This window comes from Mercenaria mercenaria, chromosome 4, assembly GCF_021730395.1.
Source record: "Mercenaria mercenaria strain notata chromosome 4, MADL_Memer_1, whole genome shotgun sequence".
In the NCBI taxonomy this organism is placed as follows: domain Eukaryota; kingdom Metazoa; phylum Mollusca; class Bivalvia; order Venerida; family Veneridae; genus Mercenaria; species Mercenaria mercenaria.
The window spans coordinates 46471835-46543923 of record NC_069364.1 but is presented as its reverse complement, the minus strand read 5'-3'; the positions used below and the strand labels follow the sequence as shown (position 1 = coordinate 46543923).

The following is a 72089-nucleotide window of genomic DNA, read 5'->3' as shown; positions in this document are numbered from 1 at the left end:
GTCTGAGAGAATCTAATGTCCCTCAGGAATATGTCGGCAACAGACAGCGCTGGCTATGGATGCAGAGAGACGGTTCTGAGGATGAAGATGATCGGGATTAATTTTTTGAGACCAGTTCCTACTTACCACATACATCTCCTAAGTCTATAAAACGTGAACCCAGAGCTTCAACGTCCCAGTCTTGTTAACATGGACAGTAAAAAAGAGGTAGTGCTTCGTAAAATTTATTACAATCCTAAACATCCTGCAGGATTTTCAGGCGTACAAAAACTATCGGTCAGCTCGAAAACAGATCATATCTTTATCTTTAGATCAAGTCAAATCATGGCTGCAGGAACAGAAAACCTTCACGTTGCATAAATCTATTCGTCTAAAATTTAAAAGACGTCAGACAAATGTGGGAGGCAAGCGGATTTAGCAGATTCACAGAGGATAATGAAAGACAATGATCAGTTTCGTTATCTGTTGTGTGTCATTGATGTGTTTTTAAAATATGCTTGGGTTCTTCCAATTTATAGTAAAACAGGTCAAACTTTGATTCAAGCGTTTGAGTCTATTTTAAAAACTTCAGGTCGATCCCCAAAGTCGATGCAAACTGACAAAGGGTCTGAATTCATAGATAAAGACTTTCAAAAGTTCTTGAAGTCCAAACATATTCATTTTTTCACCACAGAAAATTTTGAAACCAACGCAAGTATTGTTGAACGAATTCAAAGAAGTTTGAAAAGTCGCATGTGGAAGTATTTCACACATAAGTAAACGCGACGTTACATTGATATTTTAGATGATTTTTTCATGAATACAATCATAGTTTTCACCGGAGTATTCAAATAACACTCACATCGATCACTGAAAAACAGAACCTGGAGTATCACAACACTTTTATGGATCAAAAACAAAATCAAAGTCTGTCTCAGTCGAAGTGGGTGATTTAGTTTGCATCAACAGGGTATCTCCCAAACTGGACCAAATAATTATTCAAGGTCATTCACATGCGCCGTTCTTTGTCACCAACCGTTCAGTTAGAAGATTTGGTTGGGGAAAAATTGAAGGATCCTTTGATTTGCCTGCAATTCAGACTATAAAAGACAAAGATATTTACGAAATTGAATCAGTCCTTGCTCGCCGCACTACGAAAGTAGGTGGAAAAAAAGATCAAAGAAATTAAAGTTCATTGGGAAGATTATCCAAAGAAATTTGACAATTGGATTCCAGAAAGTCATTTGGTATAAAAGACTCTACATTTTGGCAGGATGTCTCAGTCAGATTCGGCTAGTATGGAGATGACAGACAATACTACAGCGCTTTGTAAAACACGTGAGCCCAAAAATAGTCTCATGTACATGTCACAGATTTTTGCCATTTATTTTGTGCTGGTAGTTTCCATCATTTAACTCTGTTTGAAATCTGAAGAAAGGATTAGGTTAATTCTGCTCAGTAGCACACTTGACTACATTTTACCTACCCCAGGTTTGAAATTCATAAAACAAACTACGTTGCAAAATCTATCTTTTGATCAGCAGCGATGAATTCGTTTTACATAACGGTGCTCAGTGACAGCTCTATGGGCATGTCTTCTAACAATACCAAGAGTGAATTCAGGGACAAAATTACCCAAATCCATTCATGTCAATAAAGATGTTTATGAAAGGCTTTGGTCGAACTCATCATTCCTTCTCAGATTGTCAATACGACAAAGGAAGAATCCCAATTTAGATTTGTTACAACCCATACCAAACTTGGCAAGGAATTTAGTAAATTATCTTCCGCTAAGTGTAGGAAAATTAATGATCAGTACAACTTTTTTGCAGCATCAAATCCGGGGTGTATTCTTCCCCAGAGGATCTCATTACTGAAATCGACCATGTCATTCAAAAAGAACTTGATGACTCTCTCCATAAACTGTCCATGGTGTTTCATATAGGTTATTCTGAACCAAAAAGACGTGTCAAATTCAATTCAAATACACAGCATGTGGGTATACATTTTATCCTAGTTTATTAGTTAAGCTGGGGAGAAAGTCACCATATGGGAGATGTTTATCCGGAGGATGGAAATCCGTTTCCTTATTGGGTGGATTTGAATGTTGGCACTTATCATTTTTTCATTTTTTTCTGAACTGGCACATTTTACTTTTCTGAGAGATATTGAGGCACCAATCCTTCGTGTGGTTCCATTTGAATAGAGCAAGAAAGATTCAAATTATGTTCACGAAGACTTTGTCAATTTGCAATACATCCCAATCTCAAAATCCAGTTTTGATGAAATATGTAGAAATATAAGGGATCACACTGGACAAACCGTTCAGTTTGTTGGTGGCAAGTCTATGGTGAAGTTGCATTTTCTAAAGAAATCACGACTTAACTTATGATCACAATATATCCCGTGTATCATGGTGTCCCTCGCCAATATGGTCATGGACTTTGGTCTATCTTTAAATCTGCTACTATCAAAACTACTTCTCCTTTGGTAAAACCCATGGTTAAATCAGCAATTAAGGCCCTCAAACATGAAGGTCTGGGTGCAGTCAAAGATATCATGTCAGGAAGAAATCCAAAGCAAGTGTTAAAGTCTCGTGGAGAAAAGGCATTGATGTCTGTTGGAAAATCAACAACTTTATCCTTGGAAGAATCTTTGATCAAAAGTATAAACGGTTCAAAACCAAAGTATCGTCGTCATTCTTTATCTAAACTTCGTCGAGGAAGGACGTTGAGACGTAGTCACAGAAGATTCAGACATTCTAGACCTCTTGATATTTTCGACTAAAAATATGATGCAACACGGTTTGTGCGAGTGTAGCAAAACAGAACTTGATGTTTCTGCTCTGCCTCCAACCACGTCAGCCATGCCAGATGGACAATGGACGGAGCATTACCCCATTTCGGCTTTGAATAATTCAGCACCCATCGAATTTATTATTCCTCCACAAACGGAAAAATGGACTGATTTGAATCAGTCCTGTTTGTACACCAAATTCAAAGTGCTCAAGGCTGATGGAACAAATTTGGAGGCTGGCACTGAAACTTCTGTGATTTCGAGCAACTCGCACACCTATCCGTACAGAGCCTACATTGAAAATCTCCTGTCTTACAACAAAGAATGTAAAGACACACAACTGAGGGCTTTTGAACTCTAGGATAAAGATACGGCTACTGATATACAGGATAATACACGAGGTATAGCTAATGAAGGATGGAATCGCCGCAGAACTCGTATTACCGAAAGCAGACCCCTGTGAACTGATTGGAAGATTACATCTGGATTTATTCCTACAAGAGAAATACCTCCCCAGTGGAATTGAAATACGCCTTAAGTTGAACAGAGCATCCGCCATCTTTTGTCTCATGGGTATTCAACAAGTGGGATTCAATGTAAGAACGGTTGAATTACTTCCTATGGTGGCCAATGATTTGAATCAGGCCATTAGTCAGCATCACATAAATATTTACAATCCCGGATGGACAGAGATCTAAAATTGATATTCAATTGTGTCTTGGACAGCTTCCAAAACGACTCATCATTGGTATGGTAAAAAATGCAGATATAAATGGAGACCTCTGCACCATCCCTTTTTATTTCAGACATTTCCATTTGTCTAAACTAAGTCAGTATCGACGGGAAACCCATTCACAACAAAGCCTTCCAACCAGATTTTGAAAAGCTAGATCACTAGCTAAACCTGAACATTGTCAGTGTTGTACAGCATACCAGTTACTTTACCTTTGTTTAAAATGTATGTGCCAGACCATGATTATTTGTACCCCTAATGTTCTTTGTTAATATAGTTACTTGTTCAATAAAAAATGTGTACACAAAATATTCTTCTTTTTTTATTTTTCCCTATCTAGGGGTAGTAGTAAAGGTGCCATAAAATTCATCCCTCGAAAACACCAGTAGTCCTGGTCTTTTTCAACTTAGCCATGCAGATGTTGGTCCTCCATGTAAGATCAAATCTCATTAGCTAATATATTGATTCTCTACCCGGTCCGCGCGATCCCCATATAAGCAAGTATATTGACATACATTCCATCATTCGTTCACAATTGAGCAAATTGAAGGGCTGCAACAGCTTGAAGCCAGAGCTGCTGTTCTTCAAAACAGCATTCTCAATACGCTTAGGAGAGAAGAAGAGAGGTGAAGGGAGACGCAAAGAAGAACAAATGAGGCGTTAAGGATCATCCGTTTCTTAAGAGATTAAGATATAAAGAACAGTGGAGACGGACAGAAAGGCAGAGAATGGAGAAGAAATACATGGGCCGACGCTTCGTCAGGGTTAATAGGGTTCACCCTACATCCAAAGGGCCACCGCTGATAGCACAACTGAGTAGAGATGCTACTCAAAAAACAAAACGGTCCTTTTTTACGGCCACTGTATTTTTTAACAAAAGAAAGAACTTTTATTTATTGTTTATTATGGTACCTTGGATGGTGATATGGCACCCTGGATGGTGATATGGTACCGTGTTGGATGATGATATGGCACCCTAGATGGTGATATGGTACTCTGGATGGTGATGTGGTACCCTCCTATGTCAAAATCCCACAGGGTACCATATTACCATATTTTGTAACTATTTTTAGTAAGATGACCTGGGTACCATATCATCACCCTTTACTTCTCTCCTGGTGTAAACTTCGATAGTAAATAACTATCATAAGTTTCAAGTCAAAAGTTTTAAGAGAAACAGATATTTGACTTTATCAAAAGTTTTGACCAAAAAATTTATGTTTAAAAGGGGCATAACTCTGTCAAAATTCAAACCAGAGTTATGGGGATTGTTGCTCAAAGTGTAGACTTTGATTATCAATAACTTGATTAAGTTTCAGGTCAAAAGCTTTAATAGAAACAGATAGTTTACTTTATCAAACACCTTAACCAAAAATGTTATGTTAAAAAGGGGCATAACTCTGTCAAAATTCAAATCAGAGTTATGGATTTAATCAAAGTGCGAGAAATCAAGTCCATAAACAGGAAAGACATCATGAGGTTTCAAAGACAAATAACAAAGTTTACTTCTGGTTTTGTTTTATCGCATACACGTAAAGTTTTGGTTTCTAAATAAACTGAGGTTTTTTGGTTGTTTTTATTTATTCGAGAAATACACTACAAGAAACAAACAGCTATTATCAAGGCATTGGATTTTTATTCTGTTTTAAATAATAAACTATAAATTACTACATAAATCTGCTACTATAAGTAGTTTGTAATACATCGTCTGCTGCATGAGGTTCATCTTACATCCCTGGGTGTGAGAGGAATTATCCAACACCGGTGAAATTGCCAGAAATATTTACAGTTCTGGTATAAAAGAAGATCTCAGACTGTTGTGCAATACAAATTCTTTATTAAAAATCACAAAACTTAAGAAAATAAATGTGTTAAATTGAGAACCATGCCATAAAAATTTAGCCTGTATGCAGTACAATGCAAATGTCACAGCAAGAGCAATAGCCCTGATTAAAATCTGAAAACATGTGTAAAGAATAACATACCTTATGCAAATATATAAAATACAGTCGAATACCGTTATCTCGATATTCAAGGGACTGTAAAAATTGCATCGACGTATCCCAAGTTCGACGTAACGATATCGACTATCTGGGACTACTTTGTACTTGTGTCGGACTTCTATATTGTCATATATCCAATGCTTTTTTTCAGTGGGGCTTGAAATGGGACAGAAATCATATAAAACGTAAATACGATTTTAATGTTATTGATAAATAAAACATCTTAATCAAATACATACATACAACTTTTAAATTTTTCAAAATATTCATTTAAACATCAGCATTATATTCCTTCCCTTGGATTAAAGATTAAATAACAAGCAAAACAAACACACCGAAACTAACTTGAATATGATTAATACATCGCCGGATACATCGCCGGACAACAATAGGTTGATTTTCACACCTTAAAAATAACATGGATATTTTTGACAAGCTGTGATATCGACGAAACCAGGTGTTATAACAGTACAGGTAAGTTGACGGGACTGAAAAATCTCATCGAGCTTAACAAAATATCGAGCTAATCATATCGAGGTAATGATAAATAATTACATTAAGATAAATAAGGAAAAATCGGGACCGACGCAAACACATCGTGCTAACCGGAGTATCGAGCTAACCGATATCGAGGTAACGATATTCGACTGTATATATCATTTTTGGATAACATTTTAAACTGAATCATAATCATCAACATGGCTTACCAGTTTCACGGATGACATGTGTAATACTGTTTTCAAATTCTTCATGGTACCACCCTCTATAAGTCTGTACAAATAACTCCAATTTAATCTGTTGAACAGAAAAACAAAACCTCTCAAATATTCTTCAGGTTAGTGTTTGCATTAAACAAGAGCACCGCCTTGCGGGTGCAGAGGCTCATCTGACATTTTTGTCTCCGTATAATAAAAATATTGTCCTACTTGTGTGTTTTTATGATATTTTCTATGTTCAAAAAGGACTATAATTCTTGCAAAATCAGGATGGAATCAGTTTCTTGCTGTACAGAGTCAGCTTATGATAGGGAAGTGTTACAAGTTTAAAGCATTGTCTTTGATAGTTTAGGAGAAAAGATGACCTAAACACAAATCTTTATCGAAAGTCCGAAAGGGACGATAATTTTTGCAGAACGCAATGTAGAGTAACAGTACTTGCTGTTCAGAGTCGGCTTTTAATGACAAATAGCTAGTCCAAATTTTAAAGCAATATCTTCGACCGTTAAGGAGAAAAGTTGGTCTAAATATTAAACTTAACCAAGAAAGCTGATATTTCCAAGTCCAAAAGGGGTCATAGTTCTTGCAAGAGACAGGATGGAATTATTTCTCTTGCTTGACAGAGTCAACTATTGATGGTGAAGATGTGTTTAGATTTAAAGCAATAGCTTTGATAGTTTAGAGGAAAAAACTGACCAAAACATAAAACTTAACCAGGCAACGCCAATGGTGACGTCGATCAAGAGATGACAGAAAAACTCCAAAAATCAGATGAGCTATAATGTCTGATAATAGTTGGAACAAAGAAATTTTTAGTCATTTATATAAATACAAGAACTGGTGATTGACAGCACCCTTGGTCATCAATATCTAAAACCCTTTCACACAAAACTAGCTTTCAGACAAAGACTTGCGCAATTTTCTTACAGATGAAAACTAAGGCAATTTTTCTGCCTTAAAAAGGGACTTATTATACAAAAAATAAGATAAAAGTTACGAAACTTGCACGGTGAAATTATCCTGTGTTGCCAAAGATTTGTGGAGACTCTGAAAACATTTGGTCAAATAATTCCTGAAAAACATGCTCCGTGCAAAACTGGCAAAAATTATGTTGAATAGGGGCATTATTTTGAGAAAATCAAAGCTACGGTTAAATAATTTTCCCTAGTTCAGATCAAGATGCCAAAGATCTGAAATCATTTTACAAAGTAGTTTTATAGAAACCAGAATTCATGCAAAACTTTAACCTTTCATTTTAAGCGTAAAAGGGACACAACTTTGACAAAATAAAGGCTTGGCAAAGCAGTTTTTGAGAAGCCACTTTACATTCAGAAAATGTTACCTGAAGTTCTAAGTTAATATGAGGCATAATTTTGACTTCCAGTTATGTAACTTGGCCTGTAGAGTTCTATCATGATACTGTAAGCATTTGTGAAGTTTGAAAGTATTTGGCCTTGAATGTTGTTGAGAAGCCTGCTTTTGTGTCATTTTTTTTTATTCAAACACGGACGAAAGAGTGATTCAGAAGCTCTACTATTTGAAAAAAATATATAGCCTAGCTAAAAAAAGGTCATTATGTAATAGTTATAGTATGTGTGAGAGTGTGTTACCAGGATATATCAGAGCTAGGGGTACATCGAGGGTATTTTTCTCTGCACATATCGTCGAGGCCGGTAGGCCGAGACAGATATGTGAAGAGAAAAATAACGAGATGTACCCCTAGCTCTGATATATCCTGGTAACACACGAGCACTACATATTATAACTGTTTTATCGCATAGTTTATCATTAAAATTTATATATCATTTTCATTTAAATTTGTTTATTATTATTTTTACTATTTTGATTCCCTTTCTGCGCCTCGCTGACTGAAACACTAAAACTTCTGTTTTAGAAAATGTGTTCCCCAGATAAAAGTACCCAACAAATTTCTGCATTGGTTTTAAATCTTTGCATTTCATTGGCCAGACATATTGTAAAACTTGTTGTTTTGTTTGTAAAAAAAATCAAAGAAAAAGAAACATTTGAGAAATCTCAGAATTTCATATATTTCATTGTATTTCTGAATTTGGCAATAACTATCAAGTTTTTGAAATATTCTAGTTTATATATTCTTTTACTTTATAAATGTAGGTGTTTGTGACAATTCTTTCTCTGTGAACTGTAAATTGGAGCTAAAATCATCTTTTCTTTGAAAGGAAAAAATTATACTCCCTTGATAGGACCTCAATAGAGAAAAAGTGTTCCGATATATATCGGAACAGTTTTACTGTGCTGATATATATCGGAACACTTTTTTTCTTATGAAACTCCATAGAGATTTCCGTGTTGATATATATCGCAACAGTTTTGTAAGATATCAGCACAGTTTTGTAGTAATAATGTGTGTTACTATATATAAAATGCTGCAAAGATCAAAGGAAAATTGCCGCACTATGCGATAAATTGACAAAACATGAGCACCGCAATGAAGAGCAAAATACTTTTAAAGGTATGACCAATAATAAAATCTGTAATTGGTAAACTTTCATGAAAAAAGGGGCTTAAATGTGAACTCTAGAATGTTAACAAGTGTTCCTTTGATTATTTGAGTGACTTTTTTTTATTCCACATGACTCAGTTTCAAACTTGGCCTAGGGATCATCAAGAGAAACATTCTGATCATGGTTCATGAAGATATGGTCATCAATGAGGTCATTTAAGTGTAAACAAGCTTTTCCGTTGATTTGAAGAGGTGAGCTAGTTTTTACCCTAGCATAAACCAGATATAAACTTGGCCTAGGGATCATTAAGATAAACATTCTGACCAAGTTTAATGAAAACAAGGTCATTAATTTGGCCTCTACATAGTTGACAAGATTTTCCTTTGATTTGAGTGAGTGACCTAGGTTTTGCACAAATATTACTCAGTTACAAACTTAGTCTTGGAATAATCAAATAAAACATTTTTACCTAGTTTCATAAAGATTGGATCATAAATAAGGCCTATCCTAAACCTATGATTAAATTTCATAAATTCATCATAGAATGCAAGATCTATTACTGTTAAAGGTGTTTTGCAAATAAGTATCAAATCAAACCATAAATCAAGTATATATATATTGCTGCAAAAGCCAAAATGATAAACTTTGACAAATTAAGGGGCCATAACTCTGAAACCTATGATGGGATCTGGTCGGTTTTGACATATTTGCAAATACAACTTGTGTGCAAGTTTGATTACAATTGATCGCAATATGTGGTGTCTATTGTGTTCACAAGAAATTGTGGATGGACAAAGGGCACTCACGCAAGTTCACCTTTTTACTAAGTGACAGGTGAGCTACAAAAGGTATTAAATTTCAATTTTGATTACATCTTATTTTAAAATTGGTGTGGAAATATGATAAAAATGTAAAAAATCATTATATTAAACACTGCGAAAAAAGAGTCAATATACGGGAGTGTACGGTCCCGTATATTTCGAAAATACGGGAGTATACGGGATGTATATTACAAATATACGGACCTAATATACGATACCGTATTCGGAACATCTAGTATACGGGAAGTCCGTATATTTGCCATGCATATACGGGATCCCGTATACGACGAATATACATAAAAGTATATTTCCCGTATATATGCAATATACGAACTTTAAAAATAAATCACTAGAAATGGTGTTTATTCGTGTCCTGCTTTAACATAAGTTTCATTTTCATGTATTCGAAGGGTCTTGAGACTTTTTTCCCGTATACTTTCCGTATTTTAGAGTATACGGAACACGTATACGAGCCTGTATATTCCGAATATACGTAGTATACGGATCCCGTATTTTTGTCATATACGGACTGTGATTGCATCTAATATACGGGACATATACGGACTTGTATTTTCTAATATACGGGCTTCGGATTTTTTCCGTATACGCATGATATACTAAGTATACGGATCCCGTACTTTTGTCATATACGGGGCATATACGAAACTGTACTTTTTGATATACGGGCTACGGACTAATCCCGTATATGCATGGTATACGCAATATACGGATCCCGTACTTGTGTCATATACGGGGAATATACGAAACTGTATTTTTTACTATACGAGCTACAGACTAGTCCCGTATATGCATTGTATACGCAATATACGGATCCCGTACTTGTGTCATATACGGAATGTATTTGCATCTGATATACGGGGATATACGAACCTGTAGCTTTTGATATACGGGCCAGGTTTTTCCCCATTTATGCAAGATATGCAGAGTATACAGATTCCATATTTGTCTCACATTTAGACTGAATTTGGTTTTCGTATTCGGGGAATTCACGGACCAGTATTTCTAAAAGATACATTTACCAGACTTTTCCCGTATATGCACTATGTGTAGTATACAAATCCCGCATTTTTCATTTATGTGAACTGATTTCGTATATGGGCACACATTGAAAGATGACAAAATGAATGTCAGTCATACCAAGAGCAGAATACGGTATGTTAGAAAAAAAAGCAAAACAAAGACAGGGTATGAGAAAAATTTCATATTGTTACTAACTGGAGACATGTCAGATTAAATTAACATTAAATATTAAATATTTTTTAATCAGTTTTTCAAACGATTATGAATCATTTTCATTTTTTGTCCAAATGAAATAGGCAGAATTAAAATATGAGTAATCAATAACATCAAGCATTTCTTAATATGAGCCGCGCCATAAGAACATCAACATAGTGGGTTTGCGACCAGCATGGTTTCAGACCAGCCTGCGCATTCGCGCAGTCTGATCAGGATCCATGCTGTTCGCTAAAAGTTACTGTAATTGCAATAGACTTTGAAAGCAAACAGCATGGATCCGGATGCGCAGGCTGGTCTGAATCCATACTGGTCGCAAACCCACTATGTTGGTTATCTCATGGCACGGCTCAATTATGTTCATTTCTAATTGAAAAACTAGCAATTCGCACTACTGTCTGTACATGTTTTCGTTATTCCCATGAATGTTTATTACCGCTATAGGCGTTTCGATTTGCCGTCTGCTAAGAAGAGCAGTACACCCCTTCTAATGTCTGAAGATATATTCAAAATGAGCGCTTTAAAAAGCATGTTGGTTCTGTGCTGGAACACGATATGTATAAAGCAGGTTACAAATGATGAACCCCATGGAAATATTCAGTTTTCTGATCTCAATAAGTACAAGCTTTTATCTGTTTTTGCGAATGTCACTGAGAACGAATGGCGCATCCGGGCTGTCTGTCTGCATCTGTTGATCAAACTAGTAGAATCTTCACACATAAGTATATTCTCTATCGTGAAAATAAATAGTCGTCCCGTTTTCTGATTCCAGTAAACAACTCTTGTGTCAACCTGGAATATAAAAAAAATGCACGCATTAAAAGTTATAAAAAATTTAATTTTTCAAACATCTCTTTAAACTTTGTGACTGAACAAGTTCTGAACGATATATTTGCCTCTAAACGTTTTAATATTTGGTTAAACAATCTGAAGAGTTTCCAGAATTTCCAATTTCGCGGTCAGTATAATATTCTTAGACAAGTAAAATATTCATCATAAACGTCTCATGTCTTTATGTTCAAATAAATGTAATGCATCTCGGTTTTTAATTCAGCAATCCTGTATTAAAGTATCAAAATAGAAAACTTACTGTAAATCTGGATTTAAAATTATCCAAATCTCGTAGATTAACCTAACTAAAATATAATAAATGGGCCGTGCCATGAGAAAACCAACATAGTGGGTTTGCGACCAGCATGGATCCAGACCAACCAGCGCATCCGCGCAGTCTGGTCAGGATCCATGCTGTTTGCTTTTAAAGCCTATTGGAATTGGAAAAACTGTTAGCGAACAGCATGGATCCTGACCAGACTGCGCAGATGCGCAGGCTGGTTTTGATCCATGCTGGTCGCAAAGCCACTAAGTTGATTTTCTCATGGCGCAGCTCAAATAATATCAGAGTATCAATATAGTTTACATTATTTCATATTAGAGTTGCCGAATATTCGATAATAATTATGTAACAGTGTATACATGTCTAATCTGTGGTAAAATGAAAGAAATAGTACTAGTTTGATTGAATGTTTGAAGATCGAATTTACAGACATACTCGATTTCATTCCTAACTAATGACCACTTTGTTTTCAGAATGATTGGTTTTGCACAAGCGCATGTATATTCGTGCACGTGAACAGGCCTGGTTAGAGTAACAGAAAAACGGTAGACATGCAAAAATAGACCTTCCCGCGAGATGTTTATTGTTCTCACAGTTTTTTTTTTTGTTGTTGTTTTTTTTCGAAATATATAGACCCTAGGCAAACCGGCTTTAATATTCCTTAATCAATATTCCTTAAATGCACAGGATATACTTTACGATAAAATTCTACAAATTCGGTTCGATTAAAAAGCAGAATTATCAGTTCATCAAGGATACCTTTTAAGCAGAAGTTGTCACATTATGAAACTTAAAATAGGAATTTTCGTTTCTATAAAGGCTATTTTAAAATGTCATATATAGAAAAAAGATGGTCGCGCCGGGAATCGAACCCTGGCTGCAGCGGCAATAAAGAAGTTTTCCGCTGTCGTTACCAGCAATGAAGGGTTTAGTGTTTAATGCGCGTTAAATATACAAATTTTGTCGTAAAAATTAGTTAAAACATCTAATTCTCATGTGTTTCCGCAAAATTATAGTCTGTCAGTATACGTAGCATATACACCATTAATTCCCATATATCTTAAAAAATATAATGCCGTGCCATGAGAAAACCAACATAGTGGGTTTGCGACCAGCATGGATCGAGACCAGCTTGCGCATCAGGATCCATGCTGTTCGCTTTCAAAGCCTATTGGAATTAGAGAAACTGTTAGCGAACAGCATGGATCTTGAGCAGACTGCGCTGATGCGCAGGCAGGTCTGGATCCATGCTGGTCGCAAAGCCACTATGTTGTTTTTATCATGGCGCGGCTCAACTGTATTGTTAAGAAAGGAGTATTATGGTCTCGATCCATGCTAGTCGAAAACCCACACTATGTTGGTTTTCTCATGGCACGGCTCAATTATATATTTTTGTTCTTGTCGAACGATCTGGCCAGTGCCTTTTTTAAGTATTCGTTTAAAAATTGCGTTATTTCTTAAATTTATTTTAGCCCCAAGATTGCATAAAGTTACATTAAAAATAAAATAATTTAATTGATGTTTAATCACCTTTTAAATGTCATTGTGTATTACAATATTGCCTGGGGATAAAAAAATATCCGGTCAGTGTTGTTTCAAGCTGGTCATAAAAATATGTTAACCCACTTACTACAAGTGATAGGTACTTTTATGATTTTATGCTTTTTGCATTGTAATATACATATCACTTTCCTTCTTCTGTCTTTATATCGTCTTTTTTCTTTCTCTCGGGGATTTAGCTTTCATAATTTTGCACTCATGTCAGAAATCTTATGACAGACAGACAAACTATTACCCAGCCTTAGAATTAACAGTAATAAGATATCGTAATGGACATGTTAATAGAGTTGCATATACTGAGTGAATATCGAACAGTAAAAGATCATGGCCCAAATTTCACGAAAACACTTAAGGTATCATTATTTTTACTGGGGTAGGGGAAGCGCAATGGTAAATAGATCGAATTCTTAAATGGTGACCCCCCATCCCCACTCCATTTTTCTCCTTTATTATTTTTGGAATCGATAGTAAATGAAATCATGTACGCTTTTTCAAAATTGTTTAAAAAAAATGGGCAGTTTCAATAAATACAGGCGTCTTTACGCAAAATTTTGGGTGAAACTCGACGTGCAAAAGATCTATAGTATGTATGCATTTTTTCAAAAGTGCCATCTAGAAAAAAGCGTTATTTTGTCAGATTACCGGTACCCATTTTCTAAATATAAAAGATTGTAATTTTTAACTTCATTAAATTATAAATGCTTTTCCGAAATTCCAGTTTTGATCAAATGAATGAATGTGCGTGACGCCTTATTCAGTTACCTAGCTTCTACGATTATAGTTACTATTTGTTTTTATTTCAAACACTTGCAACATCAACTTTTGGTGACTGACATCCTTGTAGACTATTGGATGAAAGAATGAATGAAATAATAGTTAAATGATGAGTTGTGAAAAAAGTTAAATCGAATGAATGAATGAATGAACTATTTAACGGCTATTCTGAATTTCTTTTTTATATTAAGATTACAAAATTAAACTGACCTTTTTGACGCTTCTGAATTTGTTAAAGCAATAAAACGCAACCCGTGTTTCCGATTAATTGAAATATGGTCTAGTTTTGTCACAAAAAGTAATCTTTTTTTTTTTAAATAAAACCAAAGAGCTATAAAAATAAATTTTATGTATTTTATACTTCTTTGATAAAACATATTAAATCAAATACTTACACGTGACTTCCTTTCCCTCTGAATTAAATAAATCTTGAAAAATCTTATGCAATATACAGATTATCGCGTGTGGTCACTTGAGCCAGATGTTATCGCCTCGGGGAATGAACGCGCGAAGCGTGTTCTCAACTGATTGGACGAAAGAAATCATGCATTAAAGATCCCACTTAATTTGCGCTATTTTGTGTTAATTGGCATTTATCGAGTTTCTGATATTGTCAATTTGCAGGTAGAAAAATATTAGAAATTGTCAGACTGAATTACCAGGCTTAGGGTACATGGGCTATCTATCTGATTTAGTTAATATGCATACAATTATTATCAATTAATGTTGCAGTAAAACTGTTCGGCAGAAATTATATGTACAGTTTATTTTCGTGGAGATGGGTAAATCAGTGTAAATGCTTATATCATTTGATTTAATGAAAGGCACTCATTAATCTTTGTCAATAGTTTTCGAGCGTTTTCGTTAATTTTAAGCAATATTTATATTTTATACAGTTAAATCAGTGCCACGCCATCTACGTTACCACGGTTATCATTTCGTTAAAGTAAAGTAATGTGATGTTATCGCTACCTGTTTTATCTTTATGAATTTTAATTATTTTCTCTAAAGTATTTATTTTCTAGTATGCTTGTGACAGGTAATGTGTCTTTTTGTCTATAATATATTTTAAATAATCGACATTTTTACAACGGGTGAATATTGTAACTTTTAATAAATGGACCATAAATATCACGGTGCGTTTGACAAATAAGTGGAAAGTTTGCAAATAAAATTTAGGGGAAAAGGTATGGCCATAACTCGAACCCACTACCCTGATATTGGCAGCTAAACGCCTTTTCTTTGGATTTAACGTCGCACCGACACAATTATAGGTTATATGGCGACTTTCCAGCTTTGATGGTGGAGGAAGACCCCAGGTGCCCTTCCGTGCATTATTTCATCATGAGCAGGCACCTGGGTAGAACCACCGACCTTCCGTAAGCAAGCTGGATGGTTTCCTCACATGAAGAATTCAACGCCCCGAGTGAGGCTCGAATCCACATCGATGAGGAGCAAGTGATTTGAAGTCAGCGACCTTAACCACTCGGCCACGGAAGCTCCCATGCTACAGTATGATATCAACTAAGAATTATATATGTGATATTTGCAACGCTATTGAAAATGAATTTACGGAAATATACGAAATATTCATATGTGCTAGGTCAATACTAAAAGACACTACATCCACGAGAAATAAAATAGTCTTGGAACAGTGAATACTACGGTGGAATAGAGGGGACATAGGAAACATTTTATTTATCACGTGCGCACGTGTTAGCACCACATTCGCACATGTTAGATACCACGTGCGAATGTGTTGATTAACACGTGCGCACGTAATAACTGTCTTAGCTAACACTTGATAGCTATCACATTCGCAGTTGTTAGCTGACACGTGCGAACGTGAAAAATTACCAACGAAACTAACCGAGATATCAGTCTTTTTTTCTCCAAAAAACGTGAAGCGCTTACTTCGTAAATTACAGCTAACTATAAATAACACTTCCTTATGAAAGACATCCATTTAGAAAAATTACGGATCTTTCACTAGTATAACGTGCGAACGTGATAGCTGTCACTTGCGCAATTGATAGTTATCACCCGTGCACGTGTGAATTACCACATACGCACGTTGTAGCTAACACGTGCGCACAGAAAAAAATAAAATATTTCCTATGTCCTCGTTATGCCACCGTAATATACATAGAACATCTGCAGAATTACTTCGAAACAAAAGTCAACGGATATGAAAACATTTTTTGCTTAATATTTATAATTAAGTAACAGCTGAAAGTGAACATTGAACAAAAAGGTATAAAATACATATTTTATAGGGCTTTGAATTATATTAAACTGAATGACTTCGGTTAATTATGTGTTTACTTTATTACCAAATGCTATGTTATCTACATGTTGGTTTAACGGTCCGACATACCCGGAGTGGGTCTCCGTGGCCGAGTGGTTTAGATCGATGACTTCAAACCAGTTGCCCATCACCGATGCGGGTTCAAGACTCACGCAGAGTGTTGAATTCTCCATGTGAGGAAGACATTAAGCAGGTGCAGGTGCTCGCTCGTGATGAAAGAATGCACGTTAGGGCACCTGGGGTATTCCTCCACCAAGAAAACTGGAAAGTCGCTAAAGGACCTATAAGTGTGTCAGCGCAACGTTAATCCCAACAAAAACACAAAAGCCGACCTACTTGGTCGGTAGCAGACGATACGTGTAGGTTACTAACCGAGTTGGAGGTGTTCATGAAATGAAAAAAACCCGCGCTTGTGCGAATCGTGACACGAGAGCGTGTAGCGCTCGAGGTGTTACCGCACGAGCGCGGGTATTTTCATTTCCTGAACACCGATCTAAGAGGTAAGTAACTGACTTACACAACGTCATTTTAATTTGTTAGTTTTTATTTATTTATTCATTTAATTATAAGTATTTCCTCCTCCCAGTCAGAAAATAAATTATATTGGGAATTACTTTAACTTCAGCAGGTAAATTGAAATACGTAAAATGATAATAAAAAAGTTTATGAAAGTTCTGCTAACTCCCAGTGTAAATGCATTTTTGTTCACCAATTATTTGTTGGGAGTTTTTTTAATGCACAACTTTACACTTCGGTTGCATGTTTATAAAACATCTATCACGATAAACTTAGTTTCGGACTCTGCATTTACAGTTTCGTCGTGGTCGTTATCATCATCATCATCATCATCATCTAACAACAATAATGAAAATGATTATCTTCTTCTGCTCCTCCCTGTTATAAGTACTAAGCCGTGAATGTATCGTGTAGATGAAAACATGACGATCTTGATTCAAAGGTCAAAATATACAATATTTAAAAAAGAAGTATACATTTGTAAATGCTACTTGACGAAGGTATTGTCTATTTTCTATAAGTATTGACCTGGCACTCATTAATCTTCACCAGTATTTTCGGGGGTTTCCATTATTTTACGAAATATTTGTATCCTAAATATCCAATGGCACGGGGACATAGTGGTAGCTGTCTGACTGCCATGCACGATACTACGAGCTTAAAATCACCTCAGACCATTTTTTAAATTCAATGTAATGTTGTTATTGATGTTACTTTTACATTATCTGTGTAACATATTTCACGAAATCTGATTGTTTTCTCTTGTAGATCTAGTATTCATTTTCGGGAAACGCTGGTGAGAAATACTTGGTCTTTCTATCTAAGATACTTTTAAATATGTTTTATTGAATATTTTCCATAATGTTTATAAATAGACCATAAGGTTTGATCAGACAAGTATGGCAATATATCTACCGATAAAATTTGGGGTACGTACGCAGGAGTTGAACCATAAATACAGTTAAGCAGCAAAACGTTTTGTCCACACACCTATTTGCATATGTGACATTGTAAAAATTATACAGTAAAGAAATCTTTATATCGCTATTTAACTTCAGACACCAAAAATTAATTTACTGAAAATATAGAGAATATTCTTGAGTGTCAGATCATTCCTTACAGACAATAACATGACATTAATTAAATAAACATTACATTGTAACTCATCCAACTTTCTTTTCACGTGCTCAGGTATGGTATAATACCTGTGCACGAGCGCAGGTATGGTATGATACCTGTGCACGTGCGCAGGTATGGTATGTACAGTGGCGCCTGCGAGTTTGTTCCCCGAGTTTGCGTGATAACGCGAGCAACTCGCGTGTTGAAGGCGAAACGTGAAACGTGTTGCACGGTTAGAAACGCGTGCATAAACGAGAAATAGTTATTGCGCATGCTCAGCGTGCAGCGTGCGCTGCCGCGCAAATAAATGTTCCCCTGCGCATGCCCAGAGTGCCAAACCGAGAAGGTTAAATGCGCATGCCCAGCGTGCAAAACCGAGCAGTTTAACTACGCATGCTCAGCGTGCAATGGATTTAAGTGTTCATCGGCTTACTGTTCTAGTTTGAAAGATATATGATATTTCTTTCAAATTTTATTTTTGATTTGAAATTTATCTTTTTGATCATTTCCGTAAAGATTTTTTTTTTGTAAACAGTATACCCGGAAAGTAGTGTAGACAGGATATAGTAGATATTGTCTACGTCATAAAAAGACGGCAGTTCCACTGCTTATCAAAGCGGCGACCCTGAAATTCTATATCGCCAAGAATTTGGATTCGCATTCCATCAGTAAGTGTTGAAATGTAACTAAAGTTACGCTTGATTTTATTGAGCACTATGTACAGTATGATAAACACAGATATAAAATATAGCTTCAGTGTATCTCACATAATTTCGCGCATTTGAAAGATTGTTAATACAAGCGCGCAAATGTAATTACAATCAAATTGACTAACAGTGGTGACTTCCCTTTAATAATTTTACACCATTTGCTGTCAACGAAGGTGTTGTCATCAGCTGTTGAAAATGTGAAATATTCATGTTGGTTTTACTAGTTCTGCGGTAGGTACTGTACCTCATTTTACTTTTTAAGTGTATGTATTCCATTTTTCATGATGCTAAGCCTTCAAATAGTGATACCAGTGCAGGGGCGTAGATCTATAATATGAAACAAAGAGCTATAAAATAAATAGATTGGCAACTTGAAAGGCATATAGAGCAAATCTCGCCAACCTCCCGTGACAAAAAAACGAGATCTCGTTACCGGAAGTGGCGCTTTCTCCACGCGCCATTTTGTATGCGAAAGCAATTATTCATCGGTAAAATAATTATCACCGTATGACCACGCTTCTTTCGATGGCAAAAAAAACCCCTGTACTTGGTGTCTTAAGACCATTTCTCATTAAACTAATTTTGTTTTAGAAGCTAACATGTATTTTAAATGTAGTTTTAAAGGTACAAATTGTAACTGCATGCTCGCCGATGTTTGTTTTTAGTAAGATAACGCCGAATCACGCTCTGACACGAGCTCACGCGAAATTACAGCCAGTTGCCATTCTGTGTATTTTATACTTCTTTGTATGAAACAAGGCAAAGCCTCAAAGCGAGCTCAAAGAAATCGGATTTAGCTAAAAATATTATGCATCATTTATTTGTCACAAAGAAACTATTCACTAGTCACAAGAATTCAGGAGAACCTATTCACTTGAAAAAGTATACATTTAGTGTCACCATACCTGTAACAGTGAATATCATACGTTGCAAAATTTATGGGAAGCCGGTGTCACGGTGACGTCATTACCGCGTTCCCGTTTCTTTCTGCTTATTAATGACATTTTTTCCATTTTCTGGCCGATGCTTGATCTTTTAAATGAAAACAATATTTTTTTCAAACAACTGGAAATCATTCTTTCATTATTGTTGAGTGATGAATATTTTTAGCAATTGAATGAAGTTCTGTATTCACTCCGGAAAGAAGTACTTCCTGTGAGCACCTATCCGCTAGGGTTCGCTTTTTAAAAACTTCCGACGAAACTTTTCAAATCCATCACCAAGTGTGCAAGTATACTTGCGTTACCGTAAAGCTCGATTCTCGAGCAGGCCCTTCGGGCCTGCTCTTCGAGCTCGCTATTACTCTAAACAGCTAAAGTGTCAACACTGGTCAAGGGAAGCTGTTTTACAGAACTTCACCCAGTAGAGCACACACAGTAGGCAGATCATATATAAAAAAAAGTGTAAATTACGCTTTGAAGTAATGCACAGGTGCTAGACACATAACCAAATATTTTACTTATAGGCCTATATATGTAAAATATTTGGTTATGTGTCTAGCACCTGTGGAAATAATGCATATATGCATGTCTGATAATTTTTAAGCATATAAAATCGTAGATCTATATGAAATAACAGAAATGCACGCAATGACTTTTAATTGGCGTAAACAAAATCTGAATCGTCTGGATGCTTTATATAACATGAGCACAGTCAGTATTATAATTATAATTCTCCCACATTGAACATAGACACGCATTGAATGGTACTCTATAAACCTAGGTTAAACTATTTTTTACAATCAATGTCTGTGTATACAAATAGTTGGGAATTAATACTGATGGTACGGTAGTGTATTTTAAAGTGGCGTTGATTTAAAATATCAACTTCCAGTGTGGAATAAACAAAAATGTCTCTTTCTAAGAATGTATAAGTGAACAATTCGGTAGTGAGTGTGAAGCCAAAGCAAGCCAAGGGAAAAAAAGAAGCAAATTAACTTAAATGATGAATTGAAACTAAACTGCAAACAAATGCATGGGTGTTACACCCAATAAATATGTTATAAAACTGATTTCTGTTTTTTTTTTTCACATTTATAAATTTTTAAGAGTAAAATTACTTGTAGTCAATTTCAGATATTACCATTTTACTCATTCACAATAAAATATGTTGAGTAAATACTCATTGGCCAAAAAAATTATCTAGCGCTCTGGTTTAGAAAAAATCACAGTCAAATCAGCACCTTTAAACACACATCTGGGGTTTATTTTTGATTACACCAGCACATAAATTTGTGAAGTTTCAATTTCTAACACTGCGAATTTTGCCTTTGGGGACATGTTTTCAAAGAACTATACAAGTGACGTACTTTAGGGTTATAATATACCCAAAAAATAAGTCGACAATTCGTTTCTCTGCCTTTCTTTCAATTCACCGGAAGCATTTTGATGTTGACCGGTACTTTTCCATCATTTATTTTAACAAGCTGCATGCTAATGAAATTGAATGACCATATTGTAAACCAGTCAATCGTGACCTTCACCTCGGAAAAGAAAGGAGAAAAATTTCGACATTATTAGTTGAATAGTTATATTTTGACGTATTTATAGCATTTGAAACTGTTAAACATGCGTATGTGGTTTAATACAGATTTGCTTAAATGCAGTTTATTTTACAAACACGTCATGGGGCTATTGGCCATATCCTTTCCGCAGCCTTAACGTAATAAAACATATTAGCGTCTGATGACCCTTTCACGCTTCCATAGAATCAACATTTATTACACAAAATTAATTTTGAAAATATTTCTGAAATGTCTAGGTCTGCAGTTCTCAAATATGGTTATATCTTAAATCCAAGGCATACATGTATACAGACACTCTCAGACAACATCAAAAACAACCTTTTGAATGATTTGATGAAGTTCTAAAATTATCAGTGTACCCTTGGTCCGTGACGGACCCATTTGGGATTTGTGGGTATCTGAGCTCAACTATCATTTTGTAGATGAAAAGCTGACATGCCGTACTAAAGCCCAGGTAATTTTAGTTTCAATTTGTTACCATGAGCATCCAGATGGGGTGACCCCTGCGCGTGACCCCTGACTACCTACGAATCAAATATGGCTTTCGTTTTCAAGCTTAGCATTTCTACTTTCATTTTCTTTTCTTCCGCACAAAGCTTAAGGTCGAGTGACTCACTTTTTGTGTTGTCAAAAACATATATATATATTTGCCTGGCGAGATTGCATAAATATGTGTTGGCTGTCCTAAGGTTATGAAAAAATATCTCAATATTTCCTAGGATCACATCAAATTGGAGTAGCCCGGATCTCTACTCTAGACCGAATTCCGGTATTGTATGTTATGGTATAGGACTTGAATATTAAAACAGCAAGAAAGAATGTAGACGGCCGTGTAGCTCAGTCAGTAGAGCATCAGAACAGTATTATGAGGCCCCCAGGTTTGAGTCCTGGTCTGGCTGCACATTTTTCTCACCCTTTGACATTTGGCGCCAGCTTTGGACGGTGATGGTATTACACTGGCTAGTCTCCTATGCTTGTAATTGCTTATATATACTTAAGTACCTGCTGAAAAAAAATTTAAGGACAAATTTCAAAATGGTGGGGAAATATGTCACGGTATAGGACTTGAATATTTAAACGGGGAGAAAGTGTGTAGGCGGCAGGGTAGCTCAGTTGGTAGAATATCTGAAAGGTATTCCGAGGCCCTGGGTTCGAATCCCGGTCTGACTGCACTTATTACTAACCTTGTAACATGTGTTCATAACCAGTGTTTAAAGTAATTGCTCTACTAGTATTAGTTATGACTAGTTGTCATAGGATTGTCATTACGGGTTGTTGTAAATATTTCATCTATAACATTAGCTCTTGCTGATGTTTAAAGTATATTTAAATATGTAATTTTATCTGAAGAAAAGTCTAGTTGAATTAAGAGAAAAAAGTCTCTCAGTGAAAATGAAAAAATCTGTTTTAAAGCCTTACTTGATTACAGGCTGATAAATAAAATCTATAACTCAGTGTAAGTTCTGTAACTACCATTTATTGTCATGAGTACATTAGATTTGTTTTGACTGAATATTAACATTTTGGTATTGACTAAAAAGTTTATTATCAGCTTTGTAGGTTAAATTTATATTTGATGCATTTTTTTTGTTACAGATGTGTGTGCAATTCCACATCTGAGCACTGTAAGGTCTGGCAGCAAAATAAAGATATATTCAAATGGATCTTGTGCTGTGTCTCACATCTGACATCATACTAGAAAAGGGTATAATCATATCTTTGTTACTATTGCTTATCATGCTTATATTTTACTGTAACTTCACATAAACATTGTCCAGCATACAAGCAAAGTAAAGTATGTGCAGGGGCAGGGACCATTATACATAAGGGCAAGGTCACCAAGGTGTTATATTTAGGTTATTTTTAAGGCTAAAGTTTTTCGACAATCTTTGTTTTTCTGTCATATCTTTGTTACTATTGCATATATCTTACTGTAACTTCACATAAACATTGTCCAGCACACAAGCAAAATATGTGCAGGGGCTGGGCCGGTATACATAAGGACAAAGTCACCAAGGTGTTATACTTGGATTATTTTTAAGATTAAAGTTTTTCTGCAACCATTGTTTTTGTGTCATATCTTTGTAACTATTGCTTACATCTTACTGTAACTTCATATAATCATTGTCCAGCATAAAAGCAAAATATGTGCAGGTAATGGACCCATTTTACTTAAGGTCAAGGTCACCAAGGTGTTATACTTAGGTTATTTTTAAGATTAAATGTTTTGACAGCCTTTGTTTTCCTGTCATATCTTTGTTACTGTTACTTATATCTTACTGTATCTTCACATAACATATAGCATAGCACACAGCATACAAACAGCTGCGCCCTTATACCCAAAGTCAAGGTCACCAAGGTGTTTATACTTAGATTATTTTTAAGGTTAAAGGTTTTCGGCAACTTTTGTATTTTCTGTCATGTATTTGTTACTGTAACTTATATCTTACTGTAATTTCATATTAACATTGTCCAGCATACAAAAAAAAAAGACTGTGCATGAGGCTGGTCCCATTATACCCAAGGTCAAGGTCAAAAAGTTGTTAGACATGGAATTATTTTCATGTTATTATTTTTCAAAAGCTTCGTTTTATATAGACATACCTTTAGCTGCTTAAAATTAAAAATATTTCTTTATTATTATCACCTGTATGTGTAGTTACATTCCTCATAGCTCTGATTGTATTTTTACAGAAATATGCCCCTTTCATTCTTAAAGATTTTTTGCAGCCTTCGCTCTGTGGATATAACTTTACTACAACATAAGATAAAGATTTGAAACTTAAGATGTATCTTTATCATCATCATCTGCATGTGTGGTAACAATCCCCATAACTCTGATTTGTATTTTTGACAAAATTATGCCCCTTTCATACCTTAATTTTTTGACAAATTTTGTTTTCTGGGCATAACATTGGTACTTTATAAGATAATGACTTGAAACTCAAAATATATCTTTACCATTGTCATCTGCATGTCTGGTAACAATCCAAATAAATCTTATTTGTGTTCTTGACAGAATTATACCCCTTAGTGTATCTTCCTTTTAAAGTTGAGATATATATTAATTTTACTGTCAGATCGCCGAATAGTGGAGCGTGCTGTCTTACGGACAGCTCTTGTTTAAAATTCTATTTTAAATGTAATACTTTGTTACAAGCAAGATCTAATTAGGTCAAATTTTGCTTCAGTTGAGCGACTAAGGCCCACTTGGGCCTCTTGTTTTCTGAAGTCTTGTTATAAAACTTACTGAATGATTTTCTAGTCAATAGTCGGTAAACAAACAACAGGTACAGTACTCAATAGTCGGTAAACAAACAACAGGTACAGTACTCAATAGTCGGTAAACAAACAACAGGTACAGTACTGTACCTGTTGTTTGTTTACCGACTATTGACTAGAAAATCATTCAGTAAACAGGTAAATTTTAACTTCTAAAAAATTCTTACGCGTAATTTAGGCGACGGGTACACAGGATTCGCGTGTAAAACATTTATTAATGCATAGATTATCTCCAAATTTTCAGAATCGCTAAAGAACATATATAGCTATATGGCCAGAGCATTTTTAGTAAGATAATATAATTAAAATAAGCAAAATCACATAGAAACGGTCGAATTTTGATAAAACCAACCGCATAATTTCATACAGCGCGATCGTAAATATATTTTCTATACAATACGTAAAGTAATTAATATTGATATAATAATTAAACTTAGACTTTGGACTATAAAGTGCAAAAAACAGATCTGTAAAACATCAAAAAATGACAAAATGACAGCACATAGAGTAAAACGGTATCAGTAAAGTACATTCAAAGTTTACGAGTATATAGAATAATAGTACTGCAAATCAGCTGAAATTACTTGCATATTTCGACGGGTAACTGGTCTATGTGTTGCAACAATAACATTTATATATCAAAATGTTCGTCAGGGTCTGTACTTTCTAGATCTGCTATTCATTTGGTTCCATCTGGATGCAAAGTCAGAGAAATCCAAGATGGCCGCTAAGATGGCTGCCAAAGTACAAACAGTTAGGGGATGTTAATATTCATTACTGTCCCTTTCCATGATTTGATTCAAAAAGGCATATATCATCTTTTATGGTAGAAATAATACCACTAATGCGATATAAGTGTACTTTGATTCTATTTATCATTGTTTTTTTACGTTTTCTTATTTAAAATATGCAAAATTAAGCTCAAAATTAGGGGTTAGGGTTAGCATTTTCATATGTAGGAAATAAAGGACACAAAAAAATGTTGATTTCATTTTGGTTATTAACCAGCAGAGAACAATAGAACGGCTGTGTAATGTATTAAATCGAACGAAAGGCGTTTGCTCGAATCTTTGGACGCAGACGCATTATATCGATTATTTTGCGTCTGTAAAAAATATTAGAATTGATTTCATAAGTAAAGTATCAATACATGTCTTATATACTTTTTCAGTACAAAATATAAATGAATTAGTTCCTCTTTTTTCTAAATGTATTTGCATTGTATGCACAAGCGTTGGAAATGTGCCTAAAAGGAGTTAATTTATGCTTGCATTTAATTTTTATAATGGCGATGATCCACGGATGTATTTACAACTACAAATCAATAGGGATGAATTGATTAATCTTTTTCTTTTCTCAATCGGCTATTTAGATTGAATATTAAAATAAATCGGGAACGCGCCAGATGAAATGATGGATTCATTCATGTTTGATTTTATAATACCTGTTTTGATCCGTGAATGCTTTTTTTCAGTTCATGTCATATTAGTATTAAACATTTCTTTCTTTCAATATATGGCATTCATTCTACATACACGTACAAGTTCGAAAACATACAAAACGTTTGACCTTTGAAATGGCCAGAGAATATCATTTTCACTACACATATTGATTACATCCCGTATTTTCAAAATATACAAATTATTTAAATCCCGTATTTTTGGCATATACGGGAATAATACGGAGTTGTAAACCAAGCATATACGGGACATATACGTCCCGTATTTTCGAAATATACAAATTATTTAAATCCGTATTTCCGGCATATACGGGAAATATACGGAGTTGTATACGAAGAATATACGGGAAATTTAATCCCTGTATTTTCGAAATATGCAAACTATACATATCCCGTATATCCAGAATATACGGGAAATATACGGAGTTGTATACAAAGAATATACGGGAAATGTAAGTCCCGTATTTTCAAAATATACAAATTATTTAGATCCCGTATTTCTGGCATATACGGGAATAATACGGAGTTGTATACCAAGCATATACGGGACATATACGTCCCGTATTTTCGACATATACAAATTATTTAAATCCCGTATTTCGGCATATACGGGAAATATACGGAGTCGTGTACGAAGAATATACGGGAAATTTAATCCCTGTATTTTCGAAATATACAAACTATACATATCCCGTATATCCAGAATATACAGGAAATATACGGGGTTGTATATGAAACATATACGGGAAATATACGTCTCGTATTTTCGTAATATACGGATTTATGTATTCCCGTACACCAGACATATACGGAAATATACGTGTTGTATACGATCAGAATAACCCTTTTTAGAATTTCCCGTATTTCAAAAATATACGGGGTATCGTATACTAAGAATTACGTATTTCATAGTATACGGAAATCCGTATTTTATTAGTATACGGACTTTTAAATATACAAGCCCCGTACACGCCCGTATTTTAGTTTTCCCGTATTTCTTCCCGTATACGGGTAATATACGGGATCCCGTACACTCCCGTATATTAACTCTTTTTTCGCAGTGAAAGGGAAGTAATTCTGAAAAAGTACACCAACAATTTCTTTTTCCTGGTCCATATAACAAAATTAATGAGCTTATACAAAATTGTTTTACAAATTGGACAGGGAAAGATAATCATATTGGTACACTGTTAGCCCTTTTAAAAAAAGAAATTCAGTACACATCTTTACTTTCCCGCAGCGGAACAACAAACAAACGCTCATTTAACTGTCATCAATTCCATCCCAAATACAACCCGAGGACCAAATGCAAGGATACACTCAAGTCCTCATAATGACACAGTCGTTAAAGTGCTGAAAGTCATCAAAACGTTCTGCTTACATTATAATGCTACATATCATGCATTATATAAATAAGTTATTTATCTTGTGTAAGAAAACATTGTCCATTAAGTGATGTCTGAAACTCAACAAGTCTTAAAGAAAGGTATACATGATTTGAAAACGTAACATCAAAATCAAAATGCTAATTCATCAAAATGTTTAATATTACTGTAAAACCATAATGGTTTCAAAATCAAAATGCTAATTCATCAAAATGTTTAATATTACTGTAAAACCATAATGGTTTCAAAATCATTGGGTAAATGATGTGGATCCATCAACGAAAACATATTTGAGCTTGCGATAAACACAAATCCCAAAGGGGTCCGTAACGGAGCAAGGGTACATAGAGGATTCTGGAACTTAATCAAATCACTCAAAAAGTCCTATTTGTCTGAAAGTGTCAATATATGCCTAAAATGTAAAAAAATCCGTATTTGAGAGCTGCAGACTTAGACGTTTCAAAAATATTTTCAAGATGAATTTTAGGTAATAGATTTTAAATTTTGATTCTACGGACGCCTGAAAGGTTCATCAGACGCAAATACGTTTAATTACTTTACAGCTGCGGAAAGGATTTAAACATAGACTTTTGGCTTTGATAAAACTTTTTTGCATTATAAAACGGCCAACAACTTACAACTGTTCCAGATCACAAATTAGCTGATGGCATATTTAACCAGTATGATTATTTACCTTGCAGCTCTTCATCGTCGAAGAATTTCAAGGCATCAAAACAAGAAGTCCTACCTACATACCCTCTTTTGTTTTGACAGGAAACTCGAAACGGACCTATTTTTTGCCTAACTTGAGCCCGTGTCAAAATTATTAAGTAATAAGATAGATAAAGTTTATTAAAACATAAGTAAAATTCTAAAACGTCTACAACAAAGGTCATAATTCATAAAATAATGATGCAAGAGTGATGTACCTAGTGTCATGAGATTTGCGTGATGATGTGGAACAACTACTTTATTAAGTTTGAATCAAATCCATTTAGAAGTACCTGAGATAGAGTGAAAGTGCACCAAAACTGTAACCTGGAATTCTTCTAGGGGAGAAAATAAATTCATGAAGAACTGGTGATTGAGATAAATGATCCCTTATGTCTAATGATGTGAATGATGATGTTAAACAATCAATTCAAGCTTGAATCAAATCTGCTCTGTAAAATCAATGATATAGTCAAAATTAACCATAAATTCAAATTTAAAGAGGGTATAAATTCATAAAAAATCGGTGCCAGAGTTATGGACCTTGTGTTGTATGATGTGAATGATCATGTGGAACAACTATTTTAAGTGTGAATCAAACTTTCTCTGTTAATAACAGAGACGTAGTGAAAATGCATCAAAATTGACCTCAAATTCTAAGTGAAGGGGGCATAATTCATAACAAATTGCCTCTAGAATTATGGAGTTGTGTCATGTGATGTGGGTCATGATGTCAAACAACTATGTCAAGTTTGACTCTAATCCATTTAATAATAACTGAGAATGAGTGAAAGTGCATCTGCATCAAAACTTTAACCCGAAATGTTAAGTAAAAGGAGGAATAATTAATGAAATATTGGTGTAAGAGCAATGTCTTTGTACCATATGATGTTAGTGATGATGTGAAATAACTATTTTAAGTTTGAAACAAATCCATCGAGTCATTACAGAGATAAAAAGAAAGTGCATCAAAACTTAAACGGAGCAGACGTGTAAGGACGTAAACGCCGGGCTAAGTAGGACAGCTCTCCACAATTAATACAGTCGAGCTAAAAACAAAATTCATGAAAGTCTAAATTGCTTAATATTGTTAGAGCTCAGTATATAAGCTAGTTACAACTAACACATACAAAACACTCCTTCCAGACAGTGTAATTTCATCAAAATATGTATCAGTTTTGGTAGGCTCTGTAATTGTAATTTTTCCACAATAAATTAAAACAACCTATACTGACTCATTCTAAAGCTGCAATTCCATGACCTAAAATTAAAACAAAGCACAGTTTAGTATTTCATAACCAATCTTCAAATTTACTTTGGAATCAGAGATGCTTTTAAGAAAAGCGCATGTCTCCCACAACTGCCTAATCATCTAAAAAGTAAGTCAGTCTTTATATACTGTTTATTTAGAGCACATGTGCATGCGCTTTTCTGACAAAAAAGAACCTCTATTCCTTTTTTTAAAAGTAGTATAGGCACCTGTTTGAAATCAAAAATGCGCAAGAAATCTGAGTGATGTTTTTGGTAATTCAAGGGCCATTTTTGCCGAAGTGCCTTAGCCGATTTGATTAGTTATCGAAATTGGCCGAGGTCTTATAGTCAAACACATTTTATTTAAGTTTGGTGAAGATTGCACTTAGAGCGCACATAAAGTGCCCTAAAGGGACTCCTATACTACTAATGATTAGTAGTATATTGGTCCTTTTAGGTCACCAGACCTGAGCATCTTTTGTCAGTTCAAGGGTCTTAATTCCGAAGCGCCTGGACTGATTTAGCTAGTTATCGAACTTGGCCGAGGTCTTATAGTAAGACACATTTTGTAAAAGTCTAGTGAAGATCGGATGAGAAATGTTCGACTTAGAGTACGGACAAGGTTTGTGACAGCAGACAGACATACACATACAGAGACTGGAGTAAATCAATATGTCTCCCACACCACTGTGTTGTGGGAGACATAATTAACCAATACTTACATAAATTAGGAGAAAACTGTGTCTTGATCTTGATTTCAATTGTGTACATGTGCTGTGAAGATTTCAGTGTTAAACCCCTTCTGTACCATATCTTGTCATCGCATATTGCTTTTCATTTTAATGTAATTAGAAAGTGCTAGGCAGGAATTAGTTTTCAATTCTAGTGTCTTTAAATAAATTACATCAGTGCTATAAAAAATGTGCTCTTGCAGTGTACAATATTCCTTTAAAAAATTACCTCCACTCTTCTCTCTGTGTAGTGAAGCTTGATCATTTGAAAATATAGTGCTCAACTGTCTCAGAGTCAGAGGTCCAGCATTGTTTATGTCACAGAGTCGTCTCCTTCCTTAGGGTTTGGCCTGTTATCAGACAGAAATATTGTACTTGATAAAATTATTTAACTAACCATGAGAAGTGTATTTCTAGAGTGTATTTGTGATGTAAATCCGGGTAAGAAAAGAGGGGTCTTCCAATAATTAATTGTATGAAAAATGAGTTTTACATGTTATATCTAGAAATGCTTTTGAGAAAAGCTCATGTCTCCCGCAACTGCCTAATCATATAAATAGTAAGTCTGTCTTTATATACGGTTTATTTTGAGCCTAGTGCATGCGCTTTTTGACACAAAAGGACTTCTTCACTATTTTTAGAAGTAGTATAGGCGCCGGTTTGAGGTAAAAAAAGCGCAAAATATCTGAGTGTTTTTGGTAATTTAAGGGCCATAATTCCGACGTGCCTGGGCCGATTTGGCTAGTTATCGAATTTGACCTAGCACATGTTAGCAAACACATTTTGTTCAAGTTTGGTGAAGATCAGATGAGAAATGTTTGACGTAGAGTGTAGAGAAGCTTTGTGACAGACGCACAGACACACAGACACACAGCTGGAGTAAATCAATGTCTCCTACACCAATGTGTGGTGGGAGACATAATAAATGAATGTATTTTTGATGGACGAGAAAATGATATAGGCGATGTTCACATTAAAATCTTAACATACTGTATAAGTGGTTAAGCTAGCGAGATGGAAAAAATGGCGAGTTTAGCTTAATGACAAAATTCACTAACATTTTTCTCTAGCGTAAATATCAGCCAACCAATCATGACACCATTAGTAAACGAGAGAAATTGACCGTCTGTCTTTGTCTGTACACTATACACGTTTTTTAAAGATACCTTTTTTGGCCAAAAATATGTCAAAATAAGAAAGCCTGCGTTGTTTGGTTATATTTCAAAAAGGTAAAAGTTATCATTATCTAATTGATTTCCATTCATTTCTTGACAGATACAAAACTAGCAAAGCTGATTACCGTAAACTTACATAGGCCAATATGGAAGCGAGAAAACATGCTGATTTAAAAAAAAAATGCGTTTCACACCTTTTCAAAATGAAATAAAAGGATTTACTTCATTTTATTTTATTTGTCTTTTTTTCAGGTTGATAGAAACACATATTCTGCTTTCCTTAATAAATAATAAATACTAGTAAGTTTTCAAGTAATTACTTTTTATGAATAAAAAAACAAACAACAATTTAAGTTTTGTGTAGCACATTCTTTTATATATTAATGTTCACTAGCTCCATATAAGTGATACTCATGCTGTCATGCAGCAAAAATGTAATTATTACACCAGACACATTAGTGATTCTTAAAAAAGCTATTTTTACTCAAGTTGGAAAATGGGAATTTGTTAATATTTCCACATTCCAAATTCGCTAACTGTTCGACCCGCTGAAATAAATACTTATACAGTAAATTGTTTGATATATAATAACATGGATAGATAAAGACACAGCACAAAGAAATAGCAATGAGCTATATACAATACACTCTATTTCCATTTCAATATATTAACCTGAACTTGAAAGATATACTTCCCACCTCTGGGAACGTCATTCTGATATTCAGGTACTGAAGCTACTGCACGTGCAATAGATAGTTTTGAAGCAGTACAATGGAAGCATATCTAAATCTGCTGTTAAACTATGTAAAAGTACAAAAGAATCCTAACTACTAAAACTGCTTCACAAACCCCAAAGTACTACTGTTAGGTATTAAACTAGTTTACACACCTGTGATTCTGTTCATAGATTAAACAACCAGCTTTAAATCACCCTTAAAATACTGTAAGGTATGCTTGAATTGAAGGTGTTTTGCTCTACATGAAACTAATACAGTAGATCTACTCATCAACATGCATGAAAAGTCTGTCTCATTATGACTGAATACCCTTTGTTATGCCGCTTTTCAGGGGTCTAGCTTGGTCCATTTTTAGGGAGAAGTCACTTCTACCTCAAGCTGATTTATGGAGAAATGGAGAGAAGTGGAAAGACTTTTCCTACCGCAATGCTGTTGAGTGATTCAAATTGTGGCTTTAATTTTCTTGTTTCTAAATAATAATAAAAAAACAGTAATGTGACTTTCCATTTTTCTTAGTTAGAGTATTTCCCATACAGTGGCTACTGTTTCATTATAAAATTCTGAAAAAAAAGTTGTTTTCAAAATTCAAGCCGATGCTGTAAATGTAGTCGTCCGAATTTTGGTAATATCTTGTATGAAGTGTTTATTATTAACACCGACTCATCACCTCGGTGAATGTCAGTATCTCCCTCGGATAAAAACTGTGTAAACTAGAAATACATATTCAAATCAATTCATCGATGGAAGTCAATTTCACGTAGTTAATACAACAACAACAACAACAACGACAACATGTCATTCTTTTGTCATAGTTAACAAATAATTGTGTAAAATATTTCAATTGATCACATGGTCAATCAGCAGTTTCTTTATAAAACATTTTTTTGCTCTCCAACTTGTTGACATTTAAACGGGAAGTGTCAAAGAAAGACGTAACCGCGGCACTAATTGGCTGAACACAATCGACTCTGATGTAAGTTTAATTCTCCTACAATGATGATTTGTTTGTCAGTTCTACAAATCTAGGTAGGAAATTTGGGAATTCCTTATTAAGAATCCTGTTTTAAGTCCATTTTCCCATCATGGTGCTGGTCTGTAAACGACAACTAGACGCAAAATGAAATTTCTATTGCTCAAATTGCAGACCATGTATTCGAAATTTGACAATTTTTTGTCTCCTGTTGATGCAAGAAGGCTGACACCTATAGACGTCCTATGTATGACTGCTATGCCACTGCCACGACTGCCGTTACAGCGGGGGACTTGCTTCGTTTTGTAATCAGCTAGAACAATTCACTTATTAAAGCATGTCAATTTTCTGTAACAGCACCTACATCAAATTCGTTTGAAATAATAGAGTGACAAAAGTGAGTGCCTTATTTTTAACCAATCTTGGCTTTATACTACATACTTTAATACTGGTCTTACTTTCATCTAGGGAGGGAGGTTCATTTTACACATGTAGAATATCTTTGATTTTGTTGGTAAAAGGCACAGCTGATACTTTAATTGCTCCATTACGAGTCTCTGTAAGTATGGGGATTGTTTGAGACAACTCTTGACCTTTATTGAGACTGACCCCTTGATTTGAAAATGTTGAATCTGTGCATGCATTTTGATAACTCTGTGAAACTACGGAATTGTTTGCGGTAATTCCTGTAGAATTTCTATGTTAACCTTTATTTGTGTCCTTAATACGCCCTACTTTAACACCCCCACCCCCTTCCCTCGGGTACCGCAGTACAGAAAGTAACCTCATTGTCCAAAGTTCAATAGACCTAACTGTTTTAATTTTGATAATAGTAGCTGATATGGCTTTTCAATATTGGTTGATTTGTGTATAAAGGGATGACCACATCTATTGTACTGTATAATCCCTTCTATCTCTGCTTAGTGTTCACCACTTGTCACGGATAAGGCTGGAAACATGTTTTTTGATTTTGAAATCCAAACTATGACACTAAAATGATTTTAAAACTTCAAATATCATGCAATTCACTGTAAAATTCCTCATAAAAATTACACTAATCTATTCACAATTCCTTTATGTACAATCTTGTAAAATTCCAGAATTTTTGGTGAAGTATTATCACTTATACACATGAAAGTTTTCTATTGCGAGCACAGCTCGTTTACCGAAATGACGTAATTTAAAAACCTAGTGTTTTCCCCGTATTGGCCCTCTCTTTTAAACTAATCAAAATGCTTGAATTCCGTATATATTTCCCCATTTTCTCATAAAGACGCTTCAATTGCTTTTACAGCATAAAGTGTTACTACACAGAAATATTTTGCATCAAAAATTAAAACTAAATATACAACTTCAAAAATAGAAATTGCAAAAAAGTCAAAATTAGATTTGATTATATAAATGACGCTATTTTCATTGATTAATGTCCAAATTGTATTGTCCAATGCATTTTGCCGTCTTACCGTAGATTTTAAGAAATATGCGCAATATCGTAAGTTGTGAATCTTTAAGCATCTGGTATGCGAGCCAATCGTGGACAAGGCTCTTCTGTGGAAATCTGCTGGACTCGCATTTTTTATGTTAAAGAAGACATAATCTGAATACAATCTGAAAGTAGAAGACATATTCCAAATACTGTCTGAAATCAGTACATATAGCTCGAGTACAGTCTTCGGCTTTTTTATAACGTGGTCATGAAAACGACTAGTCTTTTCATTACATTTAAATGATTCGATGAAACTAACGTATTTTGTACACTAATCCATAAATAGCAATTATTTTATTCTTGCAACTTTATTTGAATATCTCTATATGCAGTTATTGTCATACATTTAATATGATATAGTATAATGGTTTCTAATGTGGCACGTAAAACGTGACCTTTGTTACTTGTGCAAATGTAGCTTTTTCTAAATCTTTTATATGAACTCCTTAAATCGATATTATTTACTACCTTCCAAATATTTCAGAGTGGGAGAACACCGACATTATACTGGATAGGTTGTGACACTACCACGCAAGCGTTTTCATTGACGTCAACTTCACACACGCTGTCGTTTTGCGACCGTTTTACGCAAAATCCGACTAAGCTTTCAATCGTTGAAAAAACTAAGTTCTGCCTTACCTTATTTTGGACCTCAGGTGACTTTTTATTCTGTATTTGAAATTGTCAGAAATCGTTAATACAAGAATGTTAATATCTATAGGCACCTTCTTCAATTTTTACTTTGAAATAAAATGTAAAATGAAGCTAAATGTCTTGGTTTTAGGATTTTCTCATAGTCTTACGTTTGCAAAAATGACGCCGTGGCGTTCATTTAAAGATGGTGGCATCCACAAAATGTCATTTGGTGGTTTATGTACAGCTGGCGATGTCAGACCTAGTTATTTTTTAATAAAGCATGCAAAGTTTAAACAAACTTTGTCCAATACTTGTAGATTTACTTGCACCAAATGTGTTTGTAGTTATTCTTTAGGAATGACATTAGAAAAAAGTCTTTAAATCAAGTGAAGTGCGTGTCATTGTTCCAGCCATAGATTATACAGTTGGTGACAGCACAGGTACACTAACCCCTTTACCTCATTTTCATTATGGGTTACTGTTATTAACAATCATATTTATAAAGGTTCGGAACTTCGGATGATAACTATCACCCTAGCCATCTTAAGTAAATGCAGTTAATGATTGAAAATGCACGGTGTCGATAAATTTTGATTTGACACAGCGGCCTACATAAGGGACTACGTTAAACAAATTAATTGTCTTGATTCTTTATATAACATTACATCTATTTTACCAATTCCATCCTCACGTCTTTAATTCTCCTGCTCGGTCGTTTAGTGAAATTAAGAGCAGAGTGAATTTTAAAATTATACCACTCATGGTATTCGTCACGTCTAAGCGCAAAAGCACACGTGTTTGTTTTTTTTTACACCAAAATTACGTAAGCGAAACATTTACTTCAATTTCTATTACTAACAATTGGTATTGGTGCGGCACAGAGTTACATTGAAAATTCCGCAATGACAGCGACAAAACTGTTAGTAAGTAAGCAAGCAAGTGGGTATTGTATTATAAGTTTAACAGTAGTAAAGTGTGCACCGGTGCCAGATCACCACCCCGTAACACCGGTACCTCGGGTAGATGATCCTAGGAAAAAAATCATGGCACCGTTGCCAGATCACCACCCCGTTGCATCGGTAGTTGCTCGGGTAGATGATCCCAGGAAAAAAAACATGACACCGGTGCAAGATCACCACCCCGAAGCACGCCGTACGTAGCCAGGTGCCAGATCATCATTTAGGGTGCCAGAACACCATCCAGGGTGCCATATCACCATCCTCATCATCATCCGGGTGCCACATCACCGTCCGGGCGCCAGAGGCCCCTTCAAATGACCAGGGTACCAGATTACCATCCAGGTGTCTGATCACCATCAGGTACCAGAGCACCACCCAGGACGGTACCAACTCATCTTCCAGTACCAGATCACCGATAGATCTTTCTAACAATGGTCTTTTCATTAAAATCATACCACTTATCAATGAGCAGTGAAGAAAAAAGTTCGTCTCAAGAAACACAAATAAGCCATTCTGATGTTACATTTTAACTCCGGCAAGTCATTGATAGCACCCAATGGGATTTTAGCATGGGATGCCACATTCCCATCAAGTCATTTTTTAAATAGATCTAGAAAATATATGAAGAAAATAGTAAATGGAGTGTTGTTGAATTTCTTGGAAATGTATAAATACAAAGCTTGTGCCTATATCCCTATGCTCTGAGGTGTTATAAAATAAAAAAAAAGTGTTGAAACCCACATGTCGCCCAAAACGACATGAACGAAAATGTTGCAGGCTCGGTTTGATTGAGCCTGTTCATGTACGGTAGTGGAAGTGCAAAGCTACCGTCTACACCCTCTCCCCCGCAAGGTTGCCACTTACCTTGAAAAGTCAGGGGAAAATGATTTTTTTCAAGGCCAGTGAATTGACAGGGAAATCTTGATAAATGGTCTGTGAAAAATGAAATTTTAGAAAACTTTTAGAAATGTCAGAAATGTCGGTGTTCTCCCACTCTGAAATTTTAGAAATGTCAGGGGAAAATGAAGTTCTGTGGTGATTTTTAAAATGTTCAGTAGCTATGCCAGTCTTCAGGCAGTACTTATTTACATATTTCCAAATACATTTTGGTGTAATTGTGTATAAACATAATTTTAATGTGTTTGAATCAATTACGTTTTTGTGTTAACGTTGACCTATTTTGTATTTATTAAGCAGAATAAATAAATCTATAAAAGCGTGGATTGGGCGGCTGTAGAGGAGTAGGAGGTCGAAATAAATGTGGTGGTATTGGTAAGTGAAACGTATAGTTTAGTCAGGGAAAAGTCTGTGAAAAGTCAGGGAATTTCTTTTTCTCAACTAAGCGGCAACCTGTCCCGGGTCTATAAACCTTAAAACTAAACGAGGATTTATAGTGACCTTCAAAACAATTTTAGTGTACTGCTTGCATTACGCGAACCTTTGAGAGTACAGTATATGCGTTTTTGGAAAATTGATGACAATTATAATAATGACCTTGAGTACTGTTGATTAAGAACCAAGTGATCGTCGCAGAAAAAAAGAATACTCTCGTATTAAAGCTGAATGATTCTTCTAAATGATTTTATAATAGCTTGTTGATATCTCTTGTACATTTACCAACTAAGAATAGTCAAAAAACCATCAATAAGTCGTGGAATTGAGGCATGTATTAAGAAAAAAACGATACTGAACCAAGTCTTACCCAAATAATCCTCTTTTCCTACGATTGTAAATTCTGGCATTTTTGTCCAAAAACAAGAAAGACCTATAATATTGAATGAGACATAGAACAAAAAATTCTACTTTCAAGTAAATAAATTATTAAGCCCTGAAAATTGCTCATTTTTGAACTATTTCAGTCACTTTTGTCTTTATTTACAGTTTCAAATTAGTAGTTTTGCAAAATCACGTTAAACAAAATTTATAGATGCATTTATTAAGTATGGAGATAGGCTACCTTTGTTTTATAAGGATGAATTTTTTCGACATAGCATAAAAACAATATGAGGCCTGAAAGTTTTATGATCTGACCGCGCTTGTCGAGAAATGCTGTGTCATGTTTTGAAGCGTGCCAATTTAAATTCGGTGTATTTTCCCTGCTACACACTTATCCAGACGAAAAGAAATTTCATTCACTGGCACAAAATGATATGTACATTTCAGTATTTAATCCATACTCATAAATTTAAACAACACCAAACAAGAGTTTTTATACTTTCATTTTGTTCGACATGAACTCGAGTACACAGTCACGTACATATTTTGTATGTAGTGTAAAAATATCCAATAATTGAAGACATTTATCAGGGATAAACTTCGCAATCTTTAACTCCCTGAGGCCGATATCATAATATACATGCTGCGGCGAGATAAGAATTACCACCTGACGTCGATGAACAATATCTGATTTTATCATAACCACACTCTCACAGGCAGTCAATTGAAATCATGCATGGAAATATTATTAAAAACTTTACTTATAAAATCTTCCAAGTTTGAACATTTTTCCACTTTTGTCCGTAACTTATATCCAAATAAAATAATAATTTCACTTCGAAACATTCACCATTTTTACACACCTACTGCATTTAATAAATATTTGAACATTTCCGATTTTATTACTTTTTCACATGTAAGCAGATTAAATTCCAATAAATAGAAATACATTATTAACACAGAGTATTTACATCAGCATTACTCAAAATTAACACCCATTTTTGAGGGAATATCGATGGTTTATTTTGATGTAAACAAACCTTGTGTGACGCGAACTGAGACAGTTAAGCTGTAATATGTACACCCATCTTTAAAGAATTATTAAATTTACAAAAGCATTTATTTACACACATTTCATGTATGAAACATGTTTTGTTGTATTATTTTTATCCATTTGTATTTAATGCGATGTAAGTGTACGGATATTTCAGCCTTCTAAAACTTAACATTTTCCGACCATTCATTTCTCTGATAATGAAATTTCATCGTCGGAATCATCATCCGACGGAAATGATACGTCGAATTCTGCATGATGATGAATATTTTCTTCAATGTAAGAAAAATCTCTGACAGCCGACATTAATTTAATCTTTTGAAATACAGTATGAACGAAACACAGCGGTGTTCGTCTTTTTTATTTCCTTTACCGCATATTTACAAAACATTTATTTTGACAAATAAACTAATTATTAGCATAATTAATAATTATAACATCTAAGAAATAATAGCCGGTATACAAAATAATTTTGCTTTTATCAGGATTATCAAAAATTAACAAGTACGTGACGCAATCAGCATGATCTCGGTAACGAGACTATACCCGTCAATCGCCGTCCTGGGGAGTCCTGATCAGGCGCGTATAGTCGGATATCGACGCTGCAGGGGTAGAAAATATAGCGCCTCTAGTCGCATTTCGGCCCCAATGAGTTAATTAATGCATTTTAGCTATGGTCGAAACTACAAATTCTAAATACAACTTAATTCTACTAGGTATTTTGAAGAAAACAAAACAAAACACAAATATCGGTGTATAACTGTTTCGCTTGTTATCTCGTCTCTTCAGATTTTAAATATCAACTGGTGTCGATGTACTGACAGTGGCCGTATTTAAAGGATTTTCAAGATCAACATAGCAGCTTGGTTTCTGTCAGTACAAAAGGACAGTCATCAAGGGTCTTGTATCATTTCTGCCTAAGCAAATATGGCAGCACCACGTAAATATTAGTACTCAAATACTTCGAGTAGCAGTGAAGATGAGGAAGAAGAACTAAAGAAGAATCGTTTATCATTAACTGAAAAGAAACAAATATTATCTATTAGAAAAGAACGGCGTGAGGGTTTAGAAGAAAAACGTAAACATGCAAGACAATATCAACACGATGAGAAACGACACGACCTGACAAGCAACTACTTTAACATTACACCTAGAATAGAGCGAACATCAAGAAAATTCAAGACGCAAAGTAAAGTGTACGATGTTACATTCAAATCCTATTACAGTGGCGCCCGCGTGTTGGTTCCCCGTGCACACGATTAAACCCTTGCGTGGCACCATTCATAAACGTTTCACGTTACACGCTTAGTTAATCGTGCAACCAATCAAATTAGTTTTAAACCGTGTAAGCGTGCGAAAGCGGGAGACGAATTTGTTTGCATTATACGCATGCGCAGCGTGTAGATTGGAGATGGTAAAGCGCACGCGCAGCTTGCGTCGTCTGCATGATGTCTGTGTATGATCACAAGTGGATGTTTTTAACTTTTGTTGCTTCCATTTCAAAGTTTAAATGGAATCAAAACATATTTACTAATTGGTCTTCCTTAATTACAGATTAAAACTTTGTCTTTAAGAACAAATATAAAAGTTGTTTGTTTTTTTATGTCATCTCGTTTCGTTCTAAACAAGTGTTAAAATACATTTTTAATTCCATTTCAGTGAACTTCTCTATTATTTTAAACACAGACTGAACATACAAGCGCACAACAAAAATGAAATCAAAAGAAACATACTGTATATGAACAGATAATAAAAAGAAGTACAAGATGAAATTATCCATATATTTTCAAATGCCTCGGTGATGATCTTATACATTTTTAATGGATTTTGCTGCGTTTTTAATCCGCTGTTACAAGGATGAGTGTATACCTAGTTATCAAAATTATTCTTGTATGAAATATTTTAAATAACTTTTGAGGCTGAATAATTATAAATATTAAAATTACGCTGAGACTAAACTCTGTCACAGAATACAGGCTAGATTATTCACATTAGGGGAAAAATACAGTATTTATACGGGAGCTAGATACATTTTTTTTCTTCCTAGTATGTACTATAAACTCTCATCTGTCTAAAAATCAATCAAAAAAGAACGGGAGAAATGCGTAACTTTATATTATAATATGTAATTTATTATTCAACTATAATATTCAACGAAAATCAGAAAATTTATCATAAGGCATGTCTCTAAAAAATATCGTAATAAAAAGAAGAAACATAAGTTCTTTTCGCAAAATTGTACATACACTATCATAATTACTAAAACTTATACACATTTAAACATGCGCAGAATGCTACTCCCGCTAAAAAATTAATGAAAACCGGATGACACAATATCCCATCCTGCCAGTCAGAGGATCAAAGTGCAATACCGCCATTGGCGAAACGTTATGTGCTGTTTGTGATCTACCTAATCAGAATGAGAGTCTCACAATTAGTACATTTTAGTCTCGAATAGCTTCGGGCAATATCTCTATATTGCAAATATTGGAGTAAATAGAAGAACAGCTGTTTAAAACTATCTTCATGCAGTTAAAACCAAACCCTTCTAATAGAATAAACGCACTAAGTCTATGTATCAATTAAAAAAAAAAGAAAAAAAAAAACACTCTTTTTTGTAATTAAACACCATAGTGTTCATGCGGGTGCACTTTGTCATATATTTGGGGAAAGGAATTCAAATTATGTGAAAGAATGGAAAATTTTGCGATAAGTAATGTCAAAACGGACCAAATATATTTTGACTATGTGTTCGTATTATGGGGACCCTTTTCATTCTCGTGTAGGGATAATTTTTTATAAAATATCACCTTATTTAAGTCGTCGGTCCACAGTTTATGCTATTAACTGGTCTAAAGTACAACGGTATATTTTCCTGTACTGAACTCGTAACTTGAAGGAAATTTATTTCTGACCTGATGCAATTAGAAACTTGATGGATCGCTTGCCGGTAAAAAAGTGGGAAAATATTGTCCGAGGTCCGAAAAAGTCATTCATTAAACTTTAACAAAAATGTGTTTTAGTGTGTTTAACATAATTATCAAGTTTTCAAGTTTTACTGTCAAATCGGAAATTACGTTCAAACATTAGAAAAACGCGGGTTGGGGGATGATTTTCTCGTCAGACGAAAAGCTTTACTGGCTAATAAAAATATACCGGTAAACGTATTAAGACTATTACATACCTGACTTATATATTTCCTAAAATTTTCAAACAGTTGTAGACCTATTTCTGCAATACAGAGTAATGTATATTTCATTGATACAAAAAAATGGGAGGGGAACCGTAATAATTCGGCCACAGCAAATTTTACCATTTGCTTTTCCATCTAAATTGCTATTCATAGTTCTGTGTATTTGGTCGTGTTTGGCGGCAGAACGAGTAATTTCTCCAGTAACGAAGGTTCGGTTATATAGTTTTCATTTTTCTTTGAGATTTCATTAGAATTTACAGACTTCAAAGATGATATTGTGACAAAAGAGAAGGCTCAATCAGATGATATGTACGTCGGATTGCACCACTTGAGATATATCTATCCAAAGAGCTATAAAATAAATGTATTTTTATAGTTCTTTGATCTATCTCTTTCCGAGGGGGCGTACCCTAGAAATAGCATACAGATTGTAACGCACGCGCATATTTGTTGACTTCAACGACACGAACCACTCGGCCAAAGAGCCCACCACCCCCGCCCCTGCACACACATCATGATCAACCAATGTGTAGTTGCACTATGCTAAATTATCACTTATATGACATCTGGTGATTTTAACTTGAATACTATTTTCATGTTTATTAAACAAATCAAGGGCATAAACTGCATTTACCTGGTCAAGTGGGATAATACGTGATGTAAAATGTGGCGATTCTAGCTTAAATACAATCAGTATTATAAACACCCAGACTGACAGCCGGACGGGCAACACAAAAACAATATTCTTCCGCTTTTGGCAAAAAGGAAACAGTTTCAGATATGACCTAAATTGAATAAAGATTCTCGTGCAATTTACTTGTCTCATCACGATTTCAACTTACCATTTTCGCAAATGACGCATTGGACCGGGAAGAATTAAGTACAAAATGGAGATAATTTTAAATGCATTTAACGTAGAAACTGTTCTTGTGTACTGCTCTGCATCTCATGTAAGTTAAACTGTCCGAGATGTTCTTAGTACTTTTGGACGAGAAAATATTAACTACATAAATGGAAATATAATCCGAGTACTCTTCAACACAGACATCAGGTTCTTGTAAGATGCACTTCGTCTCAACGATATCTATGTGCATCTTTAGTTTCAATGAAATGTCGGCTGTACATTACGAACTTTTTGCAACATCGATCTGTCGGAAAACCGATAAATTTGCCTATATAAGCTATATTTTATTCTGTATTCTTAAATTAATGCGTAATTTTGATACAGTTTTAATTATTCGTTTACAAATTGCGTTATCTATTATTCTTTTTAGTCCAAAGATTGCACACATTTAGCATAATATAATTTAATTGTAACATATGTTTTAAAACTACCCTTTGATATTACTGTGTATTACAATACATTCTCGCATACCAGAGGTATATCGTGGTTTCCCGGATGAACGTCTCGGGATTTTGACGGACCACCTGATGTGATGAAATGATTACAATATTGCCTAGGGGTAAACAATATCCGGTCAGTGTTGTTTCAAATCGGGTCATAAAAATACGTCACCCCCAAATACTATTAGGTATTTGTATGGTTTTTGCGTTGATATGTATATATTTCACTTTCTTCTGTCGTTTCTAGTCTTTTCCCTTTCCATCGGAGTTATTTTTATGATTTTTACCCTTATCTTATTAATCGTATGACAGTAGGAAATTTAGAATTCACAGCAATATATTATACTTGTCCATCTATGAATTTAGATTATACCATAAATCGTTAATAGATTTGTTCCGTAAATATTTACTAAGTAAAGATCCTGGCCCAAATTTCATGAAAAAAACTTAAGTAATTACTATTCTAAAATTGAGCTATTGTTTAGGTTATTGTTATTTAATGCTGATTTTTTTTAATGTATTTATAGTTAAAATATACTATGGTAGTAGTATTTGTCAGCAGTACTTATTCAAGTCACGCAAATATGATATTTCTATTTAAGCACGATATTAGAAAATTAATCCTTACCATGCTAAATTTTCTATTTTTAACGTGTCTATCTTTCAATTTGGACAGTACCATAAATTATGAAATGAGGTGCATACCAAAAAGTTACTGGCTGAATGGCAAACAGTGCAGATCATGATCAGTCTGCACGGATCTACACTGATCGTAAATTTATGTGTTAGATTTTTTTAAAGAATGTTATGCTTTTAAAATTCTTTAGATGGCCTATTAATATCTTGAATATTTATTTTATTTACAGACTGTTTCTTGGTGTAAACATTTCTTTTTTTTTTGTACATAGAAATATGTTTAACATGATGTTTCATGTATTGAAAAGAACGTAAATGTTTCATGTATTGAAAAGAACTTAAATTTATGTGTTTGATGTATAAAATGTAACAATTTCTAAATATTTTGGTATAGCATATTGATTTTCGTATTCTTAAATATCACATTTATTTGACAACTGATAAAGTATAATATAAATTTTCGACACTTTAATATTATCAAAACTCCATTCAAGTTTCGCAAACCGCCCACTAAAAATGCATCAGAAAATGATCTAAAGCTGTTAATTATCGACCCCCTTCCCCGTGTTACTACAACAACAACAATTAATACGGAAATCGACGAATGCATCTGGTAGCGCTGATATTGGGATTATTGATGTCGTGATAGATAGAGCTGTCCCGCTTTATTGGTTAAGAGATGTTTCTAAAAGTTGGAAATGCATCAGTAGCAAAATGTGAGTAAAGGTCGAACGGACACACAAAGCGATATAAATATCTAAAATCTCAACATGAAACATCAACTTTATTGATACTATAAAATATTATTTATATCGAAAGAAAATACAGTAAGAAGCAAAATAAAACAGGAACAGCTACCTTTACATGTTTTAAACACGTCATGTGATAAAAACCAATGTATCATCTATCCTAAAAACACAAAATATTTTAAAGTAATTATCTTTTAAAACAAAAATATCATTTTCGTAATAAGCAACCTCTACGTGGTGCGTTTTCCAATTACAACAAGAGCGCCGCCAAGCGGGGCAATATACGCCCGAAGGCTTACATCATAGGATAGGAGCAAAATTTTAAGAACTTGACTGTTGAAGCCCCAAAGGACTGGAAACTGGAACAACAAAAGGAAAACTTCAAAAAAACAAATCTAAGTCCACCAAAAAAAATTCAAAGTCTACAAAAAAATCTTTATCAGGTACAGGTATGTAAAAATACACCTTAAAATTGGAGGTACCATCCATGTTGTACCACAGAAAAGTGGTCTCGGTTTTTCCCTACGGCCAATAATAAAAAAGTTTCAAAATAAGCTATTTATAGTAACATAAAAGGGAAGTAATTCAAAAAAAAATTATTGTAAGTACAAAAAAAGAGATCTGCCAAATAAAAACAAGAGCACTGCAATGCAGAGCATATATACACAAAGCAAAGTCATATATGACCTTTGACCCTTAAGTTTGACCTTGACCCGAGATCCGTAGACCAACGCTCTTACCTACTGAGCTAAGCGGGCGGGCTACAAAGGGAGGTAATTTGACATAAAATCAGTCCACACTATCTACCCTGGTTGCCTCAGTCAAACTAAAAACAATGACATTCCAAATGAGTTCTATCAACAGCCATTTTTATTAAAATCAGGGGAGGTAATGATGCATTGGTATATGCATGTAGAAGATACAGAGTACAAGCCTATACAACAATATATTAGTAAAGTATTTATATCGATAAATGTTCTATCAAAAGTTACCTAATACGATTATTTCTTACCATGAAAGACATAAATAACGTTTCAAACAAATCTCACTTGAAGATGCTAAGGTGTCCTCATTTAGATAAAAAATAAAGGGAGGTAATTTGTCATAAATTCAGCCAATATGTATCTTCAGTGATTGTCCAAGTCTGTCTGTTGACATAAATGCAATTTCAAATCATTATCTTCGTTGGTTACGGAGATATATCCATTTTAATTTCAAATAAAGGGAGGTAATTTGAAATCAGTCCATAGTTACCTACCCTGATTGTCTCAATCCAACTAATGACAATAATGATTTTATTTTTTTATTTTGTTGGGTTTAACATCGCGCCGACACAATTTTAGGTCATATGGCGACTTTCCAGCTTTTAATGGTGGAGGAAGACCCCAGGTGCCCCTCCGTGCACTATTTCATCAGGAGCGGGCACCTGGGTAGAACCACCGACCTTCCGTAAGCCAGTAAGACAATAATGAAATTTCAAATAAGTCCTATAAGTACTTACTGATATAAATCCATTTTGATGACAATCAGGGGAGGTAATCAGATATAAAATAACTCATGGAATCCAAGATTTATTGTTGTTGAAGCTATTTTGGAAGTTCGTATCAAGTCAAACCATAAAAGAAATCTCTATATGGTTGCAAAGGCCAACATAGCCAATTTTGGACCTTTGGGGGGGCCATAACTCTATAGAATCCATGATGGAATCTGCCCAGTTCAAGAATGGAACCAAGATCTTGTGGTGTTACAAGTTGTGCGCAAGTTTAGTTAGAGTAAAATCATAAATGAAGCTGCTATTGTGCAGACAAGGTCAAAATAGCTTTAATGAGTCAATACCTCAACAAACTGTCTACGTGGTTACCTTAGCGCGAAGTGATATGTATTGTATTCGTCTGTTCTTGTCTCGCTTCCAATATAAATTGTCGTCTGCAGCAGTGGCTTCGCACATTAATTGTAAAACAAGCTTAGCTTTATAAAAACGCTAGTATGTGGCTGTTGCTGACTTAACGTCGTAAATAATTATTTTAACATTTTTAAACATCGCTCTACAATTAGACACAATCACAGCACTGTTAACGGAATCGTGTGCCATGATAGCTCAGTCGTATGGCGTCTGCCTATGGATGGAGAGCTCCGGAATTTGAGCACCACCGGAAGGAGAGACAGAGAAAATGAGGTCACAGTTAGGCAGAGTAGCTGGTCCAGCCAAAAGCCTTTATTCCTGAAAGATACTATCTTCAGATGATGGTAAAAAACTGCAGCTGGCCGACGTAGTGACTTTCTTCTCGGGGATGTATTCACACAGCTCTGGTTCGACGCAAGATTTTTTTTTCCTTAGCGGGAACATCATAATCGAGTTTCTTCTCTCCACAAGCGAGATTTCCGGACTTTATCGCAGATTTTCATATAAAACTATCGTAATACCGTCTCGCCAAAGCGGGCCGAAAACAGTCAAATAGTCTATCACAACATAATATCAAAAAGAGTTTCCTGTTGGTGGTTTTGCAGCTGCCTCCGATAAAATATGCATGCAAATATCATTTTCCCGTCATGCAGAAGTAAATTTCATTTCTCACACTGCCAAATGTTAACTTCTTCTTGTTACCTTGAACAGCATCATTTGATTGTTACCTTGAACAGCATCATTTGAATGCATACGTAAATATTGTATCATCGTTCCTACGAAGGACACAACTGTTTTTACTTGCCATTCGAAAGCACCTTCGCAGTTTGGTTTATCCGCCAGTTTTATGAAGTTATATCCTGAATATTTAAGTCTCAAATACCGATCTGTGTCAACATTTTGATGTCCATTCGCATGACTTTTTGTTAGGTTTACATGACCTGTAAAAAGAACAATAATGTCGTAAATATTGTATTTGTATGACCTGCACCTGGTAATGAGTAATAGAAAAAATAAATAAAGTAGAATACAAACTTACACCAGAAAATAGAATCAGTTATAGGACGAATTATTTAAATATCTTTTTTACAAAACAACATGGTCATACGACTCTGAATCGCTCACCTAAGTAATATGAGCCACATGTTTAGGCAAACTAATGCTAAAGAATTAGAAAGTTGGTCAGTAAATCACGTTCATGGTCACTGAAAGTCAGTTTTAAGATCAGTGTGCAAAAGTTTTGCCCGAGGTCTGCACTGAAAGATCACAGCTTAGATTATTGACTGGATTGTTTTGTTTTGTTTTGTTTTAATCATTTTTATTTGTTTACGCTGCGCTGCGTAGTTATGACTGTTTCCAGTCAAACTAATCAAACGTAGGCCCAGTGAGATTTGAATTTTGAGACCCGTTGCCAGATACAGGTCGGTGTCTGGATTATTTCCAAAATATTAGATTTATACGATATAATAAAAAGGATGCCTTAATTCAAGGCCCGGGTGTTAGTTTTGGAACATGTCTGGGTCTTGGCTGGAGTATTTATTGTTATTGTAATGTTTTTTAAATGTTATATCCCCCTAAATTGTGTCTAAATTGCCAAAATAATAAATAGATTATGAGATATATATTTAATTTATTAAATTTTTCATCCAGGTAAGAGCCGCGAGTACCTTTTCTTACACTCCTGAAACGCCTGAGATGAACTGCCACTGACCACACTCTACTACTTTATTTTATTATCAGTAAACTTTTTAAAACTTTAAAAACACATCTAAAACATAGCATTTATAACGTCCGATTGTTGACAGTACACGGGTTATTTATAGATTACACGCCACGCCTACTGCATAAATGTGTCATATCGATAAATATGCTTATAGTGCTGCAAATCTACAGAGGTTTAGAGCACCGAACTGGTCTACGTGTTGCAACAGAAAGTTTTATATATCAAAATGTTTGTCAGGGTCTCTAGTTTCAGGAACTGCTATTCATTTGGTTTGACCTGGACGCAAAAGTTGAGAAATCCAAGATGGCCGCCAAGATGGCCGCCAAACACAAATATTTATTGAATATTCATATTCACTAATTTACCTTCCCACTATTGAGTTTCAAATTATTTACATCATCTTAAAAGTTAGAAATAATGTTACTCATGGGATATAAGTGTACGTTGTTACTATTTTGTCGTTTTTTATTACTTTTGTCACCTAAGATATGCTAAATTAAGCTTAAAATAAGGGTTGGGGTAAACAATTTCATTTTTGTTTTAAAACAGAACACACAAACATATGTTATTTTCATTTGAAATTAATGAACAGTGTATAGACACTTATGTAAAGGCCATACTTTGACAATTAGTGGGTTTTATGATGCAATAGTGTATATAAATAGTAAGTGGGGAAATTTAAACTCCTGTCAACTGATGCTCATGTTGCTATTTTACCTATACAGTTTGGTGAGTCTTACAATATTACACATGGATTTACAACTTTAATAACAGTAAGGTATATGTTGCGATAAATCACATAATTTGTAGGCCATGGCTAAACAAGGATTATCCCATATTGTGACTAACAATAGACGAATACTTAATGTAAGTTTGATAAACACCGAATGTCACTAATACGGCAATATAGGTGTTTCATAGCATAGCCTCGTTGAATATCATCGAAATATCCATTCCATTTAACAAGAATATAGACATTCAATTTTTGGGCAACTTGTACACTACTGTAAAAATATTATCAAGTCATCTACATTGTGCAAATCAATACATACGTTACTGGCACCACTTGATAGATTGTGTGTTTAAAGGTCTCTGGTTTTCTAATTGTCCAGTGTATATTGTAATAATGTAGCATATGTTTAAGCAGTTGTCAACAGGAGTTAGTAGACATTTAATGATTAGCACTTTAATGCACTTTTACATATCTTAGCATATGTTAAATGCTTGAACCCAGTTTATTGATACATTCGTAACTATCAATAATTATAGGACATAGCGATGAAAAAAAAATGTCGATATATTTTTTGACTATCTGAAAAAAGTAACACTACAGAGTTACGTGTTATATATACTGAACTGCTTTTGATCTTTACTCTAGGGTTAGAAATGGGTTGATACATATGTTTCAAATTAAATCTAAAAGTAACAAAAAAGCAATAATTGTCTAGGAAACTGCTTGTTCTGGAAGGAAATGTAAACCACTTTCATAAACAGGATATTTATTTTACAAACAAGAGGCAATCTGTTTGTAGTTCAGATTATCAGAGAGATGCTTACGTGACTGATATAAACGATGCCATAAACATTAGAACTAGTTTAATATCCTCCTCCTTGTTTAGATTTTCATTGTCTTGAGTTGTTTTTGGAGGTCATTATATTAAAAAAATCTAACTTAATAATCTCGAATTTGATTAGATTTGATGGGAACCTTCTTACTGATAATAGATATAGTGGATATTATTTTCCAAATGGCTCTATTTGTTGCAAGCATTCTCTTGTCTGATGTTCTTTCCTTTTAAATATATGTACAAGCAATCTTGAATACATGTCCATATGTTTCACGAAGTGCAAGGATACATACGTTATAACCGGTAACGTATGTACTGATGTTTTCTAATGCCTGCAAATTGTTACTGATTTGCTTTTTTGTATACCACTGTTATTCTTTAACGGGTTATACCAATTGTGTAGAGACATACAAATTGTATAGAAACACTACATGAAATGCACTGTATGAATATAGAAGTATAACAAAATTTCCTCATGAATATCTGGCCACCACTTTTAGTTTAAATATACCAACATATTCTTCATTTCGTCCTTGATTGTTGGCAAAATGTTTCTAATGTATATCCTTATTTGTCTGCATATTTCGCGAATATATTCAGCACAAAATCTGTTATCTATAGCATTAATATACAAAACAAAATGGACTGAAATACTGCTGAAAAAACGGCGTTAAACCCAAACCAAACCAAACCAAACCAAACAAAATGGCAATCCTTTGTATTTCAGCGTTTTCTCAGTAACGTATGTACCGATACTTACGTTACTTGCTTTTATAGTTCAAATACTAATTACATATTTTACAGCAGTGAACACTCTCTTCAGTGTGCCATAACTTTTGTTTCACAAGTTTGGGGTTGGTGTAAATTTCAAAGATGACTCTTTATATATTAAACTGTGTTAACAATTCAAAATTTCTGGAACATTTCTTTTTCTTTTTATTAACAATTATCATTTCAGCCTCATTAGTGACATTGGCTGTAAATTCAGCATAAAATGATCATAATATTTCACAAAAAGCGAATATCATTAGAAAAAAATGTGTACCTTTCTAAAACTAAGTTCTTACAGTAGGTTCCTGTTAAGTTATAAACATTTTAGTGCTGGAGAACAATCAAATCTCTACGAGGGCTGTTCAAAAATAATGTAGCAATTTGCTGTCAAAAGCTACATTTTGTGTTTAGTGCAATGCAATATAATTATGATTCGCAATTTTTGTGTACTTCGGTCATACAGTTTTTGTAACATTTTTGTTGACATGCGAAGCGCGTAGAACGTTTGAATTACTTACAATTATAGTTACGTCTAACCTGGACAGTCGCTTTTAGTATATGCGATCGCTATGTTCGCACTGAATATAGGTAATGACAATGAGCTCGGATAACGAATAGAAAGTTACCACCTTGTTTATGCCAGAAAACAGAGATGATATTTGATACATTATAGAATTGGATCAATAAAACAATGTATGCTGGAATACAGTGGCATTTATTATTAATTTAATGATAATTTGTCAAGAAGTATATATTCGTAAACATTTTGTTCAGCATGACCCCAACTTCAAAATACTTATTTAATATTGACATGCTTCTTTTTTGAATACGACTCATTTCACATTTATACATTGTGTACATTTGTAGTAAATTATACACCATTAACCGGGACTTCATTAGCAAAACTAAACTGTTAACAAGAGGGCATAACTCTGTCAAAAGTCAAATAAAAGTTGTGGGTATTGTTTCTCCTAGCGTAGACTTTGCATTTGCACCCACCTTGCATTTGCACCCCTCCCATTTTACTAGGAGTGAGTTATTGTACCCACCATTATTTTGGCCTGCTTGTTTGTGTGTAAGTGCGTGCGTAAATGTGTGTCTTGGGCATTGCCAACGTTGTTGTTTTTCGTACTTGTGTAAGTTGTGTGTGTTTGTCTTTTGTACTTGGATGTGCACTGCTGTGGTTTGCATTGTTGGGTTACTGCGTTTAAGGAATGTGGCTTTCCCTTTTGAATATTCATCCTTGCTCCACTTTCCCCCGACATTGTATCTATCCCTTACCCCTCCGCCTTTTCTGTATTTTGCATAGTTATAATTAAATGTACTTGTTTGGTTTTTGAAGCAACCCGTCTACAATATTTTTCCGTTACAGTATCTTTTTGTTTACTTTACGATGCATGGTTCTATGGCTGTGTTTGGGATGCTCTGTGCTTCCGAAAAATCTGCTCTTACCTTTTATCTTTGATAGTAAATAACTATTTAAGTTTCAAGTCCAAAGCTTTGATAGTAACAGAGATATTTGACTTTATCAAAAACGCTAACCAAAAGAATCTAAATCAAAAAGGGGCATTACTCTGTCAAAATTCAAATAAGAGTTATAGGGGATTGTTTCTCCTGGTGTAGACGTTGATAATGAATAACTATTTAAAGTTTCTAGTTAATAGCTTTGATAGTAACAGAGATATTGGACTTTATCAAAAACTTAAACCAACGCCGACGCCGGCGCCGGGGCGAGTACAATACATGTAGCTCTACTTCTTCAAAAAGTCGAGCTAAAACTGGTTATTGATCGCACCCTTGGCACTTTATATCGTATCTTTGCAGAAAGATTAGAAATGCATTTAGTAGGCTAAGGGTTTATTACATAGACTAAATATTTAAAGCTGGCAGGTGGCATAAACCTATCCAATTCCTTAAACTGAATGAAAATGTCACTATTGCAATACCTAAAGGATGAGTTTAATTTTGTTTAAGAATGCTCGCATTTAATGATTTCAGGAAAAAATATATAAAGAAATATATCCGGTCAATACTAAGTACGCCAAGATTTATTGAATAAATGACTTCCGACAATGTTAATATTAACAAGAACTTAGCTATATATGTACATAAAGATTTTGACTTTGTTATCATACATAATGTATGAATGTATATGCATATAATATGATGTAACAGTTCTAATAATATGAAATAAGGCACTACCTCAATCCGGAATGAGTCCGACTTCAACTCATCCTATAACATTTGAAAATAACTGTCTAATGACAGCACGGAAGGACATGATATTTTAATTCGATAGTAAAAGATCATTCGGTATATCGCACGTTACCGTGGAGGGATCGGTCCAGATTTCCATTGCTACGTAAAGGATCGATTCCCCATCAATTTAAATGTACATTTTTGAATAAAAAAACACCGCCCATGTTATATTGAGTTACAGTTAATTTCCGCCTGTTGGATATGCGCACCCTCCGGAGATGTATATTTATTTTGAGCTATATGAACTGTGCTCACTGTGTACTTTTATTTACAAGTGCACACTACGTGTATATATACAATATATCCATATTTGTAGTTGTAGTTTGGACAAATTATGTGGACCCTTATAAGCACAAGGAAAAGGCGTATTCTTCCAAAAAATCCAAAGTCAGATGCTCTGTGCACGTGCCGGAAGTACACACTTTTTTAATTCGATAGTATATATCTCATTTGGTATATCGCATGTTATCGTAGATGGATCGATCCCGATTTTCTATTTATATAGTACTGATACTTGGAATATATACTAACACCTTGTAAATTTCTTGTGCATGTATATAAATTTATATTTTCATATATACTGAAGGATATGTGTGGTCCACTGCGTCAGCAGATAAACTCTAAAGACAATTTATTCATTAAAATGTATACATGTGTACACTCTTACTAATGAAGAAATAATATAGTAGCTGTCTTTTAGGAAATTGAGAATATATTACTATGTCATAATAATGTGACATTTCATGGAATACAGTGGTTTTTTTTTGTAAAATGTAAAAGCATATAATGACTAGTTAGTGTAAAAGTACAATGTATACTAACGGCTGATACATTTATTAGCTTACTAAGTAATTCATCATTTTATCTGCTTTGAATGATGATTTTAGTAAAACGTCTACAGAAGTTTTTTTGTATTTAGTAAATACTGATGTGAAAGCACACAGCTATCAGTTTAGAGTAAAAAATACAACATTTTGATCCCTATTTCGATCACCATTTTGGCTGCCATTCTGGATGCAATTTTGGCAGCCAATTCGGACCATATTTTGGTTAATATATTGAAATTTTGACTTGGCGTTAAGTTAAAATACTTTGTTACTGTATACTGAGTAAATGTATCAATCAGATATTATTGCTTTTTCATTTATAATATAACGTAATAACTGTAGAACCTAACACTATACAAGGTGCATCTGAAATGCATTAGAATTACCCCACCCACCCTTGAAACCCTACAGCTTAATTCTAACACACTGGTTGTTCTTTTATTTGATGAAAGATCTAAATACACATACTCGGAACAACAATTTCGGCTTGAAATCAACATTTTTTTGTGTCCTTTATTTCCTACATATGAAAATGCTAACCCTAACCCCTAATTTTGAGCTTAATTTTGCATATTTTAAATAAGAAAACGTAAAAAAACAATGATAAATAGAATCAAAGTACACTTATATCGCATTAGTGGTATTATTTCTACCATAAAAGATGATATATGCCTTTTTGAATCAAATCATGGAAAGGGAAAGTAATGAATATTAACATCCCCTAACTGTTTGTACTTTGGCAGCCATCTTAGCGGCCATCTTGGATTTCTCTGACTTTGCATCCAGATGGAACCAAATGAATAGCAGTTCTAGAAAGTACAGACCCTGACGAACATTTTGATATATAAATGTTATTGTTGCAACACATAGACCAGTTACCCCTCGAAATATGCAAGTAATTTCAGCTGATTTGCAGTACTATTATTCTATATACTCGTAAACTTTGAATGTACTTTACTGATACCGTTTTACTCTATGTGCTGTCATTTTGTCATTTTTGATGTTTTACAGATCTGTTTTTTGCACTTTATAGTCCAAAATCTAAGTTTAATTATTATATCAATATTAATTACTTTACGTATTGTATAGAAAATATATTTACGATCGCGCTGTATGAAATTATGCGGTTGGTTTTATCAAAATTCGACCGTTTCTATGTGATTTTGCTTATTTTAATTATATTATCTTACTAAAAATGCTCTGGCCATATAGCTATATATGTTCTTTAGCGATTCTGAAAATTTGGAGATAATCTATGCATTAATAAATGTTTTACACGCGAATCCTGTGTACCCGTCGCCTAAATTACGCGTAAGATTTTTTAGAAGTTAAAATTTACCTGTTTACTGAATGATTTTCTAGTCAATAGTCGGTAAACAAACAACAGGTACAGTACTGTACCTGTTGTTTGTTTACCGACTATTGAGTACTGTACCTGTTGTTTGTTTACCGACTATTGACTAGAAAATCATTCAGTAAGTTTTATAACAAGACTTCAGAAAACAAGAGGCCCAAGTGGGCCTTAGTCGCTCAACTGAAGCAAAATTTGACCTAATTAGATCTTGCTTGTAACGAAGTATTACATTTAAAATAGAATTTTAAACAAGAGCTGTCCGTAAGACAGCACGCTCCACTATTCGGCGATCTGACAGTAAAATTAATATATATCTCAACTTTAAAAGGAAGATACACTAAGGGGTATAATTCTGTCAAGAACACAAATAAGATTTATTTGGATTGTTACCAGACATGCAGATGACAATGGTAAAGATATATTTTGAGTTTCAAGTCATTATCTTATAAAGTACCAATGTTATGCCCAGAAAACAAAATTTGTCAAAAATTAAGGTATGAAAGGGGCATAATTTTGTCAAAAATACAAATCAGAGTTATGGGGATTGTTACCACACATGCAGATGATGATGATAAAGATACATCTTAAGTTTCAAATCTTTATCTTATGTTGTAGTAAAGTTATATCCACAGAGCGAAGGCTGCAAAAAATCTTTAAGAATGAAAGGGGCATATTTCTGTAAAAATACAATCAGAGCTATGAGGAATGTAACTACACATGCAGGTGATAATAATAAAGAAATATTTTTAATTTTAAGCAGCTAAAGATATGTCTATATAAAACGAAGCTTTTGAAAAATAATAACATGAAAATAATTCCATGTCTAACAACTTTTTGACCTTGACCTTGGGTATAATGGGACCAGCCTCATGCACAGTCTTTTTTTTTTTTGTATGCTGGACAATGTTAATATGAAATTACAGTAAGATATAAGTTACAGTAACAAATACATGACAGAAAATACAAAAGTTGCCGAAAACCTTTAACCTTAAAAATAATCTAAGTATAAACACCTTGGTGACCTTGACTTTGGGTATAAGGGCGCAGCTGTTTGTATGCTGTGTGCTATGCTATATGTTATGTGAAGATACAGTAAGATATAAGTAACAGTAACAAAGATATGACAGGAAAACAAAGGCTGTCAAAACATTTAATCTTAAAAATAACCTAAGTATAACACCTTGGTGACCTTGACCTTAAGTAAAATGGGTCCATTACCTGCACATATTTTGCTTTTATGCTGGACAATGATTATATGAAGTTACAGTAAGATGTAAGCAATAGTTACAAAGATATGACACAAAAACAATGGTTGCAGAAAAACTTTAATCTTAAAAATAATCCAAGTATAACACCTTGGTGACTTTGTCCTTATGTATACCGGCCCAGCCCCTGCACATATTTTGCTTGTGTGCTGGACAATGTTTATGTGAAGTTACAGTAAGATATATGCAATAGTAACAAAGATATGACAGAAAAACAAAGATTGTCGAAAAACTTTAGCCTTAAAAATAACCTAAATATAACACCTTGGTGACCTTGTCCTTATGTATAATGGTCCCTGCCCCTGCACATACTTTACTTTGCTTGTATGCTGGACAATGTTTATGTGAAGTTACAGTAAAATATAAGCATGATAAGCAATAGTAACAAAGATATGATTATACCCTTTTCTAGTATGATGTCAGATGTGAGACACAGCACAAGATCCATTTGAATATATCTTTATTTTGCTGCCAGACCTTACAGTGCTCAGATGTGGAATTGCACACACATCTGTAACAAAAAAAATGCATCAAATATAAATTTAACCTACAAAGCTGATAATAAACTTTTTAGTCAATACCAAAATGTTAATATTCAGTCAAAACAAATCTAATGTACTCATGACAATAAATGGTAGTTACAGAACTTACACTGAGTTATAGATTTTATTTATCAGCCTGTAATCAAGTAAGGCTTTAAAACAGATTTTTTCATTTTCACTGAGAGACTTTTTTCTCTTAATTCAACTAGACTTTTCTTCAGATAAAATTACATATTTAAATATACTTTAAACATCAGCAAGAGCTAATGTTATAGATGAAATATTTACAAAAACAACCCGTAATGACAATCCTATGACAACTAGTCATAACTAATACTAGTAGAGCAATTACTTTAAACACTGGTTATGAACACATGTTACAAGGTTAGTAATAAGTGCAGTCAGACCGGGATTCGAACCCAGGGCCTCGGAATACCTTTCAGATATTCTACCAACTGAGCTACCCTGCCGCCTACACACTTTCTCCCCGTTTAAATATTCAAGTCCTATACCGTGACATATTTCCCCACCATTTTGAAATTTGTCCTTAAATTTTTTTTCAGCAGGTACTTAAGTATATATAAGCAATTACAGGCATAGGAGACTAGCCAGTGTAATACCATCACCGTCCAAAGCTGGGCGCCAAATGTCAAAGGGTGAGAAAAATGTGCAGCCAGACCAGGACTCAAACCTGGGGGCCTCATAATACTGTTCTGATGCTCTACTGACTGAGCTACACGGCCGTCTACATTCTTTCTTGCTGTTTTAATATTCAAGTCCTATACCATAACATACAATACCGGAATTCGGTCTAGAGTAGAGATCCGGGGGTACTCCAATTTGATGTGATCCTAGGAAATATTGAGATATTTTTTCATAACCTTAGGACAGCCAACACATATTTATGCAATCTCGCCAGGCAAATATATATTATATGTTTTTGACAACACAAAAAGTGAGTCACTCGACTTAAGCTTTTTGCGGAAGAAAAGAAAATGAAAGTAGAAATGCTAAGCTTGAAAACGAAAGCCATATTTGATTCGTAGGTAGTCAGGGGTCACGCGCAGGGGTCACCCCATCTGGATGCTCATGGTAACAAATTGAAACTAAAATTACCTGGGCTTTAGTACGGCATGTCAGCTTTTCATCTACAAAATGATAGTTGAGCTCAGATACCCACAAATCCCAAATGGGTCCGTCACGGACCAAGGGTACACTGATAATTTTAGAACTTCATCAAATCATTCAAAAGGTTGTTTTTGATGTTGTCTGAGAGTGTCTGTATACATGTATGCCTTGGATTTAAGATATAACCATATTTGAGAACTGCAGACCTAGACATTTCAGAAATATTTTCAAAATTAATTTTGTGTAATAAATGTTGATTCTATGGAAGCGTGAAAGGGTCATCAGACGCTAATATGTTTTATTACGTTAAGGCTGCGGAAAGGATATGGCCAATAGCCCCATGACGTGTTTGTAAAATAAACTGCATTTAAGCAAATCTGTATTAAACCACATACGCATGTTTAACAGTTTCAAATGCTATAAATACGTCAAAATATAACTATTCAACTAATAATGTCGAAATTTTTCTCCTTTCTTTTCCGAGGTGAAGGTCACGATTGACTGGTTTACAATATGGTCATTCAATTTCATTAGCATGCAGCTTGTTAAAATAAATGATGGAAAAGTACCGGTCAACATCAAAATGCTTCCGGTGAATTGAAAGAAAGGCAGAGAAACGAATTGTCGACTTATTTTTTGGGTATATTATAACCCTAAAGTACGTCACTTGTATAGTTCTTTGAAAACATGTCCCCAAAGGCAAAATTCGCAGTGTTAGAAATTGAAACTTCACAAATTTATGTGCTGGTGTAATCAAAAATAAACCCCAGATGTGTGTTTAAAGGTGCTGATTTGACTGTGATTTTTTTCTAAACCAGAGCGCTAGATAATTTTTTTGGCCAATGAGTATTTACTCAACATATTTTATTGTGAATGAGTAAAATGGTAATATCTGAAATTGACTACAAGTAATTTTACTCTTAAAAATTTATAAATGTGAAAAAAAAAACAGAAATCAGTTTTATAACATATTTATTGGGTGTAACACCCATGCATTTGTTTGCAGTTTAGTTTCAATTCATCATTTAAGTTAATTTGCTTCTTTTTTCCCTTGGCTTGCTTTGGCTTCACACTCACTACCGAATTGTTCACTTATACATTCTTAGAAAGAGACATTTTTGTTTATTCCACACTGGAAGTTGATATTTTAAATCAACGCCACTTTAAAATACACTACCGTACCATCAGTATTAATTCCCAACTATTTGTATACACAGACATTGATTGTAAAAAATAGTTTAACCTAGGTTTATAGAGTACCATTCAATGCGTGTCTATGTTCAATGTGGGAGGAATTATAATTATAATACTGACTGTGCTCATGTTATATAAAGCATCCAGACGATTCAGATTTTGTTTACGCCAATTAAAAGTCATTGCGTGCATTTCTGTTATTTCATATAGATCTACGATTTTATATGCTTAAAAATTATCAGACATGCATATATGCATTATTTCCACAGGTGCTAGACACATAACCAAATATTTTACATATATAGGCCTATAAGTAAAATATTTGGTTATGTGTCTAGCACCTGTGCATTACTTCAAAGCGTAATTTACACTTTTTTTATATATGATCTGCCTACTGTGTGTGCTCTACTGGGTGAAGTTCTGTAAAACAGCTTCCCTTGACCAGTGTTGACACTTTAGCTGTTTAGAGTAATAGCGAGCTCGAAGAGCAGGCCCAAAGGGCCTGCTCGAGAATCGAGCTTTACGGTAACGCAAGTATACTTGCACACTTGGTGATGGATTTGGAAAGTTTCGTCGGAAGTTTTTAAAAAGCGAACCCTAGCGGATAGGTGCTCACAGGAAGTACTTCTTTCCGGAGTGAATACAGAACTTCATTCAATTGCTAAAAATATTCATCACTCAACAATAATGAAAGAATGATTTCCAGTTGTTTGAAAAAAATATTGTTTTCATTTAAAAGATCAAGCATCGGCCAGAAAATGGAAAAAATGTCATTAATAAGCAGAAAGAAACGGGAACGCGGTAATGACGTCACCGTGACACCGGCTTCCCATAAATTTTGCAACGTATGGTATTCACTGTTACAGGTATGGTGACACTAAATGTATACTTTTTCAAGTGAATAGGTTCTCCTGAATTCTTGTGACTAGTGAATAGTTTCTTTGTGACAAATAAATGATGCATAATATTTTTAGCTAAATCCGATTTCTTTGAGCTCGCTTTGAGGCTTTGCCTTATTTCATATTATAGATCTACGCCCCTGCACTGGTATCACTATTTGAAGGCTTAGCATCATGAAAAATGGAATACATACACTTAAAAAGTAACATGAGGTACAGTACCTACCGCAGAACTAGTAAAACCAACATGAATATTTCACATTTTCAACAGCTGATGACAACACCTTCGTTGACAGCAAATGGTGTAAAATTATTAAAGGGAAGTCACCACTGTTAGTCAATTTGATTGTAATTACATTTGCGCGCTTGTATTAACAATCTTTCAAATGCGCGAAATTATGTGAGATACACTGAAGCTATATTTTATATCTGTGTTTATCATACTGTACATAGTGCTCAATAAAATCAAGCGTAACTTTAGTTACATTTCAACACTTACTGATGGAATGCGAATCCAAATTCTTGGCGATATAGAATTTCAGGGTCGCCGCTTTGATAAGCAGTGGAACTGCCGTCTTTTTATGACGTAGACAATATCTACTATATCCTGTCTACACAACTTTCCGGGTATACTGTTTACAAAAAAAAAAAATCTTTACGGAAATGATCAAAAAGATAAATTTCAAATCAAAAATAAAATTTGAAAGAAATATCATATATCTTTCAAACTAGAACAGTAAGCCGATGAACACTTAAATCCATTGCACGCTGAGCATGCGTAGTTAAACTGCTCGGTTTTGCACGCTGGGCATGCGCATTTAACCTTCTCGGTTTGGCACTCTGGGCATGCGCAGGGGAACATTTATTTGCGCGGCAGCGCACGCTGCACGCTGAGCATGCGCAATAACTATTTCTCGTTTATGCACGCGTTTCTAACCGTGCAACACGTTTCACGTTTCGCCTTCAACACGCGAGTTGCTCGCGTTATCACGCAAACTCGGGGAACAAACTCGCAGGCGCCACTGTATATGACAGTGGTCTCTTACAGAATTTTCATTTTTCTTATATTCATTTTCACAGACATGACAAAACCTTTGTTTTTTAAATTCACTTACATTTTTTTAGACATTCTCAAATCTTTGTTAAAGTATTTATTAAATATTTCCTTACAAACATTCCTCTTCCTCAAGCATTTTTTCAATAAACTTATAAACTGCATTAGGGCCTCTGTAAACTTGTGCTGGATTAGTATATTTATCATCAACGAACAACTTTATAACCGTAACCGCAATCTATATGTTTTTGATATGGTTCAGTAAATGAAGATTAATGTGATGGTAAAGCAGTTGATATCTTTTCAGCTATTGATTCAAAATCAGGATAAATTACAAAAGGTACTGCTAAACCTTTATGATATTTTTTTTAAATAAATCCTACTTCCCTCTTTTGGCATTTTTACAGCTTGAACACCATTAATAGCTAAACAATTTGGTATATGTTCATTTAATATTCTTTCTTGAGAAAAATTTTGTAAACATGTTTTGCAAAATTGTTTTTTATTTTTACATTTTGTTTTGTTAAACATTAATCTGTTAAAGTCTTTAATCCAAATATAATGTGTTATTTTATCATTATTAAATAACAACATTTCACAGTGTTCTTCATATTGGTATACCAAATGAAATTCTGAGTTTCTATTCTAGGTATTTGTTTATTATATTTCATTCCTCTATAATTAAGTTTTTCTATATGACTTTTATATTAAGAAACTCTTTGAGGATCTTTTTCAACAGGAAATTTATAAGCCAAATGACACGGATCGTAAATGCGCAATCCTATTCCCACTGGGAATACGCTAAAAATGGGTTGCGCGACTTGCGATTCTGATGTTGCGCATCATTATATACAAAATCGAGGTAGGTGGGTTTTTGTATTTGTAAACAGTGATACATTTACGAGTGTTTTCGAAAAAAAAAAGCAATTTGCTATTCGACACAAAAATGAATAAAGATCATTTGTGTGAAATACCAACTGTTTGATTTAAGAATCAGCTCTGTTATCACAAAAACTCGGCTGGCTAGAACTGTCAAAAGCATGGAATCAAGAAAAATGCAAATTTTCTAACTATTGTGCCTTATTTGTGGAAATTTGACGCTTCTAATGAGCAAACATGTGTAAAAAATGTCATGGATATTACATACACTTGAATTCGTAATGTTGCTTTTGGGGGTTAATATTGGCAAAAAAAAAATGGGAATGGGGTTGCGCACCGGGAATGGAGTTGCTCGTATACATCATAGTGCGCAACCCCAGTCTCGATGATTTCTTTCAATTATGTCCCCGTAAGCAGGATTCCAAGCAAATAATTTCGATATTCGTTACTTTATAATAGTTGAGTTATCATAAAAACCATCAGATGTCCTCAGATGAGGCATATGGTGTCAGAAACTTCCATTTTTGTTGATTTCATACTTTTTCAAGCTTCGTGTCGCCTGAGTTTTTGTGATAATAAAACCGAATTATAAATTGCAAACCACATATTTCTCACATATGATGTATTATCATATTTGTGTCGAATAGCATTTTGCCTTTTTCGAGAAAATTTATTTTTGCCTCATACTAAGCAAAATCATAACTTCCCATACCTCAATTTCGTCTTTTTACATGCAACACCAGCACCAGACGTTGCGCAACTCATTTTTAGCGTATTCCCAGCGGGAATTGGATTGCGCGTTTACCATCCGTGAATTACACCATCTAAAACATTCATTATCATCATTCTTTATATTTGTCAATCCTTTTCTATGATGTTGTAATGGTTTTGGTAATTCTAAGTAACTAGAAGCAGCTAACGGACTATATTTATATCTGTTTATATAATGAGCATCAACTGAGTCTATTCTCCAGCCTCTTCCTTCTGAAATCCAATTACCAATTCTATTTATTATTTCATCAAAAGCTTGATGTAAAGTGTTTACTATTTCGTTTGTGTTAATAATTTTTAAAGCCTTTGATTGAAAATAAGCTGATTTATAAATTGTATGATTTTTTTCCATTTTAATTTGAGAACAGCATTTATTTTTATACCTTTTAAAGTTTTAAGTTAAGATTTAAGAATATCAAATGAGTCTTCTATATCTAAATATAATTGATTTTTCGGATCATTTCTATTAATACAATCCTTGTGTGTATCAGTGCTATACACTGGGCACGTTAAAGAACCAGGCTGTCTATTCGCAACGAGCTAGGCTAAGTAAGCCGGACAAGCCTGTATCTGATTTCTGATCTCTCTGTCGTGGGGGCTTTGTCTCACTCTGTCCCTCTGGTCAGATCGCTCTGTGTCTGTACTAGTAGAGGATGAATTATGCGCCCTTTGTGGCTGCATTTGAACTATGTAAAGCGCCTTTGAACGTGAAATTGATCATGAAAAGGGCGCTATATAAATCTGGTATAATAATAATAATAATAATAATATATGTAATTTTAATTTCAAATTTCTTTTAATATTGCTTTGTAGATTTCTCAATTTCTCTAACAGGCATCTATATATTATATTTAGAAAAAAAATCGTTAAGCAAAACAAAAACAACGTAAAATTAAGAAGAAATAAAAAAAATCTTTTTCCTTTAGTTTTTGATATTCCACTTTTTACTCTGTTTTTCCCTTCACAGCACATTTTTATCAACCCAGAATTAATATCAAGGTCTTAAAATGCTGCGTAAGTGCTTCTATATATTTTTTTCGTTATAAGTATCACAATCGGTTGCAATAATTTTTTTTAGGATTGTTTCGATGATTATTTGGTTTAAGACAATCACAGTTTTTACTGTTCCTTTCCAGCATCAAACAACCACATTCACGTTGATATATCTTTTTTCTGAAAACAATATGGATCCATAACATGTTTTCAATTGATCAATCACATGTTTTTTTTATATTCTTCACTAACTATTTTATTAAGTTTATATTTAATAACAGTTTTTCTTTTAAGAACTTTTTTATATGAATCTTTGTCTGGATTTGTTATTTCTCCTAAAGTGCTAGATAATTTTGGCATAATCATTCGAGCTACCTTTCTTTTAACCATCTATATAATATACTTTTAGAAAAAAAATCTTTAAAAAACACACGTAAATAAATAAATGAATAACTTTACTTGAATCTTCTTTATTTACTTTTCCAATCCGTGCTTTGTTATAAGTTGTTTGATATTATGATGATGTAATTTTAAAATAGCTTTTTTGTCTTCAACTTTTAATCTATTAATAAATATAGTAATTACTGATGGAACAGTGCCAGCAAATGCTACAAATATAGGAATAGCTGGAACAAGTGCTAATGCAGCTGAGCAACCAAAGATACCTGCTGTAATATGTAATCCAGTACTTACTTGTCCACAGAACTAACATTTTTTTCTGTAAGCAGCAGCATGTTTAGTCAAGTGGATAATTAAATGATCTATTGTTTCTATTCCATTAGAAATTAGATTTTTATTACTCATTTATATAATATTTTTTTTTAATTTAAATTTCTTCCAATTCACTAAATGGTATCCAACTATTAAATTTTTCATTATAACCTTTCTATTTTACTAAAGCTTTTTTATTCTTATAGACTCGTCTAATAACTTTTTCTATTCTAAAAACCTGTCGTTTAGTAGGTAGAAGTTCTTGCTCATAAAATGAACCCTGAGAATAAAACTTCTATCAGTAGCTGTTTTTGCAACTTTACTCTCATTTTACCCCAATGGTATTTATCAAATGTTTTTGCACGATATTTTTTTGTTATTTCAAACAGTTGCAGCATCAACTTTTGGTGACTGACATTCTTGTCGACTATTGGAAATTTGATGAAAGGTTTATGTTAGACGATTGTGTTTATGTTCATAAAAATCATATTTTGTCCGTAAATATTGACCTTGCATTCGTTTATCTTTGCCAATATTTTTTGAGCGTTTTCGTTAATTTACGAAATATTTGTACCTTATACAGTAATCAGTGTCACGGTGGGTCTGACTTCCACCCACATTACCACTTTTTTCATTTAAATTTCTTTAAAGTAAAGTAATGTAATTTTATCGCTACCTTTTTTATTTTTATGAATTTTGAAGTATTTATTTTCTAGTACGCTCGTGACAGGTAATTTGTCTTCTTAACTAGAAGATTTTCATAGTCCACATTTTTTACAACGGGTGAATATAATAACTTTTAATAAATGGACCATAAATATCACGATACGTTTGACAAAAAAGAGGTTAGTTTGCAAATATAATTTGGGGGAAAAATTTACTAACCTGAAAAGAATAAATATCCTAAATATGTATTATAGATGCAAAGTATATAATGTTACTTCAGTAACATGTAACCAGATCACTACAATGACCAGGTATCATGTGTAATGAAGCGTTACACATAGTATCCGAGCATTGGAGATTTAGTTACGGGTGACAAGTTAGTAATTGTTAATGATGAATAGGAGACCAAACAGCAAGGTTATGAGAAAAGTGCGGCAAGCCATCTGTGTCCTGTAGCCTCCAGTTTGGCGGTCGTGTTGACGTATGTCAGAGGGTTATTATCCGTCACAACCAAGAATTTCGAGCCCTACAAGTACTCATGGAACTTTTAAGTTACCGCCCACTTGAGAGCAAGAAATTCGAGCTTGTGAGGAGGATGATTCCTCTCACTCGGCTTTAAACTACGACTTGCGTAAGCAATGACACGATCGTTATCGTCCTGCTTCTGGTACAGTACCGCGCCAAGTCCAATTGAAGAAGCGTTCACATGAAGCGTAAAGGGCTTTGTGTAGTCAGCAAATCCAAGAATTGGTGGATTGGTGAACTGTTCCTCTATGTTGTCAAAAGCTATTTGTTGTTTCTCCGTCCATACGAATGGAGAACGCTTCACTTTATTTGGAGTTTTTCGTTTCTGCTTCTTAGTTGGGTGTCCTATTAACAAATCAGAAAGGGGCCTGGCTATAGATGCGAATCCTTTAATTAATCGTCGATAGTAGCCGGCGAATCCTAGGAAATGTCTGACCTCTTTCACGGACTTTGGAGTGGGCCAATTCTTCACTGTCTCTGACTTCTTAGGGTCAGCTTTTATCCCCTCTTCTGAAACGATGTGTCCGAGATATGAAGTCTCTTTCTGTAGGAATTCACACTTGGATGGCTTGATCTTAAGCTGGTATTCTGCCAAACGTTGGAAAACCTTGTCGAGGCGATCGAGGTGGGAGTCGATATCTTTACTGAAAATGATGATATCGTCAAGGTATATGAGACAGTCTCTCAGGTTGAGGTCACCCATACAGCGCTCCATTAGTCGCTAAAAGGTAGCTGGTGCGTTGCATATGCCAAAAGGCATCCGGTTACATTGGTAACATCCGAGTCCCCCAACCTGAAATGCTGTTTTCTCCTTGTCGGACTCCTGTAACTCCACTTGCCAATAACCAGACTTAAGATCCAACTTGGACAAATATTTAGCACCAGAGAGCATGTGAAGAGTGTCTTCCACAGGTTGGATGCTATACGCGTCTTTCTTCGTCCTAGAATTAAATTTTCTGAAGTCGATACAGAATCTAATCGTGCCGTCTTTCTTCCGAACGATCACGACGTTTGAACACCACGGACTTTTTGATTCGCTGATTGCACCAATATCGATCATTTCCTGTAGATGGTGTTTCACTTTATTGAAGAGTGATGGGGGAATTCTCCGATGAGGTTCTTTAAATGGTTCATTGTTGGTGAGTTCAATTTTATGTCTGATTACATTGGTATGGCCAAGATCTAATGATGTTTTAGGAAAAATCGATTCATATTTTTCAAATAGTTTCAGAACTCTATCTTGTTGTTCTTTGGCTAATTCCGAATCCTTTAAATCAACTCCATATTTACTTTTCATTCTTGTTGAAAAAATCTATGCCTTCGTTCATAATTTTCATTTCTGTTTCAGGTTCAGGTGTTGCAGACTGTTGGTTGATAACAGGACTTTCAGAGGTAAGTATCTCATCATCTTCATGAAACTCATCGGTAAGTTTACTTTCTTTTTCAGGTGATTCATTGGTAAGTATAGTTTCTCTTTCAGAAGAATCTTCAAACAAGGATGCTTGTCTTAAAACATCAACTTGTTGTAACAGGCAAATAGCAGACTTTGCTTGAACAGTTATTGTCTTTGCTGACAAATTAACAACTTTTACTGGAATTCTTGCTGTGTTTCCAGGGTTGTCAAGTGTAACAACACGTGGACATACAGATCGTTTACTTGGGCCAGCATTTTCAACATCTTCAGTAACTGCTGAAGCTACATTATATTGTTTACGAATCAAACCAATTACAGTTTTGACTTCCATTGGTTTCATCGTAAAAGACTTTGTTGCCCTTACTATGCCAGCACATGATCTTGTTATTGCGTCAAACGCAGTTTTCCATTCCAATGATATCTGATCAGTATCAATCGACGAATTCTCATGCAATCTTGCAAACTCTCTAATAATATTTGTGCCAACTATAACAGGAACGTGTTCACTATAAGCTGTAGTTTTAACAACCAGAAGGGGAAAAACAATTCCATCTGTACTAATGTCTGGTAAGTTAACCTTTGCCCTTATGTACCCCTTGTATGGCAATTCATTTCCATCAGCGCATGTGATATTCAGATCAAAATCTTTCAAGTCCAGTAACTCTGGTCCGTTTTCTAGCTTTAAATAAAATTCCTCTGATACAGTGCTCACCATCGATCCCGTGTCAACCAAAGCTTTAACTTGTTTTCCTTCAATGATTATCTTACTTTCATTTGCTTTTCCTATTAGCCTCTGCTTTAGATCTGTTTTAGGGACTTTTACTTTCTAGCTTCCATCGAGCCCTCCGATGGAAGCTTGTCCCCATTTAAATTCTGCTTGTCAGATTTGTTCTTTCCTATCCGTGTATCTGTAGATTGTTCCTTATCATCATGTTTGCCTTTGTTTTCTCTTTTTCTGTCATTGGGTTGATCTCCATTTGAACGGCGATCTCTGTATTTAAATCTTCTACCTCTGTATCCTCCTCTAAATGGCCTCCTTTGATAATCCCTTCCTTGGTTACTTTGATTTCTATATTGATTCTGATGTTTAAGCTTTCTTATATCTAACTCCATTGTCTTCATCCGTTCAAGGAGTTCTTGAAGAATACCTAATTTTTCATCGATTTTTTTCTCCTGCAGAGCGTTGATCTTTATCTGTTCTGACCTCTCTCTTTCTAAGTCGTTACTATCTTCCTCTTCCTCTAGTCGAGTTTTCCGACGTAACTTTTCAAATGAATCTGTCGACTCATAAGATACTCTTGTAGCAAATTTCAATTTCTCTGAATTTAGTCCTCTCCAAAACCTTTCCTTTAGCTTTTTATCTCTTTTGTTTTCTTCTATTTCTCCTTTATCTACAGATTTCTGAAACAATGTCTCAACCCTAACTCCCCAAGCAGATATTGTTTCACCTTGCGTTTGCTTTGCTGAATAGAAATCTCGGACTATTTTTGTCCTCTGTTTTGATATCTCCATATATTTCACTGAGCTTATCCAATATTTCTCTGCTTGTTGCTGTGGCTTTCAATGTCAGCAAAACTTGTCGTGATTCATCCTTCAGAGAATTTCTAATTGCCTGTAAAATGGCATAATCTGGATACATCTTTGTTTGAAGGAGACAGTTAACTTCCATTTTCCAGTTCACAAAATGAGTACCATCAAATGAAGGTATCTTTAGTGAACCAAGTTTAAAAGGTGGATATTCATCTTTTCTTTCTCTATCTACTTTTATTCTCTGTCTTTCGACTTTATCCCTTTTCTTTGCATCCTTATATTTCATCTGTGTCTCAGCTTTTAGCGTTAGCAATCTCTCCTTCTCTTTAAGAAGTGTTATTTTCTGATTCAGTGCTTCATCTTCAAATTTCTAAGCAGATATTTCTCGTTTAAGTCTTTCGTTCTCATTCCTCTTGCTATTGAGGTCACATTCTTGTTCCTCTAAAAACCTTATTCTTTCTATTAACTCTTTCTCAGACTTTCTCTTCCTATCTATTTCTTCTTGTAATTTCAAGTCATTTTCTAACATCAACTGCTTCCGTTTGTCCTCTTCTAATTGTAACTTTCTAAGCTTCAGACTTTCTCTTTCATAACGACTTGAATGACTTTTGATGTCATCATTTTCCTTTCTAATTCTTGACAACTTCTTGTCAATATCTTTCTGAATTTGTTCATTCTTTCTATCTCCTTTAATATCTGTCATTCTATTGCTTCTCTCTGAAACGTATCTCCTTGAGTCATATCTTTCATTTGTGTTCACTCTCTCTGTCTCTCCTCTTTCTATGTTTCCTTTGTATGTGTTTCTTCAAAACTCTCCTCGTTTTCCACATCCAGGTTTTCTTACAAATTTCCTTCTCCCTTTTCCTGAAACTCTTTGAGAGTTAGATTTAGATTCTCAATGTGTCTGTCGATATACGCCAAATTACTTTCGACACTTTCTGTATCCTTATTGAGTGTTGTACCTTCAGTAGATTTCTTTTCTCTTAAGCTGTTTTGAATACTTCTTCTAGTTTCTTCATGAAGATATTCATCTATTGTGTTTAAGTTAGACAAATCACTATCTGAATCACTTTCATAATGCATCCTTCCATATGCTATGTCGAGCTCATTATCTATATATCTGCAATAATGGCCTCTATTAGGTTCCGTATCAAGAACTTCCTCTCCAGTATTGTTGTTCGAAACACTATGTGTCTGTATTTGTTCATCCCTAGAACTTTCCTGATGGCTCTTTTCATTTCTTGCCATTCTCCTTGCATTTTTCTTTTATTCTTCTTCCTGTAATTGCCTTTCTCTAGCACGACTCCTGAGGATTTTTCTCAGTTCTCTTTCCGATAGATATTCTGCCATTGTTTTAAATATTCACTTCGCCAAACACCAAATACTCCTTTTATTAACACTAATGTTCAGTTAAGCAGTGTCCAATACTACACACCATACATTAAAACATTGTCCAATAATTCACACCATACAATAAAACAGTGTTCAATAATGCATACCATACAATAAAACAGTGTCCAATAATTAACACCATACATTAAAACTGTGTTCAATTAAAATACAAATACACACATCTCACTTTATTTCACTTTTGATTATTAAACACCTGAAAACTTAAACAAATTTACACAACACATATAGTGTATTATATACAACTTGTCGACAACAAAAAAAACACCGAAACAAATCTTCCGCTTGCGGGGTTCGAACCAGCTATCCCGAGATCTGAAGGCGCCTGTCGCTACCGCTACACCACGGAGTCGGTATACTATACGCGCTATGTAATACGGTTTTTTTTTTGTTATAAAAGCCGCGTCGCTCCGATTTAACTTTCCGATTACCAATAACAGCTCTTAACTTTGTCACAATTTATAGATATATATACCTATAAATGAGACAAATTTCTGATGATATATATATTATTTAACCACAGAATTTCTAGAGATAACTTTATGCTAAGCTTATTGTAATGCTGCCAAAATGTTCGTAAGTAAATTCAATGGAGTTTACATACGATGGTGTTTTATGTTGTTAATTTCTTTATGCCAGTTGCAAAAAAAAAATTAAACAAACTATGAAACTGTAGTCATACAAATTTTCTAAGTCAGTGTGTTGAGAAAAAAAAAATAACTGGAAAAAAAATTTTGGTCAGAACGGGATTCGAACTCACATTGGAAGGCCTCCGTACTAACCACTAGGCTATTGTGTCGGTTGACTATACCATATAGGGAATAATGTAATATAGGAATATATAAGCTAATCGGAGTTAGTGAGAAGGGGAGTTAACATGATGTACGTGTGCATGTGACCCTCAATATGAACTATCTCTGATGAAATCTAATCTTTTCAACTGAAATGTTTCAGAAAAATCCAAAAATATCATCCGGATCAAAAATATAGACCCAGAATACTTATACCGGCTTGATACGTAGTGTTATATTTGACACGAAAATTAAACAACACTATCAAAAATAAAATAAACAATGACAAGCAAAGAAAAGATTACCTGGTGTAAAGTATATCCAACACAATAGTAATCCAATTAATTCATATAAAACTAAACACTCACACTATAAACTAATTTATATAGCACTGGTAAATCAAATGTCAGTTCCTGGCTCCACTTTAGTTGAGAGTTCCATATATCCGTGTCACTCTCCAACGACGATGAAAAACGTAGTCCTCCATTTGAAGAAAGCTAGCTTTTCTGACGAAAACGTACAAAGTAACTCAACGTCTCGAGTTGAACGTTCCTAAGAAAACGTAACGTAAGATGGACCGGTCCGGTAAGGTAAGAATGTAAACACATGTTTATGTTTATCAATAGTTATGATGGCGGATATAATATCCATTCAACAGGTGTAACCTCCAAGGTCAGGTAAGTCATATGACATGTGATATCCAATCAGTAGTGTACACTATTGCGGGAAGAAAGATTCATTGGTAATATGCAAATACCGCCCTGCGATTAACCAATCAGATTCACTGCAACACTACATGTTTGTTGTAAACATCCAAATAGAAATATCTACGTAATATACGTGTAGAATTCCATGTTTGTAATAATCAAAGCTGACTATCTAGTGGCACCTCTGGAAACTGGTGTCTCTTCAATACGACTAAGTTCCTCACACATTAACCAGTATGGGCGCCAATGTCGACGTAGCCCAGCCGGTATACATTTATTTGGTAGAGTGGGTTCAATATGTCAATGCCAGATAGACAACTG

The 72089-nt window shown here is 34.4% G+C and overlaps 2 long non-coding RNA genes across 2 annotated transcripts; both read right to left on the bottom strand.

The window, feature by feature from the left end:
- Nucleotides 1-27872: 27872 nt before the first annotated feature.
- Nucleotides 27873-39384, bottom strand: LOC123551593 (uncharacterized). The gene is made up of 4 exons (XR_006686438.2): nt 38150-39384; nt 34575-34719; nt 30459-30579; nt 27873-29508 (listed from the first exon to the last, which is right to left on the bottom strand). It is a non-coding gene; the product is annotated as an uncharacterized LOC123551593 (long non-coding RNA).
- Nucleotides 39385-47590: 8206 nt separating this feature from the next.
- LOC128556346 (uncharacterized) lies at nt 47591-60705 on the bottom strand. The gene is made up of 3 exons (XR_008370588.1): nt 60544-60705; nt 56957-57065; nt 47591-47728 (listed from the first exon to the last, which is right to left on the bottom strand). It is a non-coding gene; the product is annotated as an uncharacterized LOC128556346 (long non-coding RNA).
- Nucleotides 60706-72089: the final 11384 nt, after the last annotated feature.